Source organism: Leiobunum rupestre, chromosome 1 (genome assembly GCF_980474605.1).
Source record: "Leiobunum rupestre chromosome 1, qqLeiRupe1.1.hap1, whole genome shotgun sequence".
NCBI classification, from domain to species: Eukaryota; Metazoa; Arthropoda; class Arachnida; order Opiliones; family Sclerosomatidae; genus Leiobunum; species Leiobunum rupestre.
The window spans coordinates 87,886,452-87,958,540 of record NC_143384.1 but is presented as its reverse complement, the minus strand read 5'-3'; the positions used below and the strand labels follow the sequence as shown (position 1 = coordinate 87,958,540).

The 72,089-nt window shown below is 36.6% G+C and overlaps 1 protein-coding gene across 1 annotated transcript; it reads left to right on the top strand.

Annotated features, from left to right (window-relative positions):
• Positions 1–37,173: 37,173 nt before the first annotated feature.
• Positions 37,174–47,488, top strand: LOC149968701 (uncharacterized). The gene is made up of 4 exons (XM_090168716.1): positions 37,174–37,208; positions 41,228–41,450; positions 46,864–47,102; positions 47,218–47,488. Exons 1-4 carry the CDS (start codon positions 37,174–37,176, stop codon positions 47,486–47,488), a joined length of 768 nt encoding a protein of 255 aa, XP_090024842.1.
• The last annotated feature ends 24,601 nt before the right edge of the window (positions 47,489–72,089 follow it).

Genomic DNA, 72,089 nt, shown 5'->3' with positions numbered 1-72,089 from the left:
TTGTTCAATATCAAAAATGCTTTCATCCCTCAAAGGGTGACTGAGGTCTCTCTCAAATCAAAATGCATTGCTCGCAGAGAAGCTTTGATAACCAGAGTTACTAGCGTAAAGAATTCCCCCCGGTTTGATATAATAAATACTTTAAAACCCGTTCCCCGTAAGGAAATCATAGTTAACAATATTTTACCCTTTGGGGTAATATTTTTCAAACGTTGTTGAAAGTAATATTTTTCAAACGTTGTTGAAAGTAATATTTTTCAAACGTTGTTGAAAGTAATATTTTTCAAACGTTGTTGAAAGTAATATTTTTCAAACGTTGTTGAAAGTAATATTTTTCAAACGTTGTTGAAAGTAATATTTTTCAAACGGTGTTGAAAGTAATATTTTTCAAACGTTGTTGAAAAGCTGGGGCCTTTATAGTATGTTGACAATGTGGTAAAAGTGTGCAGAACCCCAATATTTTCATACGCCATATATTTTAAACCATTGGCCGTTTAGAGATAAAAATGACACTTTCTAATAATGGTTTAAAAGGCGTGGCACTTATATTAAAAAGGTGGTAAAAAATTACTTTTTCCGTTTCCCGCTAATTATAGAAACTGATTTTGAGAAAAATTAAATTTAGTGCTAAAATCGCAACCACGGAAGACTTTTTGAACAGAGTGTACATGATTTATTAAAAATGAGTTAAATTTTTCGGCTACCAAGACAAAATATCAAAACATTTTGCATCAAAACGTAACTTGTAACTTAACAGTTGCAAAAATATTTACGAAAAACTTTAAAAGAGGAGAGTTTCCCCTCTTTTTAGGAATGAACAATACCGTTTTACTTTGGAATTGTTATTAGAAAAACATTTGAAAATGCTTTCCGCGGCTGTAACGTTTCAAAACTCATGGCGCTCTATAAAGAAATAATCTTATTAAACAAATGCAGACGGTCTGATATAAATAAGACCGATAGTAGATGGTCTAAAGTTACAGTTATTATTGTTAAGATAGTGCTTGGCGCAAATTTAATCAAATCGCTAAAAACGTAATTTTCCAATTAATACTTCTGTTTTCTTAAATTTTGTTAAAATACTTATTAAACCCTAAATTGATACGGAACTGTACTTGATCCAGTTCGAAAAAAAAAGAAAAATGTAATTTCTTTTAATTAGATATCCAAAGTATTTATTCAAACTATAATGGCGTTTGCAATTTGTGGCTACTAATCTTGAAAAGATAAGTACCAATATTAAATAAATTATAAAATAAAATGATGAATGTTCACCAGTCGCCGTCATAAAGTAACTTTAATTTAACAAATCCCATTTAAATGTACAATCTTAAAAAAAATTAAAATTGATTCGTTTTACCAGTATAATTTTTTTATTTTCATTATTTGATCAAGACCTCGTCGGAGCTCTGCATTGTCGCAGCACGTCCTGGAGGCTCCTACTTTCTGGTTGGCTATTGGGTGCCACTCTGGTTCTGCAGAAATGTTACCTTTGTAACATGAAGGGTGAGATGGCGACCAGCAAAATTAAGTACATCGACTCCATCGAAGATGTTTTCAACAGACCCGATATCATTGAGTATTATGCAATGAAAACTTCACTCAATATTAGAAATATGGTAATAAACCTTTAAGAAATCATTTGGAGTCACTTTTGAGGTGACGACGTTTAAATTATTGAATTAGTTATAAACTTAATAAAATAATTTCGTCGATCGACCCTTTTATCGCAGTAGCTTTTTGCTATCTTTATTTAATGTTAATATTCTAGATATAGTTCCTGTGTATTTTCAGTGAAATGAAGGGAAAGCAAGTCTCACTTATAGTCTTCATCCAATTCGTTAAATTTGAATAACCCTGGTGAAAATCGGGCTTCGCCTTAAATGGCGATTGTGTTATAAGCAGGTATTTAGATTAAACCTTAAGGCAGGGTTATTCTATTCCTTGTCATTATTCTAGTCATTAATTTTTGTCATTAATTATCTAGTTATAATGTAAAGGTTTCTTAATGTTAACGATGATTTGTTAATTGCTTTTCTGTCTTTAGGTTTTACGAACCTTGCTTTATCGGCACGTACTGGGAAGTATTAGCTTAAATTAAATGGTGCCATCTCCCCGTTCGACTTCGGTCAGTTAGGGGCTTGAGCCGGCTTGAGCTGACGGAGCTGGTCCGGAAAATTCTGATACCGGGTTGGAACTAGTATCCAGCTTAGCCACCGCGTCCTTTCCCGCCTTTTGGAGGCGCATCGTAATGTCCGGCGCTAGATTTGCAGGGCAATCAGGTTCACGGTGTGCCCGTCGTTCCCCTTCTTAGTCATATATCTCGCTCCCTCTGTAGGTTGGGTGTTTGATTGGGATTCGTTAACAAACAACTAATTATGAAGTGTTAGTCTCATTGCTTTTTAGCTGGTTAAGTGGAGTGATTGTCAGAAAAATGGTTCTTGTTGAAAATAAAGAACGAGATAGACTTTGTAAGTCTGTACTTAGACATCTAGGTGGAAAGAGTAACATCCTCTTCTCTTATTGGTTATGTTAGAAACTTTTAATATTTGTATTAATATACTCTAATTCAGATTATTTAATCAGATGTTACAGATAGTTAAGTGTTGCTGTTTTTTGAGTCATCTTTTCGTGTTCGCGCTCAGCTTCCGATTGATTTTTTTACGTTACCTTGCTGCCCTTGGCTGTTTTGGCATTCGTCCGGGCTGTGGAAGCTAGCGGAGGGCATTCATGTTTAGAATTCCAGTGATAAAGGATGATTTTTTTATCATAATTGCTATGGTATATTTAATAAGGTTTAACTGTCAACCAGGCTTAATCTCAAATAAATTAAACGCTCGGTTTCCTTAACATTGTTTTAAGCGGAACGGTCCCTTCGATTAACACTAATGGTCTGCAAACCTAGCAACGATGGACGTTTTCATTAAGGACCAAGTGTATCAGATGGTTTAATTAAGTTAGAAGAGACCACCTATGGACTGTGAGAAGGATGATAAAATACGCGAAAAAGTAGATTAGTCCATAATTAAAAGGGATAATATATCTAAATCGTAAACAAATTTGAAGAAATTAAAAAACTTACTAATAACTCGTACCGATAGGTCTTCGAGCGAATCTCGGATCAAATAGATCTTCGAGTAATAAACTACATAAAAACTAAATAAAATAGCCAGAAATTCCAACGGTAGACCGGTTTCGTTCTATTTGGAACTCATCAGTACCGTGCGGGAAATTAGTAAGTTTTTTAATTTCTTCAAATTTGTTTAGGATTTAGATATATTATCCCTTTTAATTATGGACTAATCTACTTTTTCGCGTATTTTATCATCATTAACAGACAGTTTAAACAATCCTCTAAGAATAACGCCAACGATATTATGAAGTCCTATTCGACGAAACTGAACGCCTATTTTTATAAACGTTCGTCGAGTTGAGAGATGCATTTTCAGAATACGGATGAACTTTTGAGGTTTAAAAAAAAACTGAAGAAGAAATTTTATGAGGCTTCATAAAAAAGATACCTCAAGTTGTATTATTTTATAACATGCTCTTAGTTACAGCTGCTTATAAACATGATTTATAACCGGAAACTGTCTAGGCTTAGAGGTCAACTTTCTTTTTGCCAAATTGTAAGTTATTATAGAACTGGTGCTAATTATCTTAAAAAGTAATGCGAAGAGAGTGAAACAGTACTGAATTTTGGTAGATTTTGTATCAACTGAGTTAAAGTTTCATTAAGGAAGATGAAAACCTCTCTGTATGTTTAATAATTAATATTTTCGATCCAAATTTGCTGCTTATTAAAAACGTGTAAACATTTTTCACAGGACATGTGGAGCAAAGAAATAAAAACGTTCATGGACCAAGTAAAAATAAACCAGCCCTTCGTTTTAGTTCATCCAAAGTCAGTAGTACTTGCAGACACTCATTGGTATCGATTTATCTTCAATGAGAGAAGAGTTTGCGATAATCTCTACAAAGGAAAGATGGACTATTTAGGAATAACGTCCCACTTGTTTTTATCAGTCGCCCTGCCACCATTTATTCAGGAGATAGTTCAGTACCGGTAAGAATATCTATCTTCGAAATGTATGCACCGATCACAACAGACGCATTTTGTAAGATTAATTGTGAGAAATTCACAGCGTCATTTTCCCTTATATAGGATCCCTGTAGCATATAGGCAACGATGAGTATTAATTAATGTATGACCGAGCAAGCGCCAGTTCAAATTGACAGCTTCATGCTTCAAACAGGTCACAAATTTAAATATTCCTTCCGCTTTTCCGCGAAATACCATAACGGTGGAACTGCAATTGTTTACGGAATGATATCTACGTTAATCTTCGTTTCATTCAGTTCTTTTACAGGTTTTTGTAATTTATGGATACAATCTTTTTCTCGAAAACTTTGACAGTTAGAGTTACAAAGTTTCTGAGTATACTAATGACATAGTGGACATGTTTTTTTTTTATTTCCTAATAATTCGAAAAAGATTTTTAAAAGGGTATTTTTAAATTTCGTCGATCTAAATAAGCCATGAAAATAATTTGGTCTTAGGAGGCAATAGCTTTTTAAGGCTCTGTAAGAAAACATTTTGTAAGCATAGTACATATTAATAAAATATTGATATTTTAATCAATTATTTATAATTTAAAGGTGGGGTTTTGATTCTTTAGACCTACAAGTTTCTGGCACAGTTTGCCGCATTTTGGTCAACATTCACATTTTTTTTTGCATTTTACCCTTTCTTGCATCTATTTCGAAGGAATCTTCAAAGAGCTTTTAACCGAACGTCGTTATGACTCTGGAAACTGTCTGAACATTATGTTTGAAGAGAACCATATTTTTCTTAACTTTCTCTTGGTGTCTGATGATTGTTCGTTTTTCAGAGATGGCCCTTTCAACCTCCAGATAATCAACATGTTGGATGATGTTTATCATCACTTCTTATTCGCTTACGGTCATATATTTCCATTTAAACTTAACCTAATAAGTAGAGCTGGTCGTTGATTGGCTGGTCGGCACCTTTTTTGCCACATGGTATAAATAATCACATGTTATTAATACTCAGTTCGGATTCGTTAAAAATCATCTAGTTCCATTTTAACTTAACCTTATGGGTGATTGATTGGTCGGCCCCTTTTCTGCCACTGTCTGAAGGTGCAGAACTATAAGGAGCTCTTCGATAACAAAGTAGCGAATGCGTTGGACGATATTCATCTGGCCGACTACCAAATGACGGTGCGCCAATGCATTAACCTCAAGCGGTGTCAGCTCATTTAAACGATATATTTCTTCAGCGATGGATTGGAAGTAACGGTCCCGTTCGATGTCCTCCAAGACCACCTATCACCGCTAGGCTTTTACCTCTGTGTCTTCATTAAGGACCACGTTTACTAGACGCCTATAATGACGCTTGAACATCTGCGCCAAACAGTTATTGTGCTTTCCATCTGGTCATTTCCAATATAATACAACGTTTATTTCGAAAAATGCTGCATCGTTCAGAAACATGCATTGCAGAAAACGGATGAATTATTAAACCCCACCTGTAATTTGATGACGTTTATTTTAGTTTTGATTGAATAAACAATATTTGTTACATTGATGTTATTCTTAAGATGTGTTTACTTAGCTACGCCACTGGCTGTCAGCACTTTCCTATTTTTGATCAAACAAAATCTATAGAATTCCAGATCAATTTTTGATACTTGTTTTCCTTATTGCGTATTGAAACATTAGATGTTGAACAGCATTATTACCGTTCAATGTCTTTTTCCAAAAAATCATATTTATATTGGCTAGATTAGAATATGTTGCTCTACTCTCAACGATATAATTTCTTTTCAACTCTTATCAAATTCGAAAACGTGGTTTTTAAATACTTTATGATAAATCTCAATTTCTGGAAGAATTACAAGGTACCATTGAATGATATTAAATCTTATAGTTAATCCACAATTTTTTGTTACATTTGAACTATCAAATACCTTTCACATATTGGATACCTATGCATGGCTTTAAATTTAAATTTTCTTCGTTTTTTCAAAAGTGTGCACTCTTAGAACAAATAGCTACACAGTTTTCTTTGTTTGAGGTCCCAAAAGGTTCTAAGTAAAACAATTTTTGAAAGAGTGTTTTTAACACCAAACGAGTTGGTTATCAATCTCTTAATAATTTCAACTACCACCTACAGTTTTTGTGGTTCTTAAATAATCGTTATGTAGTAAAAAAAAATAAATATAAGTAAATAAAACGGGATACATTTTTAAAACCTATTGTTATCTGCGATTGATATATGTATGTTTTTCAGCGTTAATAGGTTTGTGGAAACCCGACAGTCATACCTGTTCTACCAATCATCTGAATATCAATGTCATCAAAGTTATCGGACGGACAATCTTATTCCACCTAAAGTTATCCTGATGTCTTTCTTTATGCCCATATTCCGCGTCCTGTTCTGCGGAGCAGCGCTGTCAGTCATCATGGTGTTTCTTGAAATTGCCTTCGACTATATATCACAATCATAAAAACAAAAATGCCACAGCAAAGAGTATCCCGTGGTCAGAATTGAAACACTTTAAAAAAATGAAAACTACCTATTAAACTGTTTAACGCCACAAGCAAAATAAAAAACCCAAAAATTCTTATTTATTTATTTATTTACATTTGGGTGTTGCGACAATTTTTTTAATCCACATTTTTGTGTATATAAGTTCTATTTTGTTTCGAAATTATTATTAAATTACCGAAATTATCTTTTAAATTTGCAAGGGTTTCCGAAAACAAACTACAAAACTGCATCATTTGTAGCGTTAGTGGTTTTTGTATAATTTTGTTATTTTCAAATATTTTCTTTAAATAAATTGAAATTGTAAAACATTTTTAACATTCGTTGTTTTGTGATTCTGATCGATCAAGTGAAAGTTAATTTGGCCGTGAAATATTTATGTCAATATTTGAATATTGAAGTTCTGATTATTTTTATTGTATACTCTTATAAAAATTTAAAAATTGAGTCTTTAGCGAAAAGGTTTCATGGATAAAACAAACGTTTTATTTATAAAAAACCACGGCAAGCTTTCGACCGTCCCAGCGGTAATCGTCAGGCACACTCAAAGCTCAGGCTCCCCGCCAGCAATAGGCGCAAGTAGGCACGTGCCTACGTTGAAAAAGTGTAGACCTACTTTGGGGGCCTCTAAATTTTTGAAACGGTGCCTATTATAACTCTCAATATTTTTAGTTACTAGTTTGTAAAATAAGATTTGATATTTCCATTTTTAGCCTACTGAGAGTAATATAACAGATTGGAAACGAAGAAAATCGAAAGTTAATTTTATCGAAATGTACTATAATTAGAGTACGGTTGGTAACGCTGTCCGTGATTATAGATTTTCCCATTGAAAAAACTTTTTCTTTTGAATTGACTGATAAGAGATGGTGACGCCGGGAGGGGGAAATACGTCATGCTAGGCTGCAAAGTGCAGGGACACCTGTCTTTTTGCCTTGGTCTCAGTGAGAAGCTACAATACACACAACAAAGACATTTAGTTTCTTGGAATTTGACGACGTCAGTGAAGGGGACCGGAGGGGGGGAATGCCAAAACTAGATTTCTCTCTTTCTCGTCCCAGCAGAGGTAAAGCCCAAGCCTATTGCTTTGATAGGAAGGGGTTATTCTTTCAAATATTGAGGAATTTGGGTTTCCCCTTTTTCCCTCTTTTGCGAAGTCACGTGATGTCAGTGACCATCGAACGGGGTCCGTCAGTGATCAGGGCCTCGCGTTTCGTCAATCGTCATTTCGTTTTCGTCTCCTGAGCAAGATAGTTCTCAATTTCGAGTCTCTTTTGGCCAGAATTTAACTAGATTTAATAGTTGATTTTTCAACAGCCTTTTTCAAGGCTAATAAGCTATTGTAGCTTAATTTTCCAAACAGCCTTTTTCACGGCTAATAAGCTATTGTAGCTTAATTTTCCAAACAGCCTTTTCAAGGCTAATAAGCTATTGTAGCTTAATTTTCCAAACAGCCTTTTTCAAGGCTAATAAGCTATTTGTAGCTTAATTTTCCAAGCAGCCTTTTTCAAGGCTAATAAGCTATTTGTAGCTTAATTTTCCAAACAGTCTTTTTCAAGGCTAATAAGCTATTGTAGCTTAATTTTCCAAACAGCCTTTTTCAAGGCTAATAAGCTATTGTAGCTTAATTTTATAAAAACAGCCTTTTTCAAGGCTAATAAGCTATTGTAGCTTAATTTTCCAAACAGCCTTTTTCAAGGCTAATAAGCTATTTGTAGCTTAATTTTCCAAACAGCCTTTTTCAAGGCTAATAATCTATTGTAGCTTAATTTTCCAAACAGCCTTTTTCAAGGCTAATAAGCTATTGTAGCTTAATTTTCCAAACAGCCCTTTTCAAGGCTAATAAGCTATTCGTATGATAATTTTCCAAACAGCTTTTTTCAAGGCTAATAAGCTATTGTAGCTTAATTTTCCAAACAGCCATTTTCAAGGCCAAGAAGCTATTGTAGCTTAATTTTCCAAACAGCCCTTTTCAAGGCTAATACGCTATTTGTAGCTTAATTTTCCAAACAGCCTTTTTCAAGGCTAATAAGCTATTGTAGCTTAATTTTCCAAACATCCTTTTTCAAGGCTAATAAGCTATTGTAGCTTAATTTTCCAAACAGCCTTTTTCAAGGCTAATAAGCTATTGTAGCTTAATTTTCCAAACAGCCTTTTTCAAGGCTAATAAGCTATTTATAGCTTAATTTTCCAAACCGCCTTTTTCAAGGCTAATTTCCTATTTATAGCTGATTTTCCCACTGCCTTTTTGAAACCTAATTAGCTACTATATTTACATATACTATAGCTCTGCTTTATCCAAACAGTCTTTTCGAGACTACTAAGCTATTACAAGCTTCGTTTAGAATAGGTTTTAAATTAAGTTTTAAAATATGAGCACCCGAAAGTTTTTATCTAGGGCCAAAAACGCCAGAAGCGCATGAGAGAAGATGGTTTTGTTAGTAGTCAGAAAGGCGCAATGGTACGTTTTTTGCAATCGTCGGGCAAGAGTAATAATGATAGTCCCGGGAAAGCTTGGGAAATAAAGAGGGTTAGAATTCGAAGGTGGTAATATTTCTGAGGTTCTTCCAGACGTTAGTTCTGCTTTAGACATTGCACTAAGTAATGGAGCCGAAATTATTAGAAACCCTACTATATCTGCCGATGTGCAAGATTTAACTAATTTAACAGAAGTGCGCTTACACGAATTGGATATTAGTTTAGATAAAGATTGCCTTCCAGTTCAGCCTAAACTCAATCCTTTTCCTAAAACTTTAATGGGTGGTAAAAATCGTGGGTTCATTTCTTCTTGGTACGACAAATATCGAATGCTTGAGTATTCAGTTGCAAAAAATGCAGTTTACTGCTTTTGTTGCCGTCATTTTCTAGGCAGTAGAAATACTGGATTTGTGAACGGATTTTCGGATTGGAAAAATATGGCGAAAAAATTCGAAGAACATTTCACTTCGAATAAATCTTCCCACCAACTAGCCTATAGAATGTATTTAGACTACACTGAATTAAAATCCCGTGGATCAATAGCGTGTCAGGTTAAAGGCCACCATAGATTTGACGTAATTAGAAATAGAGAGGTATTATCTGCACATGTGGAAGTCATAATTTTATGTTCTCAACAAGATTTAGCACTTCAGGGGAATACATCTGCCGATAAAATTGGAAACAGAGGAAATTTTATTGAAATTTTAGAACTTCTGAAAAGAAAATGTCCTGATTTGAAAGCCAAATGCGAGAGTATGCCCAATAATGCAAAATATATTCACAGCACTGTACAAAATGAAATAATTGACATTTGTGCAAATTTAGTAAGGAAAATGATTGTCGAAGAGGTCATCGAATCCGGTGGGTTTTACTCTGTAATTGCCGATGAAACCCGAGACAATGAGGGGTGGAGCAGCTTAGCGTTTGTATTCGATATACTATAATAGAAATAGGTGTAGTAGAAAGATTTCTAGGTTTCACTGATTTACCTAAGTTCCATTCTGAGAATATCAGCTTAGCAATTATAAATCTTTTGACAGAGGGTGGTTTAAAACTGGAGAATTGCGTTGGACAGACATATGACGGGGCAAGTGTAATGAGCGGACACGTAAAAGGAGTGAGGGTGAAAGAAGAAGAGGCAGTAGGCGGACATTGTCCGTACGTGCATTGCTACGCGCACCGCTTAAATTTAGTTTTAGTTGACTGTTGCTCCAAAATATTGGCAGTTAGGGAACTACTTGGTTTGGTTCAGGCCATATACAATTTTCAAAGCAATTCGGTTATTAGAAGCGAATATTTTGAAAACTCCCAAAAAGATCTGGGTTATGAGATACTTAAAATGCCACAAAGCTGCGACACTCGGTGGTGGAGTAAAAAAAGGTGTTAGTTATTTTAGAAATTGACTCGATTCCGTAGTTTTAACGTTAGAGAATCTAATTGAAAACGGAAAACCAGAGGAAGCTGCTGAGTGTCGTGGGTTTATATCCCAATTACATAACTTTAACAACTTAATAATAATTGTCGCACTAGACGAAGTATTAGGCGTAACGAATTCCCTGACGGAATACTTGCAAAGTTCGAAAGTTATTTTAACGGAAGCCGTTGCCATTGGCCAAGCTACCGTTAAGACCTTAGAAGAACGTTTTGATTTAATTTGGGTAGAAGCTACTAAAATCGCACAATCTACTTTTATTGCATTACCTGATCGTAACAGCGAACCGATAGCTTTGCGGAAACGTAAAATAATCCCTAACAAGATATTAAAACATAGTGTAGTAACGAGTACAACGGGTAGCAGGGAAACGGAAGCAAAAACCCTGATTGCCCAGTTGAGGTCCACCTATTTCTAATTAGTTGATAAATTTATTTCAGAAATGAAAATTCGACTATTGGAAAACTCTGGCTAATTCAAAGGTATAATGGCGTCTGACCCTAACTCGGAAAACTTTCTTAACGAAAACGATATCGTAACCCATTGTAACACATTTAATCGGTTTCAATTCGAAATAAACCTACAACTACCGATCTCTCCCTTCCTATCCAACGGAGTTGCAACTGTCGTCAAAAACCCAACAACAAAGGCAATTACTCGCAAACCGACTAACCCAGCAGCCACGCCGCGAGGACTAGAGGCGTACCCCAGATGGTCGTCCAATCTGTTTAATCTGCAATAACAACGGCAACGTCAAAACCGCCCCTCCTACGCAGTAAATACCCCGGACAATAAAAAGCAACCTCAGCAAGACGAATCCTAACTTCCAGGAAACGATCACCAGCGGTCGTAATAGAGGTTACGGCCGCCGAGGAGAATCCAAACACCTCTTTTAACGACGTATTACTTAGACGACACTGCAAAATGAATGGCCACGCCGCTATTATTCTTTGCGACCCCGGCTCTCACAGCTATCAGCAGCTTGTTTCGGAAATCTCACCGGATTGGTCTTCAACCATGAAATGTCCCTATCAAATCAGCCATTTAGCGTTTGCGATAGGATGAACTGAAAAAGTGATCAATCAGAAAGGGAATAAGAAAATGATTTCGGCCATTGTTTTACCAAACCTACCGGTAGGTATAGTTTTGGGAATTGAGTGATGTCGCCATTCGAAACAAGTTATTAATTTCGGATCCAAACCAACCATACGTTTTCAAAGCACATCGACGGATCCCGACGCTACCACACCTGAAAATCTACCCAGCTTCACCTTCATCACAACCCGTCGTTCTGAAGCCTTGGACCAAAACGCTAGAACCTATTGTACTATCTCGTAAAACACCGTTTCGGTATGGTTTGCTCACTCCAAATTCTGAACTACGTTCTTAAACTGGGCTCCGATTGCCAATATGTCTTTGGAGGAAAAGGCCATTCATCCGGGAATGAAGTTGGGATTCCTTGAGCCTCGGTCACCGTATACCACGATTATAAGTCACATTAACCACCTAGCAGCAGCATCCGAGCCTTCCTGGAAGAACTCCAAAACTTCAACCAACATTACACCTGGCCAAACGACAGATCTTGAAAATCTTCCGTACATCCTTCCCTGAAAGTGAAATAATTCAGGAAGAAGTTCGTACGAGGCAACGAGACGACGTAATTCGTCCATTTTTGAGTTATTGGTTTCCTCGTGTCAAAATCGTCGCAAAAAAGATGAGTCACCATGATTTGGCATAGACGCAATAACCCCTTAAATATATTTATTGCGAATGATCTTGTATCTAAATTAAAGATATATAACAAAATAAAAATATTGAGAGTAAAATTGATATATATTGCACATCTTAAAGTTATTCCAATTATTTTCACTCTAAACAAATGGGACGCTTATAGATTATTAATCTTCTTAATAATTACCTCTCTGAGGGGACTTTCTACCCTAGGAGTGGTTATACAACCACCGTGTCAGTCTGTCTGCGGGTCTGTCTGTCAGGCTTGCGAACGCGTTCGCATTTTCGGGGCAAAGGGTAATCATTGCGTACGCAGTTTCTCGAAATTTCGGTGTTCGCAGTTTCTCGAAGGGTTGACAAAACCACCGCCTGACGGTGAGCGTTAAGGGATTAATTTGCGGCTGGGTTCGGTTTGGAATGTGTTTTTTCGTTAACGCTCACCGTCGCAACGGTTTTAACTCAGTTTGATTGTTGTAATGTTTATGTATAGGGTGTGAATGTTGAGTTTGTGTTACGACGGTTGTGGGTGTTGAGTTTGTTGAGTTTGTGTTACGACGGTTGTGGGTGTTGAGTATGTTGTGTTGGTGTTATGATGGTTGAGGGTGTTCAGTCTGTTGTGTTTGCGTTAGTTGAGTCTGTGTTTGTTGAGTCTGTTGTGTTTGTTCGGGCGCTATCTCTTCAACTTCTTCTTAATGACTTTTGGAGTTATGCAACCTCTCAACGTCCAATGGCAGATTTTCCACCAATTGTTCACGGTATTCGTCTTAGCATCAAGTTGCAATTTCTTGGCACCAGCCGGGTATCGAACCCGGGTATGCTGCGTGCAAGAGATTTACTCTAACCACTGAACCACCGACGCTTGTTAAGCTACTGTGTTTTTCTAAGAAACAGCTTTGGCGAATGTCCTTTACGAAATTATAACGTTAGGTACTATAATTTTTATTCTACATCATTTTAAATATTTATAAATTATATTAATCTTATATTTAATCTTATATTTAATTAAATATTTATAAATTATATTAATCTTTTATTTAATTAAATATTAATAAATTATATTAATCTTATATTTAACTAAATATTTAAGTATTTTAATGTAAAATTTTATCGTGATTAGGAATTGAACCCGGGTCGCATTGTTACCATGCGGATAGTTCACCGCCGAGCCATTGACTTCCTTGGGGAAAATTTTAGAGTAAAGGAACCATTATGATAAGGCGGGTTTTGTTACTAAACGGATGAATGGACCCATAATGAAAGTTGGGGGCCGAAAATTAACATTTTTACCTGCAACTCAGCATTTGGACGGAACATCCGTTTCCTTACTTCCGCCTGTATATTTCAAAACGTAACAATCAGGATGTTCCGTCCAGAGGTCCCACTTAAGCCTCGTCCGCGGCCGCTCTTTTGTTATGGGTCTATACAATATCTGTGGATATTTGTTAATTTTTAATTTTTGTGGACTTGTTTTTTATTCGTCGGGAATTGAACCGGGAGCGCGATTTTAGGACTTTGATTCGTTGCCGCTGTGTTATTGATTCCTTTTACGTTGTGTTATAAATCTGTAATATATTATTCAATGACGTTGTTAAACTCTTTAATTGTCAGTAGGTTTAGTTTTTTTTGTATGTATCTGGGTTTTAGGCAAAGGAAGGGTCGTATGTTATTTTTACTGATCGAGATAATGTTGTTTTTTTGTCTATCTTATATTTTTATCTTTTGCTTTTTGAGATTATTTTTTTGTCCACGAAAACGTCCAGTTTTGGAGGAGACTTTATAGTGTGTACGTCGTAATGTTTAGCTTATCCGGTCTCATTATAATAACGTCGGAAATTCCTGTTTGTTAATGGTAAGGTGTCGCACTAACTATTCCGTCTACGGTCATTTATTCATATACGAGCTGTGGTTTAGTCAAGTGGCTTTCTGTGCTTTGTGATTGTAAGTTTTTCGCTTCTTGTTAATACATTTTTTATTGGTGTTAATATTTGGACATCTACGATTCCTAATCCAGTCATTGATTTCCTGGGTGTGTGAGTCATTATATGATATTGGAAATTGGACGGTATTGGTCTTTTTCATGCGGTATGTGTCACAACGTCAACAGGAAGTCTACGAGTCGTCCACTACCAGATATCGAATATAGCTATTCTACGGTATCTTCATCAAGGGCGAGTGTTGAAATAAAATGAACCTTAAAGATGCGGCAAGTATTTCGTAAGCGAGAAAAATACAAATACCCTCTGTAGATATTTCTTTCAGTAAAATTGGCTTGGTATTATATTTCACTGATAAACTTGTTCTGTAAATAGGGTTAAATTCAATTGTGCATTAATTTAGTACGTCTAACTCGCTGTTGTAACTACTTAATTTATATTATTCTGAATAAATTAAACTCGGTTGTTTCGTCTCAATTATTTCAATTAAAATTAAAATTTTATACCGGGCGTGATAGAACCGGGATTACGTTTTTAGTAAATAACTCTGAATTGCGGAGATATCTTTAAGGGTCGTCTCGAGAAATTAAGACCACAAGGGACCATTCTTCCGAGGAGAGGTATATTTTGGCTTGCCAACTTGTTTTACATTAATTTTAATTTTCACTTTAATTCATCGTGATTCTATGTGCAACCAGGTGGCGATGGTAATTCGTTTCCAATTGTAAAAGAAGTAGGGCGAAAATGTAAATTTCTGCGCTTTTGTTTCAAGCCTCTTTCTATTTACGTACAAATGCCAAATTCTTATTGAAACTCCGAATCTAGCGCGTTCTGCAACTCCCTATAATGTCTACAGTGACTCTACAACTTCTATTTCTCAAGTTCTAATTCTTTTATCGAAAGAATTTGCTTTCAATTTTTTATTAAGAGCTCTGTTTTAATTTTTTTTGTGGCCATCGACGTCGTGTATAACTTAATAACGAACCCAGCTTTACTCGTAGTGCACGTAATGGCCAATACAAATTTACTATTATTATATTTACATAAAATATTCCCTTAAGTTAATAAAAATGAAAAACGCACGATATACAATCGTAAATCCTTAGTGCTATTTAACATTGGGAGTTATTAACTGAACTATCGTATTGCATTTAAACGCCCGTAGATCTCTAATTAAAACTACTTATCCTCCCCAAAACGTGTCTTGACAACGTAACCCTCGACTGCTAGCGCCATCTTTTAAAAAATCAGAGACATCTTAGGAAAAATCAAACCAACGAATACTAACCGCATGTAAGAAAGTAAAATAAAAACCAGTTGTCCTGAATATGTGGCGTTAAATATTTTAGGATTGTTTTATGATTTCGAACAATATCCTGCACGTTGTTTGGACCCCTTATCCCAAGATTAGATTGAATACTGCCTCCTGCGGTATGCCCTTAAGGAGTCGGAGTGGCTTAACCGGGGAATTGAGGTCCGGATCTTGTAACACAAAAGGGCGGTTACGCACTGCGAGATGTTTGCTCTGATCAAATGGTCCTATCTCCACCTCCAACTTCAGTAAGGTATGGGCTGGTATTTGAGCTTCGGTTCAGGCTAACGGAGAGGGTCCAGGAAAACTTGCAGCCTCGAAGGATTGGGTAGCCTGCTGTGGGGTAGGGGGTCTCCATATTCGCCGCAATGCGTCTGTTCCCCGGCCTTTTAAGGCCCACCAGGATCTCCGGTGCCAGCTGTGCTGGCTTATGTGGACCGCTGTGTGCCCATCATTCCCCTTTAGGAGCTTTTCCTGAAGGGTATGGCTCTCCACCTACGTAGGTAGGGTGTCGGCTGGAGTAACTAAAGCATCCGCTTTCTTTCCCATTGCTCTGTGCGAATGATGGGTTGGTCGTCCTATTGTTGCTCCTTCTTCTATTGTTGAGCGGCTTGCGTCGAAGGTAAGACCATCAGCGGAATGGTTCTCTCGCTGCCTTGGCTGTTCTGTCATCTGTCCAGGCTTTGAACAATGGCGTACGGCTATATGATGAGGTCCTCCGGTGGTGTTTGCGATACACTGGGCTACAAATCTGATACATTTGCTTAATGTGTTGGCTTTCCCTCACCCACTTATCCGTTACCTCTTGTAAAAAAAATGAAAGATCCTACACCATAAAAATGATTATTTATATCTCTTTTTCAGTTGGTATTAGAGCTAACAAATAAGCCCTTTCAATCCCCAGTAGAAAACTAAAATTTATTTCTTCACTGTGAAAGAATTAATATACTTTACCCTATTCTGTTTCGTCCCATATTCCACCGCTAAGTGCAGTATTGTGTTGGGGCAATTACAAATATTTACTCCTGGTATTCAGTGCCGGATTAAGGACTATACCCACTGGACACGGGGTCTATTGGCCCCCACCAACGGCAAAAAAATTGTGAACTGAAAAATAAGTGGACTTTTATTTTTTCACTGGCTTTTTATGTGAAAATTCCACTAACTGATGAAATAAAAGGAATTTTCACTGTTTCGGTTTCGGAGAAAAAAATAAGGCTTGTTGCTTTATTATTTGAAAAATCATTTTTCTCTTGACTAAACTCAGCTTCGAGACATGCGAGTTTGGGGTTTTTATGTTTTCCTTTCATTGGCCCCACCAAATTAGTGCCTAGGGCCCCACCTTCACTATATCCGGCACTGATGGTACTTTACCTTCGGGCGATAACATAAATATTAAAATGAGTACAGCCTTTGGTAGTGCTAAAGCTGTACTCCCTTACATAATAATTTTAGTGCAGTCAAAGCTACAGGATTGTACACCGATTATGGGGAGTGATCAGCCCTCGCCTTCGGGGAATGTCATCCTCGGGAAAATTCAACACCGGCAGTTTATTCTTGGGGGATGTCTACACCGGTACGTTACCCTCAGGGAAAGTTTCCATGTTAACATTGTCCTCGGACTTAGTCATCACCGATTCTTTGTCGTCGGAGGAAGTCATCACCAGTACGCTATCTCCGGGGATTTCAGCACGTCTATGTTATCCTCGAAAAAAGTAGGCATAGATACGTAAATATTCGGTTCTTGTTACTTCAATTGTCCCTGTATGGGTAACACTCCCTTTATGCAACGTCTGTTAAGCATTTTCAGTTCTTATAAGCTCAACTTTTCTTGTCTGGGTAATACTTCTTTGAAGAAACGTTTGTAAAGCATTTTAAGTTCTTGGTAGCTTAACCTTCCCTATCGGGGTTACACTCCCTTTAAGAAACGTCTAAGTGCATTTTGAATGCTTAAATTAGCGTTACCCAAGATCGAACGGCTTCCTTGTACTGAATAGTGTGAGTAAACCTCCACTTAACCAAAGCCGAGGTGTGTTCAGAAAAGAAAATTAACTTGTAATTATTTTACCTCATTTCGTTCTCCGCAAAAATACTAAATATAAGCATTCAAATGTTTTTAAAGGTTTTTGTTTCGACACGTTTAATTTGTTTTCCGTATATAACACATTTTCCTTTCACTTCGAGTCTGTGATAAAGTGTATTTGTCCTCTTGTCATAACGTGTCACTATTAATCTACTTTTTGGAAAAATAGTAATCTCATTTTCTTTATACCTGGGTATCGATTCTCTGCCAAATAATTGAGAATAACATTCAAATATTTTGAATGGATATTTTTTTTTCATTTTATAAAAAAACATTTGAAAAATCTCATGATATTCAAATAATGACTGTATAATGTTTCCGTTGATAAGATATCGCGGTACAAATAATTACATGACATCAGCAGATGATTGTCAATCGCAGTAAGCTCTTGGTTAACTCCTAATATGTTGCTAACAAATAGATAACTTTTTCTGGTTTATATGTACAGGGTGCTTAATTTGATCGACCAGATATTATTTTGATACCGTAATTGATTTATACTTTTGAGGTTTTCAGGATACATTTATTAGCATGTGAACTATTTAAAAATTGGGAATAGTTTAATGGTTTTGAATAATATATTTTTTTAATGTAAGGCAGTTTGAAAACTGTTGACAAACAAACGTTTATGCTGGTAGGTATATCAAGGAGGAGATCCAATTTCCGAAATTGCATTTAGTAAATTTTCATTCCAAATTCCAAGATTTCGGATCTTGGCTCCTTTACAATTTCGCACAAGCGTAATTGTGAATATTTTTAAATTACACTTAATATCTAACATATTCTGTAAAACATTATAGAAAGCATTACTCTTACTAAACTTATTCTAAAACAATTCAATTTAAAATACGTAAATTTTACTTAACCAACTAAACGCCTATTATTCCTATTAAATGTCAGCTTTTCTCAAATCAGGGATCGTTCTCACTTCTTCGCTTTAATTTATTTATAACCACCATTGACTCATTAGCTGCTATATTCTCACAATTAAAATCCGAAAATAAGTATATTCATCGTAAACGTTTTTAATTCAAATTCAAAAATTCCTTTTTATTGCTTGTTATTTATGGGGACCAACTAGTTTCACATTTCGGCCTTCAGGTTTAACAAAAACTAGGAAAATTTGTCACGTTAGAAAGCAGACAACTTTTCGATTTATTATATACTCCCTTTTTACAATACTTTAGCTCAATAATAAGTTGGACAATACTTGGTTCGTTGTGGCTAGGTACTGTCCTCTAGGTCGCGTTGTAGAAGACCCATCGTAATAGCAAGAATGGGGTTGGGGTGGCGCCGTCCGTCGCCAATACATAGCGTATGATACTTTAGATTATTTCACATTTCCAGCGTAGTACAGGCTATATTACCGGTTAAGCTAAGGTTATGTAAGGTAGCCACCGCAAGCTTAGGCTAGGTAAAGGTAAGTTGACTGCCGCAGGGCTAGGCTAGGCTTGTACGGTTTTTCGTATATATTCCCAAGATAGTAATTTGACGAACGATATCTCATATAAGGAAAGCATCAAATCATTGGTATATACAGCGCGACAGGACCTTAATTGAACGCTAGCAGCTCAGGTGGATGCTAAACAAGGTTAAAAATAAGAAAAACCTCTCTTCAAAGGAAAAATGGCTTAAGACGCAATATTTACGTCATGGCTTAATATACAATATTTACGTCATAAGAAACCGCACAATTATAAACCTGCGTTAAAGGGGAAAAACTGCGCCAATGATAATCTTTGGAAATGGAGAACTGCAAAAGCGGAAAACTGCGGAAATGGGAAAATATGCGCAAATGGAAATCTGCGCTTTTGAGGAACTGCGATATTGAAGAGCTGAACAAATACAATACCGCGCAGATGGCCACTGTGCAAATAAGAAAATGCGCAAATTGAAACCACGTAAAGCTGCATAAATGGGTATTGCGCAAACGGACACAAATCTCTATTTTTCAGTTACGCAGCAGCATTCTACCCTATGGGATATCTTAAGGTTTATTTTTTCACCTTCCGACCGAGTTTTAAATTGAATATATGAAAGCTGTATGCCCGTTCAAAATTAGCTCTGCACAACAGCCAAAAGATTCCACCGATTAAACATTAATTGAAAAGTCGTCTGCTATTTCTTCACATAATTAGTTGACTAATGTAAAGGCAGATGGCGCTATTTGTTTGAAACGATACGAAGAGGTTTTCCTTGGTTTAAATGAATTTTCTTATTGTTTTAATTCCAGCGTAATATAACAAATAAATTATAATTTGTTATGACTACAGGCTATCAAATACCTGTTTTAAAATTAGTTGTATTGTAAATAAAAGAGCGTTTTTCAAAGTAAGACGACATCCTATTTCTGAAATAATCCCTCTCAAATAATAAAAACTAGCAACCTAACAACATGCAACCTTGCTTCGGGTGAATGGCTTTTGTGCATAATTGTGATTAACACAGTGACTAAATGGTTAAACATTAAAACCATAGAAAGTGTTATACTTAAAGATATTAAGAATCGGTTGTGGGGGTTAAATGGCGGCAACCTTTTTCTACTTTCATTCTTTCCGTTCTCGTCGAGTCTCTATTACTTAAATCATTGGAGAGAACGCCTTAAGTGATATTTTCCGATAATCAGCCAAAGTGACACGTGACCCAATCGGGTAGATCATTTACCTACTAATAGGGCTAGTCTTAATCTTCGACGGTGGCCCAACGGATTTTGGTACTGCGGTCGTTTCTTTGGTAGAAGTTGCATTATCTGACCGGATAGATTTTATTTCAGAATATCTGCATTTCCTATAAAATCAGTTGCTTTGGATCAAAATTCAAACCAAATAACTTAACGCTGAAACTAATAACATTTGCATATCCCCTTATACAATTATTTTCAAAAAAATTCAAAGCGCCTCTTAATTATTTTAATCTAGATAGTTACTATTATTCTAAGAAAAAAATTATTTTCCTTTATAAAACAGATTAAATTTACAAAATAATAATTTAAAAAATTCCGTTTAGTTCGGTAAATAAAATTGTGGTTATGATAGCGATACCTTTATTATTGTGTTTTTAGAGTATGCACGTCCTATATAAAGCACAGTAAAAAGAAAAACTTTACAACACGGTCCAATTTACATCAGTCCGGAAAGAATTGCATTCGGTTGCTCAACGGAGAATTTTTTAAGATTTTGAATAGGTTGGCAAATTATTAAGAGCACATTAAGCAATAAGGAAGTGTAAATCTCTTCCGAGATCAATTTAAATACTTTCCCAAAGCGGCAAATCTCGGGGTTTTTTTGGAAACACGACAAAATGGACCACATGATATTTTTGAAGAACTTTTTAATTGCTAGTAAATCACACTGATCTGAATAATCCTCTGATTACTTCATTCTTCAGTATAATTTTCAGCGTCTGCTTCTAAAGAATGGCGCTCTAGAAATCGGCTCCGTTAACTTGGCCCGACCTAGGTCTCGAATCAAAATTAACATATAATATCATTTTGCTCCCATTTTGCTCTGTTGGGCACCGTGTCGTAACCATTTTGCTCCGCCTCCGTTAATTACTTATTATCATTTTAATTGGGGGGGGGCAAGTTTACGTTTATCCCCGCCCCACTTATGATAAAACTCCATTTAAGTAGACATTTGAATTGGCATTGTTTTGCTCCGTTATGCTCCAAAAAATCATATTTTGCTCCGCATTCCTAGCCGAGATAATTAAATTTTAATTGTGGGGGCCAAGTTAACTCTAGCCCCCCCAGTTGACTGATCTCTTTTAAACTTTAAATATAATTTATCGCTATAATGCTCTAACGATTGCAGTTCGATAGAGCTTTTGCTCCATATGCCATAGGGGTTTAAATGCATTTTAATTCGGGGGTCAAGTTAACATTTATCCCCCCAATATTTCGGCATTATTTTGCTCCGCAATACTTTATTACAATTTTAATATGCTCCATACTCAATCCGGATATATTAACAATTTAATTGATGGCGCTAGAGTCTCGTTGATCCCCCTCCAAACTACTTGGCGATATAACACTCGTATACCCATTATTTCGACCTCATTTGGCTCCGCAATATTTCGCCAAAATTTATATTTGATCCATACTTAATCCTGATCTATTGACCATTTAATTGGAAAAATTCACTTTTGACACCAAAACTTTTAATATTTCGCCTAAATTTTCGTACTTAAAAGCTTTTTCCTTAATAATTTAGCTAGAATTGTCTTAGATGGTATAACTTCATTCTAAAATAACTTATTCCTATCAAAACTCAGATACCCATTATTTGGCTCTCATTTTGCTCCGCAATATTTCGAGGAGATATCAATTTGCGCCATACTTAATTCCGAGATATTAGGTCAATAAGTTTTGGGGCTGTAAAAACTAGAACCACGTTTAGCCCCCATATATTTATTTAAGAGATGAAGAAATAAAGATAAACCACAGAAAATACTCTTTTATTATTGATTCTAAATGTAATTTATTAAAAAGCTACTCCTGAAAAAGTAATTTGGATTACAATGATAGTTTTAAAAAAGCCTTTGAAATTATAATAAACAGAAAAGAAGTATTTATTAGAGTTAAAAATTGAATTTCAGCAGGTTTTATTACGAAGCTGATTGGTTTTCTGCTCCACATTTAATACTTTATTAACTTTTTTTCGTTGCGGGAGATAGAAACACGATAAATTTCCAAAAAAATCATATTAATGCGAAAATAAAAGTTTGCTATACCGGAAACGTTTTAGTTTTCACTATTTTTTTAATCTGCTAAACACTTAGTTAGAAGTATTTTAACATTTAATTGAGGAACCGTCGTTTTGAAATGACTCTTCTCTTATTTTAGGATTCATTTGACATTTACATTTAGTTTTTGTAAAAAATAATTGAAAACTGCTTAATTATTTTCATTACAAAAACTAAAGTATGCTCTAAGCAAATTAATTAGTAAATACCTATTTTCGTATTCTTTGAGTTCATTTCTTTGAGCTGTTATCAAAATTAGGAAGCCGTAATGCATTTATTTGTCAGTGTAGCTATAAATCTTCATATTAAAAATAATTATTTTTTATTAAATCAAAAAATTCATTAAAGTGCTGCTTAGAAAATTAACCTCCAAAATTAAGAATTTCAATAGTGCGTATTTATAATTATAATGAAAATCCCAGCGTAGTAACGCTTACTCTTACGTTAAGGGTCCCACGAGCCGGTCACCTCAAAGTGTTGACCAGAGCGTTCCCAATAACTCAACTTGTAAAATAACGTCAACCCCGGCGACACCAAGACGCCACATATAAATCCAACCGAAAATAAGACACTTAGAAAATAAAATACAATGCAGAGTTTCTCAGAACTCCGAAAATTGGCAATCCTCAATTCGGAATAATAATAATAAAAATTGGGGCAATGAGAGAAGGGGTTAATGGGCTCGCGAGGGAATAAACGAAAAGGGACGGACCTCGCTCTATCCCAAAAGAAGCCGCGGCGAAATGAAAGGCGAGAGAAGACTACGTAGGGGGAACTTGGGCTACCTGTGGCCACAAGGTCGCCTCCCCTCCCCCCCCCCCCGAAGAGATACGGGTTGTCATTATTTCTCCCGGGTACCCTTCGCAGCAACGACCAGCGCCGCGGCTAGGGGTCGCCCGTAAATAGCCACCATCCTTTTCTAACGAACTCAAGGTCGAATCCTTAATGACGTGGGAAAGTAAAAGTTGCGAAACGTTTTGAAAGATTGGAACTTACCTGGGAAATCACTAAACAAAGTTATATTTAAAGTACGGCATGAAATTGGTCGCTACAGTATGAAGAGACACGTCGCTCCGCTAAAAATCGCATCGCGTATGGGGCACTTAACTTAAATTGTCGACACTGGTGAAGACCCCAGAATTCAACGAAATGTACAAGAGCGGAGGGGACCCAAAAGAGGAATATTTTTTATCTTTGTCGATAAGGACAACACTTATCGAGTACTAGTGAACCTCCCTCAACTTTTACAACTTTTATTAAATGTATTGCAATTCATAGCCAGATATACATATATTTTCGAAAATTTGTCGAAAAACCTGCAAACCAGCGTTTAGCTTTATACTTATCTTCTTAAAGCTAACCTTTGTGGTTCAAATTAACGTTTGTTTTGTGCTGTGTCACCTGTGAGATCAATGAAATTCCAGTTTTGAATGCAAGAAATTGGAAATTCGAGTGAGTAAATCTTCTTATTTTATTCATTTACTTTTATCGCCCTTAGCTTGAAAATATTTCAGTTGAACGTTTGTAAAATAGTTTTACATGCTTAAAAATTAATTTAAATGTTTAAAAATTAATTGGTTTAATTGTTTAAGATCAAAACGAAAGAAAGTGCCGTTTATGCAAAACCGGAATAGGAAATTGATGGTACTTTATTCGTTAGAAACGACAGATAGGCGTCATCTCTATAAACTACAAAATAGTAGCTTCAATTATTAAGCTTATTAAATTTTTTTATTAAAATTAATATATATATATAAATATCAAATATCTGGAAAAAGAATTTTTTTTATTTGGTTGCCAGGATTTATGTTTAACCCCGCCCATAGTTAAATAATTTTAAATAATTATTATCTACATTATTCTTAATGACTTTGAAAATTATATTTTTTTACAGTAATTTATGTATGAATATTAAAATTATTGCTTTTGTTTTTTTAAATTACAACTATCTGTCACCACCCACGAACTTGTACTCAAAATATTTGATAGTTTCTACCAATTTTTAGGAAAAAATAATGACATATGATTAGACAGCGTAAATGTTTTGAAGGTTTCGCTATTTTATCAGCTATTTAAGTTTTCCCTTAAAAATGTTGGTTTAGTTTGCGTTTTATTGTTTATTATAGCTGGTACCATTATGCTACTAATGCAGGTACTATAACTTATTATTAAAATCCATAAAAGAATGTCTGGCTTAAGCACAATTAGGGACTATTTCCCATAAGGACCATTTTCCATATAAACTGATTTTTCTTTAATTATCGGACTTTTCATGAATTATATAATTTATTAATTTTAGGCTATCCATTGAAATGGTAGGGAAAAAACGAACAAGCGAGAAAGATCAACTTCGCATTTTTGAAACACTTGAAAAGTACAAAGATGAAATATTTCATACGCAAAGTGGGACAGTTACTGGTAAAAGTTTCCCTATCTGGTTGGAAATGTCCAATGAGTTGGGTGGTCTTAAAACGGGTTTGGCGCTATACTCTATAGTATCCAAAAATTATTATGATTGTTGGAACATTCTTGGTTTCAAACAACTATCAGAAGATGAGACAGTCAATGAGGCAGAGGATGATGTTATTTCCGATCAGGAACTTTCTTCGTCAGAAAGTTCCGACGAATTCCTAGAAAATGACGAGTCTCACGAATCGGTAGCAAATCACCTGGTATTTACTGTGACGCTAACTCCCAAAGAATACGAACAAATGGCTCCGCACAAAGCCACTTATAACTGCGGAGAAGTAGAGAGAGTAAAATCTCAGCGAGAGTATTGGGTTTTCCCAAAAGGTAATTTTTAAATTCATGAAAAGTCTTAGGAACTAAGTATCGGGGTTAAAGGCCGACGAGACGTAGCTTTTCAGTTGATTGTCTTTCACTGGAATTTGTCTGGCTGCATAATACATGCGCCATGCAGCAAGCCTACTTTCAGTTGAGAGACAGACTAAAATGATCAATCATGTAGGCGTGACATTAAGTTAGATTAGTTATAAGTTAAGAAAATGGAAGGGTCGACTCAAGCCATAGTACGTATAAAGGGGAGGAAGTATCTAACTTTATATTCCGCCTAAGTAGAGCTCGGGGTTTAATTATTCGAATGAAAAGTTATTTTTGCATATTAAATAGTTTTATAATCGCGAATAATATCCATAAATAAACAGTTAACCGAAATTTTTATGAACAATCGAAATTTTGGCGGTTAATTAATCTGTTTCGCCGAGCTCTATACGCCTAAGTTAAAATCGTTGGACACCCTTTGCGGCAATGACTAGAGAGATAACTTAAAGTGATTAGACTGACCGAGTCTGAAGTATAGTTTTTGCTGTGTCTAAAATGTAGACCTTCTGTCGTCTGCTTCTCGGCGCATTATAATTAGGGGTTTTTTTCTCGGTTTTTTTAATAGGTGATTTTATAAAATGTCTTTACGCTTGCCCAACTAGTTGAAATGTTGCCCTGGAATAGTTCAGCCAATGCCTAAGAATGAGTTCATAAACTCTTCAGTGGGAGAGAAAACGGATCCACAGCTGAAGCGGGGAGGCAACATTCAACAAGATGGCCAAGCTTATTTTATAAAAAGAACTATTGTACACTTCCACGGTAACAGCTCGTCTAAAGAATATTACAATAAAAACGTGTAATACTAATCTCGAAGAGGGTATATTATATACTTCTGATACTATTTCTTTAAATAAATAATTATAGATTAGAATCATTAGAATCATACAATGGGGATAGCTGACTCCCGTGCGATCGCCACGACATCTATCTGTGGAACCAAATCTAAGAAGTTAGGGGCATAAGCTCGTAGAGCCTAACGGCCTTTGCTATTTGGTTACGAAGTTAAAATTTGGATTCCGTCACTACATTCGTGCCGATCGCGCAGGAATCATTTATACAGTTTTCAATCTATATAAGTAGCTATATTATCTGTGATTCAACTTTTTAAGATATAATTTTTAAGCCAATTCAACACAAAAATTAAATTAATTAATTTTAGGTGTATGGTCTCACATTCTTTTTGAGCACATTTTCGAACACATGAAATATCGTGACCTACGTTGCGTAATCGTCTTCAAACGTGCTAAAGTCAGCCATCGTGGCTATCCATACGCCACATTTTTTGGACAATGTAAAACCTGCCTGGCTAAATTCTCGGGAATGATCAAAGAAGAACCCGTTAAAAATTCGAGGGTACTTATAGACTGCGCTTTAGTGGGAGATTTTAAGTCTGATCATTCGGCTTCCTTAAAGAGACCTTTGTCCGGAATTGCGAAGAGTAGAGTCGTCGAGAAAATGATCGAGCGCAATATGTCTGCGAAATTAATTTTTTAACAGGAAAATTTTACAGGAACCGTCTGTATATGACAGAATAATCCTGTGATAATAACTGTTATCCTTTAATTTAACAGAAGATATTTACATAAAACGTGTGTGTACAACTTCTACAGAATGATCCTGTACAAATTACACGTATCCTTTATTTTATACAGGGACATAAGTACATAAATGGCCCGTAATCTATAAAAATGGTTTGGTCTTATAAAATGTACAGAAGAACATTGTAAAAATGTTCAGGCATATTTGCAGCTGTATTTATTACACACATCGATAGTGTAAAATTAACCGTTCATTATGTAAAGTTTACTTGAATAACAGATATGTACATAAACGGCTAGCCTCAGTAAGATTAACATTGAAGTTCTTTAAAAACATTTAGCATATCTGACACTGTAGATATACTGGAATCCATTAATTCCAATTTACAAACTTCAAACGTAATTCATCGGAGAGCCAATATTTTTTTTGAAAAACTGGTTATTTCAGCACACAAATGTTTCATTGCTTTGGGGGCACCCCCGTATGACCACCCTTAATCTACTTAGTTAATAGCATCTTAACCCCGTAAATTTAATTATGCATAATGCATGGTAATTTCTTTGATAATCCTTCACCCTACAGCGGGGCCGTAACCAGGGAGGGGGGCGTTCGGGCCGTCCCCCCTGAAACGTATGGTTGTATGTACATTTTTTTTGTTTTGTTTCCATTGAGTTTCTGATTTTATTGTTATTTTTAAAACAAAATCATTTTTACTAGTGAAATAGCTGTGTATCAGTAATTTCGTAAACATGTAATTTATGAACGTGCTATATTTTGGAATATAGTCTCTTTACGTAGGCTACCTTAGCTATGTACTAGAAATCAACCTAACGCGTGAAACTTTAAAAACTACTTACTTTAATGGACTAAACATAGCCTAATTCTTAAAAACCGAAGAACTAATGGTTCATTATTGGGTCTCTCTGAGGGATTTTACCCGTATAGCCCCGGATTTTATCGAATTGTTTGTTCGAATAACCTTTTAATTATATTTTATTGAAAAATGCGAAATCGGCCCCGCACATTAGCTGTTTTTTCCCTAGCTACCACGTCAAAAATTCAGTTTCATATTCGTAAATTTGACTAAACGTGTTAGTGTTTTTTCTACAATATTGTTTGTTGAATTAATTATTTGCTACTTATTGAATTTACTGAGATGTAAAAAGTATTTTCTACCGACGGATGTGTAAAACCAACTTTAATATGCCAATAAAATGACGTATAAGGTTCACGTACTCCAGACTGTTATTCATGTTGATTTGACAGACTTTATTACTGTGTTATTTACAGCTTTTTCATCATGTTAAATTAACATAAAAATACTTGTAATATTATAATACGGAATAAGCTGTTATATTTACAGAAACGTCTTGGCATCCCCTGCTTCCAACACTTTAATGTAATTTGAACAGGGATTTTTTCTCTCAGTGTAGAGGCAAGTGATACTATGAAGTTTGGTGATCAGGAACCGCCGAATCTACCGAAAGCTAGTTGCATGCGCGCAGCAGCTAGCAGAGAACGGAAAGCCCGTCGCTTATACGACGACCCAGTTTGGACCGTATACGCCTTGAAGGGAGTAAGACCCTACGATGATGTTATACGAAATATATCCTTAGATAAATTTCATGTACTTTATTGGACTCAGTCCCAGATACATGTATATAGGGACTATTTCAGAAGGCATAAGTAAACCGATAAGCTTTCTATAGACGTGACTGGAGGCGTGGTCAAACGATTAGAACGGCCCTGGGGCGAGAAAAGTGGCAACATTTTTTTATATGAAGCTACCGTCCATGACGAATTGAGGAAGGAAATTTATCCCGCTACTCAAATGTTATAAGAGTCGCACAACTCCACTAGCATAGAATTCTGGTTAGCAGCATGGCTTCGTGATGTCGGAAATTGTCCACCAAAAGAGGTGGTTTCCGATATGTCCTTAGCCATATTGATCGCAGTAGTCAAGGCATTCGCCAACTGCTCGTTTCTCGTTGACTACCTCAACAAAACGGCGAGAATCGTTTTCGAGGAGACTCGAGGGGAGACTATTAGTTCTTTTGTTCGATGTGACATTGCTCACGTTATCAAATTAATTGTAAGCTTTCCAAGCTTCCATAAACACAATCACCCTTTTAGGCAATTGTACACAAGAGCTTTGGCTCAAGCGGCACTCTGCAAAAATGTTAAAGATTTGGAAAAAATCTATCAAGCAATATTCTCCATCTGTTTGAGCACAACCGAAGGAAAGTCAGTTAGCACCCAAAATTTAACACTGTGCACGCAACGAAAAAATTGGCTACGAGCAGTTGTATCGGACGGTATTGATCAAACCAGTGAACACTTAATTCGTCAAGCAGTAAGCAACCCTAACAACTTGTTGAGGTTAACGGTAATAGTTAGTGTAGGGAGCTGTTGGCTCGTACGCGTGGCATGCAGGGCTTGCCACCACCCTCCTACGCATTGTAACCCGGCCACCTGAATTAATGGCTTCAAAAGTCGCTTGACGACTTAGGCCTAAGGTGGTGCCTTGGGTATTAGCCTAGCTTATTATTATTATTATTATTATTATTAACATCGACTGCGAAGAGACGGAACTTGAAGAATCTCCACCAACAACACCTGAAACCGAAGATCTTAGTAAAGGTCCAAATCCGTTCAAGAAATGGATGATCAATATTATCGATGCCTGTAATGCAGAACTATTGAACTAAGAACAAGTTGGTGAAAACCCCAACGTGGCATATGAACCTACCCTCGTGGAAGATGTACAGAAATTATCCAGGTTGATTCCGTGTTGGACCGGAATAATGATTGACCATTATGGATTTGGAAGAGACGCTCCCACTAGCGCTCCAGTTGAAAATAGCTTCAACAATTTAAAGAATAGGCTCTTTGGAGGACGTTTACCATTACGATAGGACGATTACTTAAAAGAACACACGAAATGCATCGATGGGGGGATGAAACTCACAACAGGAAACACGAGCTCAGAGCCTTGCACAAGTGGTAGGAACTATTTATATTTATATAGATATATAGTAAATCCGTATTTTTATTTAAATTTAAATAATCTTTGAAGACAATTCATCGGAGGAAGAAATAGAAGTTAATGAACCAGAAGAAGTGATTGACCCTGAAAACATTGAGCGAGAAAAAATACTGACGCGAACGACGAAAATAGTGAGCATCACAAAGAGCCAAGCGTTTATCCACTAAACAATACCGAAAAGTGCATAGTATGCGTTAATCAAGGGCCGCCTAGTCCAAACGGGGCCCACGAATGCAGTATTTGTAAGGTAAAGGCATAAACCTTTTTGGTATTTCATAAATAGTAATTTAAATTTTAACAGATAATATATAACACGATAAAATATGTTATAGGTCAAAGTTCATCCATTCCCACCATGCTCAAGTCTCGTAAATAAGGAAGGGCCAGATGACGGTCCATTGATTTGCCAAAATTGCCATTTAAAATCGGGAAAAGATAAACAAAATACCGAAGACAACACTTCCATTGAAAATTGGCGAAATCAAGGTCTGGCGGGGCCTCCCAGTAAAAGACCAAAGAAATCGTACCTAACTCCATGTCCTGACTTTAAAGTTACGGATTTAGGTAGTCTAAGGTCTCTGGCTATTAACATATTGCAAAACAGTAACAGGTTGCGAGCCGTCAAACACGGAAAAGCAAGGGTATGCGTGCGTAATACTTGCTCTTTTGATAGCGTTTATACTTAAAGAAGTATATAGAAACCTCAACTCTACCTGCCTTGAAGTTTCTGAAATACTTTAAGGAACAGAAGAAGATAAGCCAAAAGATTTACGAAAATAGAATGCTTGTTTTAAGAGAAATTTCGACCCGTCAACAGATACCAGGTGAAGAAATGGAAGAGGTTTTATGCCAAGTTTCGGTTGCCGAATCTAATTAGTTATTAGATAATAACCCGGAAATAAGTATGGAGCAAATTGATATCTCCTCGGAATATTGCGGAGCAAAATGAGAGCCAAATAATGGCTATCTGAGTTTTGCCAAGCCAAAGAATTTTTGGGGGGGGGGCTGAGCGTGGTTCTAGCCCCGCCAATTAATAAGTTATTAGATAATAACCCGGAAATAAGTATGGAGCAAATTGATATCTCCTCGGAATATTGCGGAGCAAAATGAGAGCCAAATAATGGCTATCTGAGTTTTGATAGGAATAAGTTATTTTAGAATGAAGTTATACCATCTAAGACAATTCTAGCTAAATTATTAAGGAAAAAGCTTTTAAGTACGAAAATTTAGGCGAAATATTAAAAATTTTGGGTCAAAAGTGAATTTTTCCAATTAAATGGTCAATAGATCAGGATTAAGTATGGATCAAATATAAATTTTGGCGAAATATTCCGGAGCCAAATGAGGTCGAAATAATGGGTATACGGGTGTTATATCGCCAAGTAGTTTGGAGGGGGATCAACGAGACTCTAGCGCCATCAATTAAATGGTTAATATATCCGGATTGAGTATGGAGCATATTAAAATTGTAATAAAGTATTGCGGAGCAAAATAATGCCAAAGTATTGCGGAGCAAAATAATGCCGAAGTGATTTTGGCCCTGCCAATTAAAAATTAAATAACTTCGGTTTTAAAATGGAGCAATTTTTTGAAGGTGGCTGGCCACGGAGCAATATGAGAGCTTAAAGAATTTAGATTTTGACATAAATCGGAACATGTGGGGGGGGGCTAAATGTTAACTTGACCCCCGAATTAAAATGCAATTAAACCCCTATGACATATGGAGCAAAAGCTCTATCGAACTGCAATCGTTAGAGCATTATAGCGATAAATTATATTTAAAGTTTAAAAGAGATCAGTCAACTGGGGGGGGGGCTAGAGTTAACTTGGCCCCCACAATTAAAATTTAATTATCTCGGCTAGGAATGCGGAGCAAAATCTGATTTTTTTGGAGACCTAGGTTGGGGCTAAGTTAACGGAGCCCTAGAAATTACCCAAGGGAAAAAATGACCGTGAAGTTGTGTACTAAATTTAGAAAATTCACGTTATAAGTTTTATTATATACATTTACTTATTTTCAAACAAGTTGTTGGACTTAATTTTAAGAATTAATGATGATATATGGTGCTTGTCATTAATGGCTACGCCTTAGACAACGCAATCTATGGCCTCTGCTTGGCGAGTGTACAACTCAGAATTGTACACGTCAGAAAACGGATATCTAAATATTAAGTTTAATTATTCTAAATCCTTTGCCTAAGGTTTTTGGAATTGAAAAATACGGTTGTTCATACGATACTCTTACAGCAGGGGTGCCCAAAATGATGATTATTTTTGTCTTGGTTAAATGAAATTGATTTTACTTTACTAGTATATTCATTTACTACATCCTCATCGAATGAACTTTTTTATAACTATGATCTAGGAAATTCTTCGCTTTAATTTATTGTGTTCGATGAAAGCAGCTGTTACGGAGATCACGTGGATCTTTTGGCGTTCGTCAGGCTTTCTAATCTCAATTACTCTAAAAATATTATCGTAAAATTATTTTTATTCAAGTGATTTTTTTACGAAAACTACTTAAAGTAGCAATTATAAATTTTTATGATGTAGTAAAGACATCGTGGACCATTGATTTTTACGTTATCTGAAATTATTTTAGGACTAGGTGCTTAATCAATTTTGTCAATTGGAAATATGTTGGACATCATCTCAAACCTACGAATTCCTTATGTTCGATAGAAAAACTATTTTGCACTAAAAATTTATGAGAGCCAAAATAAAATTGTTTGATCCTGGAAAGCGATAATCGTGCAAATTATTAGGGAAGCATAGTTTACTCAGCTAAAATTTCAATCATTATTTTTCTTGCAAACGTTTTTTAGCTTTTAAACACTTGGAAAAGGATTTTGAAACATCAATGTTTTCTTTATTTTTCGGTTAAAATCTAAGGTTAATAAAAAAAATTAAAGTTTGTTTGACAAACCAAAGGACAGAGACACTTTGACATTTGAGAAGTCTGTGTCAACGTTGAACGAAAAGATTTATATTACAACTTATTATGTAAACTACTTGATTAAAAAAGCCAACTTATATTTTTGAATGTTTATAATATAAATAAAATTTAATCAAAATAAAGGTTTACCTTTTCATATAAACACGCCTTGACACGTTACTCTAGGTTGAACAGTCATCTTCTTGACCGGCAACTCAATTTACGCATGCAGAGTAATAGAGTCAGACTCTTCAAAGGTAGGCCTATAGTTAATTTATTATCTTAAAATGCATTTCAGATGTTAATATTTCAGAAATAATACTAAGTTCTCGTTTAAGATTTCAGGGCGTCGCTTAACATATGCTTTACCTAAACCTTGTTTACTAAGCTAAGTTTTATTTTTAAGTGACGGCTCAACGTGTAATAGCTCATTCTTCTAAATCAGAACATGAGGCTTAAGCTACATTTTGACCAAAAAGCTGGATATAAAGGTTTCCTACACGTTGATTAACTCATTTGTTAATTTAACAATAACTTAAATAAACGTAATTTAGAAAATTTTGTATTAAATAAGGTACATTACTTAGGTTTAAGTCCATAACGTAGAGTACAATTACTAATAAATAGTTATCTGACGACATTATCGTATCGCTTATTTGAAATATAGGTTTCTTTTTCCTTAAGATATGTTAAGTAAAGTATTTTTTTCTAAGTATCGGATAGATGCATTGTCATCTCTAATAACAAGGGCCTTATCATTATGCAGGTTGCCACGATAGAGCCAACATTTGCTTAAATACAATTATGCACAGGGTGTTGTTCATTTTCTAAAATACATTACCTTTTGAGTAAGCCTTACGGAACTCCAAATTTAACTAATATCGAGACACGACATTATTTTAAGCTAATTGAGGTTTGATCTAACTTTTTTGTTAATTTTTATAACGGTTTTACTCTTTGTAAAGACTACTAAGCTATCGAAAACATTGCCGTTTATTATGTAAAATTCGACAAATGGACCGTAACAATTCGATAAACAGCTAATCTGACCACCTTAAGCGGACACACTGTTAAAAAATTGCTGTTAAAATTTACAGGAATTTACCTGGCAGAAAATTCCTGTAAAATTACAGGTATTTTTTCCTGTAAACGTAGCAAGTAAAAACCTGTTCTAGACACGAGAAATATAAAGTACCATTAACAGTAAATTTTAAATTGCTGTTGTTCCAACATGAAATTTCCCTTTACGTTTACGGTAATTTAACAATAGAACTTTATTATCCTGTTGTCACAAAAATTATGCTGGGGCTATAGGCCTACCCAAAATTAATTCCAAATATTATTTACTACATGATAATTGTACATGAATGGCAATTTTAAATTTAAATAGATAAAACTAAATTATTGATGAACTTTTTTATTTGAAAAACATGATACAGCAATTGAATCAAATCAGGTTATGTGAACAAAATTTTTAAAACATCAAAAAGTGCATAAACCTCATCAAGATTCTTTTTACTAAAAATACTTATACAATTTATAAAATTTAAAGTTCAAATTTTCAAATCAATTAATAAAATAAAATCTGTCAACGTTCGTTAACACTTGTATTTCGGTGAAATTAAATGATAAACGTGAATTTTCTGCTATTTAATACTTAAAGGGTTAGGTTTTCTTCTTCCTGTCACCCTTTAAATTTACTTTCCTGCCACACAAATATCCTGGTGGTAGGCCAACTGCAGAAAACGTTGGCCTACCACCAGGGTATTTATGCGGCAGGGAAGTAAATTTAAAGAGTAACAGGCAGAAAAAAAAAGATAGACCTTTAATTTAATTTAACAATTGATGTTTTTTGAAATTATCAGCTTCAGCTTTCTTGTCTGATTTCCATTGATGGAGATACTCGAGATGAAACTTTAGTCAAATCCTGGAATCCAGCTGTTTCCATTTCTCAATCTTGATTTTAATAGATTCAGCCAAAATATTTTTCAATTTGAATTAAACTCTTCATCAGTGTTCAATGTCTTTTATGAGTGTACTGCAGCTAAACAATATAATAATTTTAATAACTGGAAATTCTTCATACAAAATCACAATTATTGAACCAAAAACATATGCACATTAAAATTTAACAGGAATTTAACAGGAAGCTACAGTAATTTTTAACAGTGCATCGATAGAAATATTTTACATTAAATAAGCGACCGTTATTGGATAAAATGAAAAGCTACAGAATTATTTGCGGAAGTATACTTAAGAAGTTAGAGGGATTAAAAATTGTCGATTCCTCTAAAATCACCAAAATATGTTAGTTAATAGTTGCGTTTTTGGCCAGGTAAAAAAATAAAACACAAAATTATGCTGTAACTTCAGCTGTAATGGTTTTATACCACTAAGGTTGTTTAAAAGCTCAGGCGTCTGTTTAGTTAAAAATTTATATTTTTGAAATAGAGATGGATGATACTTTAGGTAAAATTAGTAATCTTGGTCAGTTATCATTGGGAATACTTAGAGGTCGGCGAAACAAATAAATTAACCGCAAAAATTTCAATTAATCATTAAAATTAGTATTATTTGTTTTATACGAATAAATTATACGACTAAACAACGATTTAACATGCAAAATTAATCATTTTTTTCGAATATTTCTGAATAATCCTCGGTTATGGATAAATATAAACAATCGTTTAATTTCTTATTCAAACGCCGACCTCTAGGAATACTATTGAAAGAAGACGGTCATGTTCTGCAATTTAGAAAAAAATGGTGTTATAGAATTTCCATCATTTTCGGATTCGGACCAACAGCTGCTTATTATGAGAGCCGTCTTGATTGAACAATTAGATGAACCTTAAGGGTCGTTAGTGCATAATTAATGGGGACCGAGAAAAGTGCAAAGGCAGTTGAAACGAAGTGTATTTAAAAAAATTATCTAAAAAAAAATCTAAATACATTCTAAGGATTCCTTTAGAAGTCAAAAGAGTCTGTTTCGGGCTTTTAAGCCCTAATAGGACTTAGTAGACATTTCTTTATAAATCACTCTAGAATTATTCTTGTGAAGGGCTTCTAAAGATACCCCATACAAAAATATATTTCGAAATTATAGTCCTAAAGAGTTCTATTAAGATTATTAAACACTGAGTATTTTATCGGTATTTCTAAAATAAATACCTATGTATGATAGGGGCTCTATATCATATTTTGGGGAGGGGGTGGGGAGGCATCGTCATGTTTTTTTAATTTTATTAAAAGGGGAAAATAACTGCTAGGTAAATATTAACTGCTTTGGAGCCGTGTCTGTGGGACTAGAAGTACTTACATCGGCTTTAAAGTCTTTAAGGTATTAATCGGAAATGAAGGTAAAAAAAATGAAATATTGCCACAACAGAAAACCATTTCAAATTGTTGAACCAAAACATATTTTTTATTAGCATAAGTTTATAAAACGTAACTGGCTCCATCCAACTTGAGAAAGTAACTATTTAAGATTAAAAACATTTCACTCTAGATCAAGGTGCATAAACAGTCACGAAACCAAAATGTGGAAATAAAATTGACAAAGTGAATTAAAATTATCAAGGGACAAGAATACTATCGTGACATTTCTAAGGATGATTAACAAAAAAATGGTTTATTTTAATTGTTACCAGCCTTTGTCATTTTTATTGTCAATATCCTGTTATCTGAATTTTAAACAAATCAATGGTTTGCTTAGAGTTTAACAATATTTAACAAAATATATTCTTGGAACTATTGAATTGAACCCAGTGAGGCATGTGAAACCATTTTATTCAAATTGTTTTTATCCTTTCCGCGCTCTCAGTGCCTTTCACCAAATCAACGTCATTTCTCAGTTTTCAGATATGAACGGATCAGTGCTATTGGAAATTAAACACGATAACAATTTTCTTGATCTCATTTCTAAGGTAGGACAACCAACCTCAATTGCCATCGTTTTTTAAACAATAAAATTTATTTGATTTTGTAAACTATAAAATACTGTGATCGTTTCTGAGTTAAGAAAATTTTAGTACAGTAATTTGATTAAGTAGAAATTTTTATGCTGTTTTTATGAAGCGTTTGTGTAAATTGTAGCTACTTTAAGCGTACAAGCCGCGAACATATCAAACCACCATATTTTAGCTTAAAAAGTAAAATAAAACACGGTTATCAAACTCTAGCAGTTAGTTATTAATAAGGCCAGCAAAGCTATACCGAAAGGATAACCACTTACTTCCTCGAATTCTGTTCACCGATTCCAGTGAGTACAGCCTTCGGTTATGCTAACCCTGTTACCGATTACATAATCACATTAGTACCATCAAACCTTTCGGCCTTTTTCTCCGATTACGGATAGTGGTCAGTCTATCAAACTTTTAATCAAAATTTCATTTTACATTTCTATTTTGTGACAATGTATATTTGTAAATTTTAAAATTGAAAATTGTAGCGTTTTACATTTTTTTATTTATCATAGTTTAGGAAATATGATGTCAATAAAAATAGAAATCCTTCACGCGCGATAATGGCTTTTGTGTTCCTGAACTTATGCAATGTGAAGTAAGAGCGTTAATAAATATGTTTAATTTTTAAAATAAAACAATACGACGTGTTTAAAAATCTGCTGCATCACAACTGCAACTAAGAAAAAAAATACATTTCAGATTTGTTTTTATTAAACCAACAACATTTATCAACTATTATCCAAAGAGAGTCATCGTTGGGGTGAGCACTGGTCCAAGAATTGATAGAAGTCGTGTTACTTAGCACAGAGTGCACCAAATTTTGCGATTCGGACATTTTTCTCAAAATCCATTTAGTACAGCAAACGGAAATTATCATGATTTACGCTTTGCATTGAAATTGCACTATTATGTACAATTCAGACGAATCGAAAACAAATAATCGGGTTTAGAAAACTATTTTTTTTAACGTAAGGTGCTACTTGAAAATTCCAAAGATAATTTTGTAGAGATAATTTGAACCATACAAGTAACTTTGTTTTGGTCGAAAAAGCCCAATGCTTCATTAATATATTAGGGCTTGAAGAAAAAAACAATTTGGCGGTACGAGGCAATAGCTATTCTATCCGAAATCTGTCAGCACAATGGGTTTTCTTAAGAATGATGGAATGAAAATAACTTATTTCTAAGCTTTGAGATAAATAAATATAAAAAACAATAAAATTTGGTTAAACCTGTTTTGAATTAGCGATAAAAATAAAACACCCTTTATAATGTTTGATACCTCTTACATTTCTGTTTATTACGGAGAAAATTAAAAAAATTACAAAATATTGAGAGCGATACCTACCATATTTTCACTTATTCTTTAGTTCAATAGTTTAGAAGCCGGAATGCAAACAGCAGATCTAGTCACACGAATGTGCTTCGAGCAGTTCGGGATTTCGCCAGCAGAGGAAATGTTAACCCAAGCTTCAGGGGACAAGGTCGTCACAATATCGAAAAAAAAAGTACTTTCCTCGCGTACTTCGTCGCTAACCACGTGCGAGCATCAGACCTGCAAGTATCGACCTGAGTCTAGCAACGACTTCTAACTGGAGAGTTCTTCACCGTTATAGGTTTCATCCGTACCTTAAAACTCTACACCAAGCGCTTCATTTCGCAGACATGGAACAACGATTGGAGTTTGGAAACTGGATTATGGATAAGATGGTTAAATACCCTAATTTACAAAGTCTACTCTTGATTGGGGACATCCACTTCACCATCAGCGTCCATTTCAGTTAACAGCTTTGGCAGGTCTTGTAGTCGATTGACTTTCAGGTCTATTCAAACCCAAATCGCGTAGATGTCCAAAACGAACCAGTTGGGAATAAGACATTATTCCGGTTAAGATTTCGGACGCCTATGGTTCCAGCATGATGATGCACCAGCTCATGAACATTAAAATTTTGTGACATATGTAAACGCTAAATTTTCCGATTGATGAATCGGAAAAATCTTTTTCTTCCCAGCTAGGCTTATATCCAAGGCACCACCTAAAGCTTACGTAATCTTGCGATTTTAATGCCTTAAGATGGCCTCTCCAATCTCCATTCACCTAACACTACTTTGAAGCGCAAGTATACCAGGCACTTGTGACCAGTTAGGAATAATAACAACGATGAATTGAGACATGAGCCAACCATATTTCATAACATGATTCATCGTGCAGCGATCTGTTTGGAAGCTGATGGCGGTATATTTGAAACATTTATGTTATTGGTTTTGACTAATAAACATTATTTATTAATTATAAAAAAAATTTAAAACTTAGATATAAACCTTAATGTTTCTTAAAGGCAGAGACCAGAGCGAATTCCCACTCCTCTTATCATGTATTTAATTTTCTGACGAGTGACAACTGATTGACAATTCCATGTATTGTAGCTTACCTCTTTTTTGATGCTCATTGTATATATTCTATTCAAAAACTGTCAGAGCCGTCGGTCAAGCTGTCAACGCTGTCACTCAATTTTGTGGGGGTCTAAATTTACACACGAGAAAATGGAATCTCTGTTCTCGGTCTTTAAATTAAAAGGCCTTAGACAATCTTTTTAATTATCAAACCATTATGCTTACAGTTTTCGGACAAAATAGTTATTGCCTCCTACTACAAACTTGTATTTTTTAACGCTTCATATCTAAGTAAATAATTGGGCGTTTTCGATCGAACCAATGACACAAATTTATCATCGAAACGTTTCGAATAGCACTTTTCGTTATTAAATAATTTTTATTTATGCCTTTAAATTGATAGGTTACAGACTTTCAAGAGTCAAAAATAATTAGTTCTATGCTGGCGAAAGCATTAAGGGAACACGGGACTACGATCAGTCAAGCTTTTTTTTCGGAAGCTCTTCACATTGTCAGCTGTTTGGATGGACAAATAGCCGGAAACGAGCACGTTCATCTGCCACATCAAGCCCTAGATCAGGCTAATTGGAATTTACTGTTGCTCTGTTTCTTTTCAATTTCGATGATCACTGCCTTTCTATTCAGAGAACGAACGTCAAAAGCTTGTTGTACAATTAACTGCTACAGATATCTCGTGAAAAGCCTGTTTTATTTTTACTCACAGATACTCTTCAACCCTGGAACAAGTAAGAAATGTGGAGCTGCCACGGAGTTTCTACTAGAATGGTTATCGTGCGTCAATCGATAGATAGAAACTATCTACTTATTATTTTTAAGGTCATCTTGTGGTGTTTGCGATACGTAGAATATGTAATTCAATTCATATTTCTCATACAATTAATATGTCGTTTAAAAATAGTAAAATTTAATTATTTTTAAATTTCGATAATCTTTGAACAACACCACCAAATTTAAAATACAAGCTCTTAAAAATTAAGGGTCTCATCTCAAAATCAAGAAATGTGGAGTCATTACTAAGACGTCACCCGTTCACCTCTGACAAACTTGTGATGTTTGGTGTAGTGAATTCATTTTAGCCATCTAGAAGACTCTTAAGTCGTGCGATGCAAAGACTTAAATTAATTTTTCTACAGTTTGGGGCCGTCTTTAGGAACTACTAGAGCCGGTTGTAGACATAAACAAGTTTTCAAGCCAAAATTCGACTGTTAAAATATCGTACTTGTCAGTCCACATGTCAATGGCAAAGGCAAATATTATGTAAGACTGTGAATCTTGCATGATTCCATGAGTTGACTTTTAATACTCTTTGAACGTTTTTCGTTGTGATTAAATATTCTTGATGGCCAGCTCAAAAGTCGTACAAATACTTTTGATTCAACACTGTACATTGGTATTAGATCTTGAGCCAACCTGATATCGCTGGTTATGTTTAAAATTATTATTATTATTATTATTATTTGTCTCAGTCACACTTCCTGTAATGGGATTCTGAGGTGAGTCTTTCACAGTAGCACTGGAAGACCTGGACCCCATTTAAATTACCAAATATGAAAACATTTTGCATAAAAATGTCTTAACTTAACATTTGTAGAAAATATTTATGGAGATCTTTTACTTTAAAACAGGAGAGTTTCGCCTTTTTTAGGAATGAACGATACGCGTGTAAATGCTTTCCGCAGCTGCAACGTATCAAAACTCATGGCGCTCTTAAAAGGAATATTCTATTTAAATGAACGCAGACGTTCTCATATATAGGACTCTGATAGATTATGGTCTTAATGTACCGTTATTATTGTTCAGTTAGTGCTTGGTACAAATTTAATCAAATCATCATAAAAATTCCATTTGATACTTCTCTTTTATAAGGTAGTTTAAGTTCTGATTAAACTTTGATCAGAATTAGATGCCACTTCTTTTTAAATAATTTAAGATGTTTTATGATTGCGGAATTTTACTTGACCAAGTTTGGAAAAAAATCAAAAAGTTATCGAAGGTATTTATTCAAACTATAAAGGCGTTTGCAACTTGAAGCTACTAAACTCGAAAAAACAAGTACCAATATTTTTATAAAATAAAATGACGAATGTTCACCAGTCGCCGTTATAAACAAATGCTTTTTAAATGTACAATCTTCAATTTAATTTTAAAATTGATTCATTTAAACCAGTATATTTCTTAATTTTAATTTTTTTGTTATAGACGTCGTCGGAGTTCTGCGTTGTCGCAGCACGTCATGGAGGCTCCTACTTTCTGGTTGGCTCTTGGGTGCACTCTGATTCTGCAGAAATGTTACCTCTGTAACATGAAGGGCGAGATGGCGACAAACAAAATTAAATACATCGACTCCATCAAAGATGTTTTCAACAGACCCGATATCGTAGAGTATTATTCAATTGAAACTTCCTTAGCCCTTAAAATTCAGGTAATTTACCTATAAACAATCTTTCGGAGTCACTTTTATGGTGACAACGTTTATATTATTGAATTAACTATAAAATTTATAAAATTATCTCGTCGATCAGCACTTTTATCGCAGTAGATATTTGCTATGTTTACTCAATATTAATGTGTTATACCGGCGAAATGAAGGGACACTAAGTCTAACTTATGGTCACCATCCAACCTGTTATATTTTTAAATAACTCTAGGGAACATCAGGCTTCGCTCAAAATTGACTATTGTGTTATAAGCAGATATTTTCCTAAAAAAAGTTATATTTTTGGTCATTATTGTAGTCATTACCTTATTTCATTAATTATCAAGTTATAATGTAAATGTTTCTTAATGGAAATTATGACTTGTAAATAGCATTTTTGTGTTTAGGTTTTACGAACCTTGCATAAGGGCTCAGGACGTACTGGGAAATGCTAGCCGTAATTAAATGTTACCATATCCACGTTCGACTTCGGTCAGTTAGGGGCTTGAGCTAACGGAGTTTGTCCGGGCGTTTCTAAAACCGGGAAGGAATTAGTTTCCAGCTATGGCGCCGTGCCATTTACCGCCTTTTGGAGTCACATTGGGATGTCCGGCGCTTGATGACCCGAACACTTATTTCCCGCCTATTCCGTCTTTTCTCTATGCCCATATACAGAAACTGTCTAAAAAGACTATGTCAGATCACTAGCGCCATCTACATCAACACACTATATTATATCACAGCTTATCTTCTCCCACCTCCCGCAAATAATGTTTTTTGAAACCTCTTAATACGAACCTTTTTTAATATTCTACCAAGATTAAAAAACCCCAAGAAAAGCCAATTCGGGCGCTTAAAGGGAGCATTCATTTAGTGTTTTTTTTTTGAGTTGTGTTAATTTTAATTTTACTTTGGCCGGGGTGTGCGAGTATAGTCGCGTCGGATTGCAGTCAAAAACTTGTTATTGTGTTTGTGTTATGGCGGATTGGGTAGCCTGCTGTGGGCACGACGGTCCTGTTTCCCGGCCTTTTGGGGTCCCACCGGGATCTCCGGTCCCAGCTGTGCCGGGTTACTTGGGCTGCTGTGTGCCCGTCGTTCCCCTTTAGGAGCTCTCTCCAAAGGGCTTGACTCCTTACCTACGTAGGTAGGGTGTCGGCTGGAGTTTCTACAGCATCTACTCTTAATCCCACTGCTGTGTGTGAAATGGGAATTGGTGCGGCCATTTGTGCACCTTCTGCTGAGTTGAGTGGCTTGCGTCAAAGGTGCGACCATCAGTAGTAGGGTTCTGCTACCCATGCTGGATTTGTCACCTGTCCGGGCTAGGTGGACGCTGGCATAGGACACTATGATGATCGACCTCCGGTGGTATGGTCTTTCTTACTAGGTACACCGAGCTATAAATTCTGACACACTGTGTTATAGACTGTTCGCTGTCGTAGGAAAGAGCACGAGAATCGAGAAGATTAACTATAAGTTCATTTTTATTTATTATTCGAGTGTTTTATTTTTCTATTTAAGACTGAAACTCTTATATTCAACATTATTGTTTAATATCCAATTGTATTTAAGGTATAAGGCTGAAAACCTGTTTAAAATAATTTCGCCCTTTCAACCGTCTTAACTCTGGTAAACTCAAATGAATCGTTATAATCAGAGGTGGGCAAACATTGTGAGCGTTCATTTTTGAATATCCTCTCGAAACGAGTCAGCACTTCAAATACGAAGGTCGGTTGGTCTTGTTAAGCGAGAAAGATAAATTGAGCCAGCTCAGGGTGATCGCCGATTAGTTCGCTCAGTCAGTGATTTTTCACGGTGCGGTGAGTGAGATCGGCTGATCGAGGCGCTAGCCTGCTCAATTTTAAGCGCCGCTTCCCCTAGCGGCGGGATAATTCGTTCACTAGAAAGCGCTGATGGCGGGCTGAGTGAGATCGCGCCGAGAGAAGCGCTAGTTTTTAAACATTGGAATTTCTCATCCCACTGAACGACGGGGTTGACTGTTTCCCGGAATTCGCTCAAAGCGCTGTGAGAAAAAAGTTTAATTTTTTATAAATTATTTCATAAAAAAGTGCCTTGATTAAAAAAATCTACAATAAAATATTATTTGTATATTGTTTTCTCACCGCGCTGTGAGCGAATTCCGGAAAAATGACTATCCCGTCGTTCAGTGCGTTGAGAAATTCCAATGTTAAAAAACTAGCGCTTCTCTCGGCGCGATCTCACTCAGCCCGCCGTCAGCGCTTCCTAGTAAACGAATTATCCCGCCGCTGGAGGACGTGGCGCTTCAAATTGAGAAGGCTAGCGTGTTGATCAGCTGATTTCGCTCACCGCACCGTGAACGATCATTGACTTAGATAATTTCACGGCGCTCGGCCTGAGCTGGTTCAGTTTAAGAGAGAGAAAATAGCATCGCCAGTATTGAGCACTAGCTTACTTGATCACTCAAATTAATAAGGTCTGAGCGTTCATTTCAGAATTCGCTCACAATTTTTGCCCACCTCTGGTTATAACCGTAATTGCAAAGACGTGGCATCCATACCCGTCAATACCACCTAAGACGCGACAACCAAATCCGTTTCTTTCCCAGAAATAAAACTTGATTGCTATTTTATCATTTAAGGTAATAGTTAGTTTGGACGTTTTTTGACGTTAAAACCTTTAGTATTACCCTTTAAGTTATTTATTTTTCAAGTGTATTATTATTTTGGATATTAGGCTGAAACGATTTATATTTTTAAATATTGTGTCTACTGTCAAATAACAATTAAGCGAGTAGACCTGTTTACAAAAAGAAAATCCAGCAGACGAATTAACCCTTCCGAAAACATGGGTAACCCCGTAGTCTCTAATTCCATTTTCTGTCATTTTATTTGTCAAAAAAATCTCGACCGTTCTTATCAATAACTTCATCTAACTCTAAAGAAATATACATTTTCTAGACCCCATTAAACATAAATATTTTTTGTAAATGAAAGTTCACGCGGTAAGAAGTACGATGTTTATTTTAATTATCGCAAATGATTATTAGTTAAGATCTCAACTTGTGCAATCGAAAACAAGTTATAGGCGTCGTTCGTCTCCCGACGAAGAATCACCGTCGTCTTCCGACATAGCTGATAACATCTCAACTTGTGCAACCGGAAACAAAATATTGGACTCTAACGGCGCCGCGCACTTACTTCGCTTAAGCGCTGGGGGCGCGTGGCGCTACCCAACCCCATTCTTGCTATCACGATGGGTCGTCTACAACGCGACCTAGAGGACAGTAGCTAGCCATAATGAACCAAGTATTGTCCAAACGGCCGAACCACGTGACACCCAACCATGGGTGCACAGCTCTAGAACTACACAATATCTAATTCTCGTTAACTTTTATTGATATCTTTGTGAATAAGAACATATAATTTAAATATGTTTAATGCTGTTTAATATTTAATTAAAACTTTGTTTTTGATTAGAAATAGACCAAAATGAAACTTTGTTTTCATGTGTCCTACTCTATCTCCGAAAATAAATTTATAGAACTTCCATTTCGCTAGGTACGAAAATGCATTGAATTTGGATATTTTCAAAACGCGTAATAATCATTTGCGGTAACTAAAAAAATACCATCGTTCTTCTTCTTACAAATTGGGCTTTCATATTAAAAAAATAAAGAAAGAGGGGTGCTGTTTTTTACATTAGCCATTTAATACCAACCCCAATTATATTACTCGATTTTTCTGCACTTTTGTTCTCATTTATCTACAACAACGACTCTAAAGCCGCGTTCACAAAGACGTTAAAAATGGTAAACAGTTGAAAGCGTAATTTAGAAGACGAAGTTAGAAATCGGCGGTTCACAAACCCGCCGAAAGTCGAAAGGGGAGAGAAAAGTTCTCAAGACGAGAGGGAAATCGTCGGTCAACCCGTTTCTACTCCAGTTTGATATTTCGACCTTCGGCTGAAAATCACTTGCCAGTTTTGGCCAATAGAGAAGCGGTTATGACGTCGTGGCGGTCATGTGATACCCAAATACCGATTTCCTCGAGAGAGTGGAGTCCGAGGCCCGAGGGAACGAAATACTTTGTTTACCTCGTGGTTTCGGTGCGTTATGGCTGCCACAAATAAAATTGTATTAGCGCGAATAAAGGAAGTCTTTGTGAACTGCTGACCTCCTGCAGAAGGAGGAAGAGAAATGCTGATTTCGGATCATGAAAGCGGAATGCTCTTCCCCCTTTTACTTTAGAATTATCCTCAACAAAACGTCTTTGCGAACGCGGCTTAATTAAAAAATTAACTCGATAATTACGGCATAAGGAATAAAATTAAGATATTTCCCACAAATATAATGCGTGGACCCTTTCACGATATCCTCGGTTATTCTTTTTTTGGTAAATTTCGTCGGCCACGAACTACCCAGAAAGTGTAAGTGTCGTTCCGCTTCTAAATCATATTTCTCTATACATCTGTAGGTGAGGTGTGTGCGTCGGATTTTTTAACAAATACTCTAATTATGAAGTGGCCGTCTCATTGCTTTTTGTATGATTGTCAGCAAAAGCATTCTTGTTGAAAAAAAGAAAAAAATCGATATAGTATTTTAAGGTTTGTACTCAACTGACCCTCTAGGTGGAAGTAGCTACGTCATCTTATCTTGTTGCTTATTAAATAAATTTTAATTATTTGTTATAGATAAATAACACGCTGAGTTTTCTCACAATTGTTTTAAATGATACGGACCCTTCTACTACCACCAATAGTCTGCAAACCTAACACCCATGGACGGTATAACTAAGGACCGAATGTAACAAATGCCTTAATCAAGCCTCTTAGAAAAAAAAGCCAGAGATATAAACTCGTCATATCCGACAAAACTGAACGCCCATTTTGAGACACTAAAGTCGAGCTGAGACACGCATTTTCAGAATACGGATTTATTTTAATGAGGTTTCTTTAAGAAAAGATCCATCAAGTAGAAAATGGTATGAGGCTTCTTAAAGAAGATACCTCAAGTAGTATCATCTTCATAATTACAGCTGCTTATAAACCTAGTTTTATAACCGCAAACTGTTTATGCTAAGAAGTCAACTTTGTTTTTGCAAAATTGGAAGCCTTGCTTGCAAAACCAAAACCTCGGTGTAATAACGTGAGCTTTAAAAAAACTTCTGAATTTAATTAAAATTTCATATAAATTAAAAGGTTTAATAGTTACAATTTGCAGCGATGTTTTCCATAATGCATTGGGATATTATCTCTGCAATTTGTAAGTTATTATCGAACTGGTGCTAAATATCTCAAATGTAATGCGAAGAGAGTGTAACTGAAATTGGGTTGTGTTTTTTTTATATCAACTGAGTTAATGTTTCATTTCATCAAGATTAAAAACTCTAATATTACATATTTAGGATCCACATTTGCTGCTGATTAAAAACATTTTTCACAGGAAATGTGGAGCAACGAAATAAAACCGTTCATGGACCGAACAAAAAGAATAAATCTCTCCATTTCAGTAAATCGAAAGTCAGTATTACTTGCAGACGCTCATTGGTTTCGATATATCTTCAGACAGAAAAGAAATTGCGAGAATCTCTACCAAGGAAAAACGGAATATTTAGCAACAACGTCCCACTTGTTCTTATCAGTCTCCCTACCGCCATTTGTTCAGGAGATAATTCAATATCGGTAAGAATTTCTAAATTCATTTTACAGTAAAGAATTATTATTAAAAGAAACGCTAAAGGCATCAATTTTTAAAAGCTGTATAAGTTATCTGCGATTGATATATGAATGTTTTCAGCGTTAATAGATTTGTGGAAACCCGACAGTCATACCTTTTCGACCAATTATCTAAATATCAATATCTCCAAAGTTATCAGACGGACACTTTTATTCCGCCTAAAGCGATTATGATGTCCTTCTTCATGCCCATATTCCGCGTCTTGTTCTTCGGAGTGCCGGTTTCAATCATCATGGTGTTCCTTGAAATTGCCTTCGACTTTATATCACAAACAGAAAACAAAAAAGCCACAGCAAAGAGTATCCCAAGCTCAGGATTGAAACACTTTTAAAAAGGAAAACAACCTAAAAAACTGTTTCATGGCATTAGCCAAATAAAAAAACCTTTAAATATTTATAAATTTACAATCGGTGTAGCAACAATTAGTTTCGAAATTATTACGAAATTACCGAAATAACCTTTTAAATTTAAAAATTTTCTTAACAAAACACCCAAAAGCATCATAAGTAGCGTTAGTAGTTTTTGTGTATGTTTTTTTTTTAAATATCGAAAAATAAAATAAATGTTAATGTTTTGTGATTCTGATCGGTCTCATGAAAATTAATCTTGGCTGTGAAATATTTATGTCAATAATTGATTATTGCAGTTCTGAATCTTTTCATTGAATACTAGTTTGAAAAATCGAGTTATAATAATTATTTGTGAAAAGTATAGCATATTTTGTAAGCTTATTAGTTAAACCAATATATTGTGTATATTTTGTTTTATTACTATACATTTTCCACTGAAGTATTTTAGGATATTAAATCGTAAACTACTGCACCAATATATTAAGAAATATATTACATTAAATTAAAACAATACTAGGGAACTATTTTACAGAATTTAAATTTAAAGAAATCAATCATTCATTAGCCTTACCAATTTTTTTATTCAATTAAAAGAATTTATATTTAGGCACACGAATTTATTTCCATTGGGGCCACTGAAGGCTCTAGAGAGACGTACAGGAAAGGGATCTGCAATATTGTTTGTATTGTATAACATAGTTTTTATTGAGTTCATTATCTTATGGAAGTGCCTCTTAAAAGAAATCGTTTCCTAAACTCTCAGAACATTTGTAAATTGGATTTGATATTTCAGTGAAATGAAGTCTTATTTCCAATGTTTCGATACATGCACTTCCCTGGTTTTTCAAAAATCCAGCTTATTTCACGCCATGAAACATGGAACTGCCTAAGAAGAGTTTCTAGATATTTAACATGAACTAGTGTAAGTGTATCAAAATGTTTACATTAGAAGGACCAATTTAATATCTTTATCGTCAAGAATTTAAGAATTTCTAATATTTATTTTAAAAAATTGCTGTTGAAAGCCTAAAGACTTTTTTTAAATACCGTATAACATTGGTAAACTTGATCAAGAAATTATGTTTCACGTCTAATCTGACAACACCAATTGATGCGAATAAGAGGGCCAATCATTTTAAGTAGAATGCAACCTAAGCCGAAGTAAGCCACGTAATTTTTGCTATTGAATAATTGAATTAAATTATTTTAGCGTAACAGACTTAGAAAGTGATAAATTAATAACCACATTATATAAAACAATAGAGATATAAAGTATTATTGTAAATTGTTCCATGTGTTAAATACATAAATAAAAACCACGAAGGTTAATTTGTGCAAGTTTAATTTAATTTTATCAATGAGAACATGACTTTTTTCAGACGCATTATCTTTCCGTCATCAAGGGGTAAATCTAGCGTTTGAAAGTTGTCGGGTTCTTTTCCAATTATTAATCATTCACCCTTGCACCATTGTAGTAAATTAGGAGAAAGTAAGAGTTCTGGAGCAGGGGTTTCAAATATATAGCCCATACGTTTCTGGGGGGGTCAATACTTCATAGATAATGAACGGGGTGCATGAATCACTCGGGAAACAGCGGTGCCTCGATCTAGGTATATTTGCGGGAATCGGCAATTTTTGAGAGACTGGTGAAAACGTGAAGGGTAAATCGAAGCCAACAAGTGCCTTATTGACTTAGTGCTAATACCTTAAAAAATTGAGCCGTGAAAACATTTTATTAGGTACGGGGAGGTAGCTTCAGCCTAAATTTCGTTTCGGGTTGCGGAATTTACCCCAGGCAAGGTCGAAATCTCGAACTTCAACCGCGCCAGAAGTAAAAAATCACGGAGTGTATCGTATGATAATTGTCTCAGTCGGATTTCAAGAAACCGCGAAACCCTAAAAAAAGAAAATATCAGTAATAGACAATTCTACGATATACAAATCACTATTTATTGAACAGGTTATCTGCTTTATTGAACTGATGGAAAACTTTGGATGCAATTTCGGTTTCTGTTAAAAAGTCCAATTTCCAGGGTTTCAGAATTAGAAAGAAAAGGGCCTGTATTCAATGGCCAAAACCAACTTCATTTAAACATCTTATTAAGTCCCAAAAATGCACTTCCTTTTTTTGGGAGACGTCCATTAAAATAAGCTCAACCAATTTTTATATAAAGGGAAAACCAAAGTACTGGGGGATTTTTTTTAATCAATGAGGAAACACCTTGCAAACTCACCCCAGAAGGAGTGGTTCCGAATTGTCAACCCAGTTCCACAATTAAGGATACCACCCTATAATTTTATCAGCGATGTTAAACATCATCCAAGACGCGTTAGTTAAAGATCTTTACGTATGCCCACCGCAGACGACGGGCGGCGAACCCGCGTATGGTGTAGGATTAACACCATCCGCGTGTGGGCCGCGTTTAAGAAGATCCCGTGAGTGCCGCGGAATGATGTTTAGGGCTTCACAATCTTTGTGTCATCGGGGTACGCTTTTATTTTACAAGGCTTTTAAATTTTCCAAAAGATGTCGAAAATAAAAGCGTACGCCGATAAATAAATCTAACTGACGTCTCGCAACGCGGCGTCTCCCAGGGCTCGTGCCTTGGTCCACTACTATTTTTTATTTACACTTAAGATGTTGTTAGTGAAAATAAAGAATGACAGCGGGCCTAGGCACGAGCCCTGGGGGACGCCGCGTTGCCAGATGTCAGTAAGTGGTATTTATTTTCCATTCGTTTTTCAAATATTTCGTCAATCACTCAAGTAACGTTGCAACCAGTTCAGTACGCATCCACCCAATCCGTATCCCTTAAGCTTTGATCCACTTGACCCTTATTCTCTACTATAATTAGATTGGTCGCGGTGGACCTACCGCTAAAAAACCATGTTGCTTTATAGATAGGAACTGTTTAAGCCACGGTTCAGGTAATGGTAAAATATGGACTCGAAGATTCTGGAGAATATACTGAGAAGAGAAATAGGAAGATTATTTTCAACCGGACCTTTCTTCTCCTTTTTGAAGCTGGGCACTACTACCGAAGTCTTCCAGCGGGTTGGAAACTTTCCTAATTCCAATGAGAGGTTAAATATGTTTAATAGCAACGAGATTAATATAAAACTGCAGCCTTTAATGATTACAGCCGGTAACTGGTCTGCATCTGTAGTCTTTTTCATGTTGAGTTTTTTTATGGCCGTTCTAACGTATTCTTCTTTGATCCTTAGTTCACAAAAGGAGTCCATTTTTCTTGGATCAACGTCGTCGTTACAATTAAAGGTGTCGTCATCAGCGCAAAGACTGGATAAATAATTGCAAAATTTTGTAGTGATTTCGGTTAGATCTGTATTAAAGTTACTTTTTTTCCAAGATTATATCCTTGTCCTTAGTTTTAACACGATTATTTACGTATGTTCAGAGCTTATTAGGATTAGATTTCATCAACTATATAATCTTCGTCGATCGCTTTGTCCTGCGGGAGTAGTAGTTTTCTCTCTGTCCGATGAGATCTGAGGAGAGCAAGGTCGTTCAGGTTACTTTTGCGTCGAAACTTCTTATGATAGTATAGCTTCCGGGAGATAAATAGTTTGAGTTTCTTGGTGAACCACTTTGGGTATCTTGGTTTTTTACTCGTTTTAACCAGCTCTAAGGAACATGTTGGTGGATTGTGAGATTTTATTCAGTTTCGAAAAAGGCCACGGCAAGATAAACATCGTTTATGAACTCGAGTGGACACCAGTTGGCATTTCTTAAGTTTATGTGTCATCATATCTTTTGGATATAACAGTCGCCAGCCGGATTTCCCGCACGGTACTGATGAGTTCCAAATAGAACGAAACCGGTCTACCGTTGGAATTTCAGGCTATTTTATGTAGTTTATTACTTCCCATTTTTATACCCATTTTTACAATTAACCAAAACATTATCACAATTACACAATGTATGATTGTGTTTACAACTTGTTATAAAAATATGTTGAAAGATCATTTCAGATTAATTTATCAGATATACATTGAAAAAATCTTAAGGTTTTTTTAACAGTATGACTAGTGAGTATCAAACAAATATATTAAACAGTTTTTTTAAAGTCTCTCCGCTCTTCATCCGTCTCGGTCCATTTTGTCTATCACTGTCGTGGAATTGGCTAGGGCCAGCTTAGCACTCATTGGCATTCGTTCCAACCGCAATATAATCCTGCAAAGCATTATTGATAAACTCATTTGTTTTTCTTCTTTTTTGTCTAGAGAAAATGTCATCTATAGCCTTGTAAGCCTTTCGTTTTCCTGCCATAACTAAGCCTTAGCTAACGTAGAACTACTTAAATTTTATAATTTTAATAAAAATTACCCTTCTTTTTCTTCCTTTCAAGTTTCCTTCCGGCTAGGTAGCGGTTTATGACAACTAAAATCACGGAAACTTTAAGAATTCTACTTTATATACGACAAACCACAATAAATTATCAAACACTAACCAAAATGAACCCATCCGCCGATCCGAACATGCACTTCTGTTTTTGGTTACGATAAAAATCATGACTTAGCATCACTGTAGATGGCATGGTTGTCGCATTTTTTTTAATTTAAACGGTTTAAATAAAAAGAAATTATTATTATTATCATAAATACTTAACACATTTTTTAAGTTTCATATGAAGTTAAAAAATGGATAGTCGAATCACTAGTATATTGGAAGTTGTACTATATAAAAAAACGGACGTAATAAACTACGTAACCGACTCAAGGCCGACTGCATTTCTTGAACAATTTGAAACAGTCGACTTAATTTCGGAATCTTTCTAAAAATTAAATAATCGTTAATTTTCCGACTCTAATCAGTATTCTGTTTCGTAGTACTTTTAATAGTCGGAATATCGACTACATTTTAAAAAAAAAAATCATATCGCCGGCTAAGATTCGAAAGTGCTAACCACTCCGCCACCCCATCATTGATACATCTATTAAGTTACTAATTTTGTTATTACAAATAGGAGAGATGAAGATAAGCCAGAAGAAGAGTGAATAGAATAGAAGAATATACTGATTTTAGTATTTATTTTTTATTGAATTTTGCGACTACATGTGGAAAAAACCATGAAAAAAAACCTAGTTTTTTTCAGCCGGTTTTTTCCTTGGCAAAATCGTGCCAACCCTGCTTATATTAGTTTATTCTATATTTTAGATTTCGTTTTGTTTGTCCAATGTAGACACAATTGCAGGGAATTTTATAAACACCATAATTACATCTTCCTTAGGTCCTATGGGATTAAATAATTTATTACAAGATTTAAAAACTGGTTTAACATCACATTTACTAAGTTGATTACCTATTTTATCCGATATATTTTTTATATATACTAAAGGGATTACTGCAAATTGTTTTTTTTTGTTGAAAGGGAAATTTGAATTGATTTTAATTTAATATCTGCTTTTTACTTTAGATTAAATTTTACTGATGAAGTTGCTATTGTTATGTCGACGACATCTTAGCTCTTTGGAGGCATGTTATATAAAACAGTGACCTTTTTAAAATTTTCAAAATTCTCTGGATGCTTTAATTCAATTTACAAACAAAGTCGAAAGGAACAATAAAATTTAATTTTTAGTTGTTCAAATAAATAAGAATACAAATACGATATCAATAACTGTATTTCGAAAACATTTCTCTGTATTGTTACCTCCGCACGCAAATTAAAACCATCCCCAATTTCGTTTTTATTTATTTAGGGCATTTTATGTATGTTCTGACGAAATTTGTTTTTAAAAATGAAATTAGTTTTATCACCGCCAAAGCAAATGACAGAGGTTACATAACAGCTTCATCAATGAAATTTTATCCCAATCATTTAATCATATTTTATGATACGAAATTAATACGTAAATTAGATTAATATTTTAAATTAAACGTTAGATAATCCCTTGAAATAAGTATTTAATAGAGACTAGCAAATGGTTAACGAAACTAGTCGTGTCTCATATTTTTAAATAAAATACATTATTTTCACTACACAAAAGTGATCTTTTAAAATTTTTACTAATAGTTTTAATGCATAGGGCTAGTCATTTTTAATGTATTCATAATCGGTAATTTAATTCAAGATGTTCTAGAAATTTCTTGATATAAACTGGTACATTATATAGAAAAGAGAGTCACCAAAGAAGGTTCCACCCAGGGCGCAACTTTTTTCTCAATTCAGAAATGTATTAAGAGGGGTGACAGAAATTTATTGATATAGGCAACAAAACAAAATTTACAATGAGTAAAACTAATTGTACTATGTTTTGATCAGTAAACAGTCTAAAACCAAAATGCAGATTTAATACCTCCCATTTCTTGCTGCTATTTCATTCAATGCCTCAGAGCTGTAAACAAGGGCAACTGAAATGAAATATAAACAGAAATTACCTTGCAGATCTTTATATGATCAGTTGCTCAGGTACACAATGAAAACAGCAGGCACCCAGAGATAAAGGCATGAAATGTACTTCAAATGCGTTTGATATGCAAAAATAAGGTGATGAAAGAATCAACAATATTCAAATAAATTAGAGCGCGTATATACAAGTAGTTTAATTGTTTATTTAACGTTCTCAGAGACAGGTGGGACTGGGAATTAGGGAGGAAGAAAATTTTGAAGATTTCGAGCAGTTACGCCCCAGGTGGCCTCGAAAGCCGGTACTCGATTGTGGGCAACGGCCCAGAGATATTCGGTGCGAATTGCTGATATAAAACGGCCTCGGGCCTAGCAGAACAGCCGGCGGATGGAAGGGATGAAATCGGGAGCCCCGTTGCGGAAGCAGTCACTTTATAAACCGCGACGATAGACTGTGTCCTTAAAAATGATAAAGCCAAAGTTACAGAGACCATGGTTCGCTGATGGCAGTAGGAACCAATAGTCGATCATACTGTGTTCATGACTGGTAAGGTGTCGTAAACAATTGAGGAAAAGTTGGAGCGCTTCAGAAATGAGAGGGCACGAGAAGTACATGTGAGGAACGTCGCCTATTGCGGGACATTATGGGCAAGATGGTGATGGGTATTCGGAATCGAAATGTTTGAGGCGGCACGGTGTTGGCAGTGCCCCGTGTAACAATCGCCACTGAGTGGCGTTGGCGAGACGGGTTGAAAGGCGACTAACTCGGGTTACGTCCCAGAATCGAAAGGTTGTGGGAGCAACGGCGCCGAGTGGGCGACAAGGAGCAGGTGGGACGACCCCACGTATGATCGCGTCGTGATAGATCGAGCGGGCAACGCCTTTGCCAACTAAGGGAGTTGCGTTTTTGGCGGGGAGTTGGCAAACCGGGAAAACGTTGTCTCCAAATACAAAGCCGGTACAAACGCCGTTGGTGTCGAAAACTGTGGGATAGTGGCGACAGAGTGATGTTCGTAAGTTAGCGTGCGCTTTTACTAGGAATCGCGAGGGACGGCCATCGGCTTCAATAAAATCGCCGAACGGGCGCCACCAGAGTGTGATTGGGTCAAGCAGATTGGCGACGGTAACAAGACCGGCGTTGATCAGGCGGGAGTGCAAGGCGCTATCGAAGGGAAGACCGTTGCTGGCTGGGATGGCTCGGTTGTTGAATATGGGAATGAGGTTTAGGGCGTCGTGATCACAAGCGTCGAAACTAATGCGCAAATTTACAGTTGACCAGGAGGTAATTAGTGACGCGAAATAATGACTCGGGACGGGGGAACATGATCGAGATAGTAGACAAAGAGGCAAGGTATTAGTTTTAAAAATGGATGCGGCGGTTATAGCGCATGGCGCGGAAATGGAAAATGAGTCGAAAAGGCGTAGGAACTGCGAAACTCGAAAACTGAGAACCTTCCGGCAAGGAGACGAGCGCGAGACCCCCGGTCGCGCGGGGCAGGACGCAAATGTCTCGCGCGACCCAATGCACCCGGTCCCACAAGAAATCGGTTAGGAGACGTTGGCAGCGACGGGTAAAAGAAATTGGTGGTTCGAGAACTTGGAGCCGGTGCCAAAGCACGGATGCGGCAAGGCTATTGGCGATTAGAACTCTGCCGAATAGGGAGCAGTGAACTTTTAAAGGGCGCCAGCGAGCTAACACTCGAGAAAGCTTTTCCTCGAGGTCGGTCCAGTTGCGATTCAAGAATGCCGCGTTATTTCCCAGAAAAACGCCGAGAAAGCGACAACCGTCTGAGTTAAAAGTTAGGCCGAGTGGAGAATCGCTCCTGGCGATCCAAGAACCGCACCACAGTCCGGTGGACTTGGTGTTATTGACGCGCGCACCTGAAACTCGGGAATAAGCATCAAGGCATTCGCGTAAGATGGCAAATTCGGGGTCCGACCTGATTAAGGCGGTTAGGTCGTCGGCGAAGGTGGAATTGGTTAAATCGTGATGTGGTTTGGGATAGAGAGGTCGTGAAAGGCGAATATCTAAAAGACGGAGAAGAGGTTCCAATGCGAGAACGTAGAGTAGGCTCGACAGGGGCAACCTTGTCGAATGCCTCGTCCAAAAGGGACGGCAGTTGTGAGGCTGTCATTAACGCGAACGTAAAGCGTGGTAATCACGTGTATGAAGAAAGAAGGGAACCCCATTGTAGAGAGCACGCGGCGGAGATAGGCGTGATCGACGCGATCGAACGCTTCTTCCTGATCGATATTGACCAAAGCCAATGGTTCGTCATTGGAGGCGGCCAAATCGATGACATCGCGTAGGACGTGGATGTTATCGGAAATACGACGACCTGGTATGGAGCACGATTGTGTCGGGGATATAACTTCTTGGAGGATCGGTCCTAAACGGATGGAAAAACACTTTGAGAAGATTTTATAGTCAGAGTTAGGCAGCGATATGGGGCGTTTGTTGCGCAAAGATCGCTGATCACCTGTTTTCGGAAGCAGGCACACTACCGAGATTGTAAAAAGGGGCGCGTAACGACGGTCTTCGGAATTACAGAGCAGTTCGCGATAAACTTGGAACAAAACTGGGCCGATGAGGTCCCAGAACTTTGAGTAAAACTCCGTGGGGATTCCGTCCATGCCGGGGGCGCGACCATGCGGCAGCGTGCCTAGAGCGTGGGTAATTTCATCGAGTGGTAAGGCTTGGCCGAGAGAATCGACCGAAGCTTCCGAAAGTCGGGGTAAATCGTCGAGAATTTCGCTGATTAGGGCGGGTGGTGAGTCGACGAATGGCTGATAGGTAGGGCTGTAAAGGTCCTCGTAATAAGAGGTGATAATGCCGCGCATGGCCGCTGGGGACGTTGCGACATCGCCGTTGTCGTCGTAAAGCGAGTTGATCGTCGTAGATTGCGCCGAACGGGAGCACCAGCGAAAAAATTCTTTTGATGGCGTATCGACGTGACGCGTGAAAGGTACCCTGGAGTTGAGAAGGGCTGAGCGCGCTCTGCGATCGACGATATCGGCGAGCTCGCGGCGTAAGACAGCTGAGCGAGCGGGGTTTGAATCGGAAATGATGACTAATTCGCGTTCGAGTGAGCGAAAACGACTCCGCTCAGTTGCGACGCGGACGGACCAATATTCTTTAGCAAAAACGCGTATTCTGGGCTTGAAAGTCGAAAACTACCAAGCGCAAAAAGCGTGAAGATTGGGACCGACCTTGAGAGAGTTGATAAGTTCGCTGATGAAATTGCGTGTGTCGTTGATGAAAGCCTCGTCTTCGAGGGATGAAACGTTGAGTTTCCAGTAAGCAGGGCGGGGCTTACCTACTCGGACTGCGGTTTGAAATTTCGCGAAGATAGCATCGTGATCAGAGAAACCGCACGGGACGTGAATAGCGGAACGAAGAGTGGTAAGGGCGTCGAAGTATATCCGATCAAGACGGGCGTGGTATCGAAACGAGGCATCGCCCGAGTGCCACGTAAATGAGCGCGTGAATGGTGCTAGAACGCGGAAACCATCGTGAAGGTTAGATGAATTGACAAGATTGCGTAAGGAGCGGACCAACGCGACGCGACGCTCTCCGCAACCGGAACGGTCGATTGAGGGATCGAGAGTGCAATTGAAATCGCCAGCTAGGACTACCTGATCAGTGCCTGGAATGTTGGCAAGATGGGTTGAGATCCACAAAACCAAATCGAGGGCGGCTTGGTCGTGACGAGCGGGGACGTAAATGTTAAATATGTGAATGAAAGAGTGGGAAGGGAGAGCCAATTTGACGTAAATGCCGTTTGAGGCGAACGTGTCTCTGAGAACGATACTTGAGAATAAAGACGGGGAAAAACCAATTGATACGCCCGACCCGGAAGGGGTCAGACATGGTAGGTGAATAAATTGTAGAGACCAATCGAACCAAAGAGGAGATTTTAAAAACGCGTCGTGAATATTGGTTTCCTGCAAACAGAGGATGTCGGGTGCCAAATCTCGAACAAAAAGGCGGGCAGCAGTGTTCGGGGTTGGGGTGCCGACACCCTGAGCGTTAAGCGATAAAACCGATAACATTAAAAATAAAAATTTTGAAGAAAAAAACATGTGAGTTCTAAGGAAAACAAATAGCAAATAGGAAACAAAAAAGGAAAATTTAGAAAATTAACTAGATGGCGCCTGGGGTGAAATTGGAGAGGCCGCTGTTCGCGTGTGTGGGGCCGTGGTGTCGAATGGCGTCCAGTTGATTTATTAAGGCCGGAATATTATTCGTGTAGGTGCGAACGTGTTCGAGAATCGGAGTTTTGGAACGATACGATATGTCGAAATGAAAGGCGAGGTCGGATTGCGAAAGGTGGTCGGCGGTCGGGTCGAGATCGCTGGCATCCACGAAATCATCCATGTTGATATCGGAGTATTGACTTACCACGGAATGGGTGTCGGTTTGGGCCTTGGCTTTGGGTGTGAGAACGGTGAATTCGGATGGAGCGGATTTCTTGGGCGACGATTGGGGTAGTTGGTTTAATGATGGTCGTTTTACTTGTCGGACTGGCAGTTTTGAAGAATTTTTTTAGTGGAATTAGTCGGAGAGTTGACGATTATTGGTTCGGTGAATGTGTTGGTCTTTGGAATTGTAGATGAATCAGTTGAGGAGTTGTGAAAACCTGGTTCCAATACTGGCAAAATCGGTGTCATGTCGAAATCGTTGGAGGGTACGGCTTCGGCATCGGGCCGAACGACATCATCGGCGGGACGGGAGGATAATTCGCGGTTAGGAGATTCGAGTTGAGGGCAATTCCCGCGGACATGGCCGGAGACGCCACAGTGGTGACATTTGATTGCGGTTGAGATATAGAATGTTAGTTGTGAATCGTCCAAATCCACGAACACGCGGTCTGGGAGCGCGTCGCGGGCGGTGGAAGTCGCGAACTTCATATTCACTTGCCGGCGAAAACTCAGCATTGGCGGAAGATCGGGGTCAGAGTATGACGCTCGCAGAGTTTTGATCGGGCCAATAACTTGGCCATATTCGGACATGATTTCTCGTAGATGGCTGTTTTCGAAGTATGAAGGAACGTCCGAAACGGTGACTCGGGTAGGCGGTTGCCGACAGGATGGCATGGCACGAGGACATTATCCGGCATCGAAAGGCCGGCGGATATGAGTTGCGCGGCCCAGGAGGAGTCGTTGAAAAAGATTTGGAACTGACCTTGAACTCTTGAAAATGAGTGAAATTGTCTAGGAGGCACTTCTTTCTTGATGGCATTTATGTAATCTTGTGTGGAGTAGGGAAAAGTTGAAGCTTCGATGACGAGTCCGTGGTTGAGTGGAACTTGAGCGCGGAGACCGGTGCGAGATTGCGAATAAGACGCGGCGGATGATCGGAATGTAAAACGGCGACGGATATTGGTAGTTGTTGTGGAACGGGATTGGTTGAGGGTGGACGAATAGAGACGAGGTTCGGTATCGTTAGATCGGTTGAGGTTGGCTGAAGTTCTGATGGAAGAATCGTTTTCGGAAAAGCATTTCATTGTAGACGCTACATGTAATTTATTTATTTTTATTATTTATCTCTAAAAAAAAATTATTTCTTAATTTAATAGATAAGATCCAAAACGAGTTAAATGAAGAATCGTCGTTTCAAGAAGAAATTCTTTCGGAAGAAGATTGTGAATCGGAAGAATTTTCTGAAATTAATGAAGTTGAGAAAGAGTTATCTAGCTCTAAGCCAAGTACCAGCACCTCGACCAGCACTGAAGCTTCAAATGCAACGACAAGTACGTATCTTATTTATTAATTCAATGCGTACGTATAAAAAATTAAATATTTGTTGGGGTCACTAAACTTCTACCTTTTAAAAGTTGGTAAAAGACACCATGATTAAGCCTGCGTTTAGAAGAATTTAAATTAAAAAATATTTAGAAGAAGATAACTGTAATTAATAGAAAGTATTTATTTTCCCAGTGGCGCACCCAGAGGGGTGGGTGCAAATCATAATAACTTGTGAAATGTTTTCGCGGGTCGAGGTTGGTGCACATCGAAGGTTTTGGGAGTCATGCCCCCCCCCCCCCCCCAAAGAAATTGATGCGTGCGCCACTGTATTTCCACATTGAGTTATATCTTTAAAGGTCCAGGTTTTCTTCTGCCTGTCACCCTTTAAGGGAAAATATACCCTGGTGGTTGGCAAACCGCAGAACAGGTTCAGGGGCGTTATTATTTAATAAAATCATTTACAAACATAATTTCATTTATCGTCCAATTAGGCAGACGTCCTAGTCGTAAACGCCATTACCAAGAAACACTAAGCAACATGTCCACAAAACATTTAGAAAGACAAAAAAAGAATATGCTTGAACTTTTGAAATATAACCAGGACTGAGAAGAAAAGAAAATGGAGGAGCAACGAAAGTGGGAAGAGTCGTTAATTGAAAAACAAAATGAAGATATCAACAAATTTTGCCATTCAATGACTCAAACCTTCTCCGATAGTTTAAAACCGTTTTTTGAACAACTTTCTAAATCTACAGTTACCTCTCCAGAAAACAATAACTTCCTTGTACCTCAATCTCCTTTACCGCGGCCCAACCATTCACTTTTAAATCAATCACCAAATAATTCGCAATCTCATTTACCCCAGACACCAAATGTTTTTCAAAGTAATATGCCCACATCAAGTCAAACCGCTGTACCCCAATCACCAAATAATTCGCAATCTTATCTGTCCCGCCTTCGTCACACACCTCTTTCCCCAAATAATTTTAAAACTCATTTGCCTATGCCTAACCAGACTGCTAACCAACCCACCCCTCCCCCACTAAATCGAAATAATTATCTGTCTTCCCCTGAAAATTGCACCTTTCCATACTATCCGTTATACATGCCATATTCAAAAAAATGAAAATGAATTGAATTGGATTATGTTTTAATTCCAGAAAATAAAATTGAGTATAATATTTTTCGAATTACTTTGCCTCTAGAGGACGCATAGTTTTTAAAATCTTAAATTGGGACATGTATTTACAGAGAGCGTCCCTGACGTTCGTTAACGTTTTCTTCTCTCTCGAATTATCTTCCCGGCGTTTTGGCTGAGGATATTCCCTTTCGGCTTCTTTCGCGGAGTCTTTCCACGATTGTTGAACTTGCTCTTTTGAATCTTCACAAATGTTGTGGAGGACACAACACGTGGCGATAACTTTCGGCATGAACGGGTAACTTATGTCGCTTCTTTTACACAGTCTTCTCCATCTGGACTTAAGTCTACCGAACGCGATTTCCACGCAGATTCTTGATGAGCTCAGGTAAACATTGAAAGATTCTTACTCTGGATCCATATTTGGCGTCATTGTTACCCTTTTAATAGCCATGGTAGTAAAGGGTAGGCGGGATCTCCCAAAATCATGTAAGGGACATCTACACCTTCGATCTTAGTAGTTCCCTTAGAAAATATATGATATCAAATCAAATAAATAATTACTTGTTATTCCCACTCGAGTGTGTTACGTAAGAAAATAATAAATATTACCAGAAGAAGATAAAGGGGAAGGTTGATACAAGTGTTTCCTAGTGTAACAGCAGTCCGACCAATGTCAAAAAGGCACGAAAAAATGGCGGGAGTACACACTTTTTTGAACCAATTTACGTCCAAAAAAAAGGTCCTGAGAGTTCTCCTCAACCGCGCTACAATTCTGCTAGTCTTATTCGGCAAGGCTCACAATTGTTAGTGCTTAATACTCGAAAATGTAGGCGTTCGTTTAGAATACGGAAACGTGAAGGTATGTATTTTAACTCAGATTTGACTTAAAACTATTAAAATAACTTTAACATATTTACTAAGATTCGCCGCTTTTGCGACATGAAAGTCGGGCATTATATTAAAAACAAATACTCCTCAAGTCACGAAATCGTACGTCACCTTTACGATATACTTGTCAGCCAATCACAGTAGCGGCGCCAGCGATAGGCCGGGGTAGGCCCAGGCTTAGCTGACATTTTGATAGGGGCCTCCCAATTCAAGACTAGGGGCCTCCAAATTTTAATATAAAAGCCTCCTATGTTTGGTAATTGGTTTTAAAATTTCAAATTAATCGATTAAAATTTTATTTGGTTTATTTATACGAAAAAATTAAAGGGGTCTATAAGCTCGGTGCCTACCCCTATAAAAATCCTGCCGCCGCTACTGGCCAATCAAAAAAAATTAGGATTTTCGAATTTGATCGAACTATTGTTACATCAGCAAAGCATTATAAAGATAGGCAGTGTCCCACTTTCCCTTTATCTCCTTCTGATATTACTATTTTTGCTTTTAATACCTTTGGAATAATAGTTTCGAAATTTTTGTAGATATTCGAGTTTTGAAGCGCGGCAGAGTCGTGGGCACTTCCAGGCACTTTACAGCTTATATCAATAAACCTTAAAAAAAATTAAATATTATAATAGGCCTATAGAGAAAGATATTAGTTAAATTAAAACTAACCTGAACTTGTTGTCAACAACCGCTTGTAAGATATAAGAAGGCCATCCTTTTATATTTATGAAATCACGGTATCCTTCTGTGGGAGGTAGTATAGGGATGTGCGATCCATCAATTGAACCCAGTATTTGCGGCTTTAAACCTTTGATTTCGAATTGTATTGCAAAATATATACAAGCATTTGTGTACAGAACACTTGTGTATTCCAAATTGATTCGCTATAACTCTATACTCTGCGCAACTAGCTAGGGTATATAAAGCTATAGCTACCTGCTTGTCTACTTGAAAAGGCTTTCTTACACAGTTTGGTTTTGGCGACAACTCTGGAGACAACATTTTTACGATTTTCCTTTTTTTCATCCAGTAACGTTTTGGTCGCCACGATGGCTTTGGGACGCGATTAACAACTTCTAAAAACCCATCATCACTTGAATTAGCAATTGCTCTTGCAATAGTAGCTTGGCGACTCCTAATGGTTTTCGACAAATTTCGTCTTCTTCTCGTGATTGCATTTTGAGTTCTCAAACATATTAATTTTCCAAAACCAAAAATTTGCCATAAAAATATAGCTAAAGCGGTTCTTAACACTAAACTGGGGTCCATTTCTAGCAAGACGAATACAAAAATCTAACCGTCTGGATAATCTGCCTTCAAAGAAACTAGTATTAAATTCCTAACAGTAGGTTTTTCCAGGGGATAAACCCTCTTCAAGGTCTTAAAATGACTTGCATGAAAACGCGGAAATACGAGTTTCCTCTGAGACCCCCCGTCAGGAGCAGAATCGAGATTTTCTTTATTCCGTTTTTCTTACCTCATGAAAACGTAGTCAGAGAGAGAGAATTGATTAAATTATTAAGTTATGATAACTTATATCCAGGGTATAATTTACTAAACTTCAATAAATTTGACTTGATAAAGTAGGTAATAAACGATTCCAACTAAGTATACAAATGCTTCAATCATCCATAACCCTTTATTTAAATTACATTGATTGTGAAAAGGCATCATTTAAGTATGCGATATCATTTAAACAATGCGAAATTAATTCGTTTATGTCGAAGGGGGAATACCCTGTAAATTCAACCAAAAAATCTTTTTTTACACGATTCAAATAAACCTGGGAGATACGAAAGGTAGTATATAAATTTAAAAAATCACAAGGTTCACCTTGATTTTTCAATGGTTTATAAATACAATGAAATTTTTTTAGATTTTCGATCAATACGTAAAACAATGTGTTTATAACTAATATATTATTGTTTAGTAGATTTAATTGTTCATCTATTCAAACTTTAAAAATATTCAAGGCTAACACCTGAGAACGACTAATAGATAGGCTGTAGGATAAGTTAGTATCATCCTCAAAATATTTTTGGATAAATGGTAGAATTGTCCACGAGAATTGACCTCCCAAAGAAGAAACTTCAAAATTGTGAACAAAAGTACAGTGTGAATATGGTTCTACTACAGGAACTTGAAGAACATAGACTAGCAATGACCGACGGCCACTTCATCGAGAGGACCTTCCACGTTTTTAAGGAGAGGATAGTACTTTGAAGGCCAATAGAGAAGTACAACTGAGGTTCTTTGTTGAAAATTGATATAGTCACTTTCAGTCTTGAAGGAGAACAAAAAGTCCTAGATACTTCAAAGAAATATATATATATATATATATATATATAAATTTATTGTTTTTTTTTAAACAAAAAATTCACTAATTACATACCGTTTTTAAATGTACGATTTACAGTAAAGGTTTCAGCCATTGTAGTAAACAATTCGGACTACTTGTCGAATAGTAGGAAACAGATAACGATAGAAAAAAGGCAAAATTTTACATAAATTAAAACAAATTTAAATTCATGGTATTAATTTTTAATTCTACGATAAATTATACTACTAAGAATAAAAGAGAGAGAGACAATATATTTACCAAGTTTGTTTCTTGAAAACTATTGAAGTTTTGTTTCTACGTTTCTAGAAAGACTAGAAGAATGAATAAATTTGAAGGGCAGTGTCGGTTTTTATACTAATTCATAAACACATTTCATACAGTCCCCAGTACCTGTCGTCCAGGCCTCAGCACTACCAGCCCAGGCTCCAGCACCAGCGGCCACCCCCAGCACCACCCACCCAGGCTCCGGTCATTGAGACTCTAGACGCTGAAGCCATACCTGTCCAGGGTCTAGTCGTCGAGATTCCAGTCGTCGTAACCCCACCTATTCAGGCTCCAGTCGCCGAAATCTCAGCTGCCCTACTTTTGAATGCACCATCTACGTTAAGGGGAAGCAGAAGACTTCCCATAGAAAAAACAAACACAAAAAAAAAATTTATGTAAATAACGATTTACAGATTGCAGTTTTAATAAAATAAAATTATTTTCATTGGAATTAAAATTGACTTTTTATCTTCTTCATAAAATCTTTATTAATTTTCAAAAAGAGTTAAGACCTTTTAATTCTAGCTTGTATATTATTATGAAATGAAATACTAGTTTTAGCAATTTATTGGTAATGAGCTTTATCATTAGTACGCTTTTAAAATAATAAAATTAGGCCTAGCGTGTAGGCTTAGATCAAGGTTAGTAAATTTTAGGCTATAAAAGGTTGCCTCGATACGTTCCCCTGTAGCAATTTAGAGTCGGGCCGACGTCGGCAAAAGGTGCAAAACACTAAAGTCGGCCGACGGTCGGCCGACCTTTGGATTTCGGGTCGAAATGTCCTAGGGGTAAAAGGGTCGGCCGTCGTCGGCCACCTACGAAACGTCGAGTCATTACCGCCTTTTAATAGACCTAAGAACCGACCCCGAAACGACGTCGGCCTGAATAAGAATATACTGTATAATAACGTCGAAACGACTTAATTATACGACGATATTTTATGTGACTGCAAATGACAAAATAAAACCGTCAATAAAGCGGTATAAATAGCTATTTACATGTATGTAGTTGGTGAAGTCCCATGAACGGAAGTGAAGCAATGAAGTTATTTCCGTCAATCGGAAAGCTACAGAGTTCTATATTTTCTTGGGGCTTAGTAAAAGTAACGAATAAATCTTCATTAATAATATCTTAGCCTAACATATTTAGCTACACGAATGTAACCTCCTTGAGCCGAGAGATTTTTAATAAGGAAACATTCTCAGATTGTATATATAATCTTTTTCGAAAAAATATAATACAGAAAAGAAGTTATTTTAAAAATATTTCAATTTGTTTTATTAAATCGCCAAAGTTTCACAGTTTTGAGCGATTAGTTGGCAAATAAATGTTGGATAGAAGTCGACCGTTGTTCGGGCTATAAATGTGTCATGTCTTTTGCAAGTCATGACAGCTATTACAATTCAAAGTCGGCGTTTGGACTCTAAATAGTTCCAATGATAAGACTCTTAGAGTCGGCTAGTGGTTCAAAATGCTAGGTCGCTATACCAACTTTAAAAGCTACCGAAAACGTACTCACGAGGAATTATCAAAAACGTTAAGGACTTTTACGGTCCGTATTGGAACCAGGACCGAAAGGCAACTTTTCGACCAAAGCCCGACCTTAAATCGACTCTTTGTGCTACAGGGGTAATAATTAGATGTAAGGTCTATTTTAAGTCGGATAATGGTCGGCATACCGACCATAAATAGTCCCAAAAAGGATTTACAGTTTTAGTGTCGAAAAACATTCGGACGTTTTTAGGTCGGCATTTGGTCGTCGACTATAAAGCGACTTTTCGACCGTACCCCGACCCTAAAACGACTTCATGTACTACAGGGGTATAGAATTAATGAATTCATTCATTTAATCCTAAAATAAAACGAGTTTGTGTCGGTCGATATGATTATGGCCAGTTCATATAATATAGGGTCGGCAAACCGACTCGAAATAATACCAAGACGATATTTACAGAGTTTTCTCTCAAAGTTAGTTTGGTCGCTTTAAAGTTGGCGTTTAGTCGACGATCAAAAACCGACTCCCCGACCCATATGCGACCCTCTTGTGCTACAGGGGATATAGGGTCGGCAAACCGACTCGAAATAGTACCAAGACGATTTTTACAGTTTTCTCTCAAAGTTAGTTTGGTCGCTTTAGAGTCGGCGTTTAGTCGACGACCAAAAACCGACTCTCCAACCACTTCCCGACCCATATGTGACCCTCTTGAGCTACAGGGGCTGTGGTTGCTAAGTGCTAAGGTTGGTAACTTCGTTGCTTACGAACATCGTGACGTCACTGAGATGAGCTCCTATCGTATTTATTAAAATGGGGAAAAATCATTAATTTCATACCGCGAAGTAGACATTTTTGTATTACGCTACGTAAATGGAAATTTTTCCCTAATCCTCTTTTCTGAATGACGTACACAATTTTGGTACTTGGCCAGAAAGGATATGTTTAATCATCAACTTAAAGTACTACCTGACCAAATTAATTAATATTTTCATGTGTGTTGTTGAAACACGTCTACAGACGTACATAAGTCTCAAATAGGCGTAAATAGGACTAAAACAGATTAACGTACTTAAAATGAATCGAATTTATTTAAGTCTACGAAACGTGATTTTAATCGGAGAGGAAATTTTATCTTCTACGAAAAACCACATACGATACGTGATTATATTAGGCTCAGATATCAATGAGAAATAAATGATAATAGAAATTTTGTGTTTATTCAAACAATCATTCCTAAACTTTGGATGACTTCTAGATATTTTTTTATTCAAAACTGTTTTTTAACTATCGAGGTTGTATGGCTTTTATGTATAAATACCCCTGAAATGAAAATGAATAATTCATAATATGATCACTACAACTACGCGTATATCGCAAAAAAACAAGGGCTAGATTCTGCTGGTCCCCGGTTAACCACGGTTAAGCTTAACCGGCGGTTAAGAGTTATCATAGGCTGAAGTGGCGATGACGTAGGCCTGTTGTAATTGGCTCCTTAAATTTGAAAGGGGAAAGAGTCCCCCCGGCAATTTGGTGTTATCTCTGACTCTTTTCCGGGGGGAAAGAACTTTTAGCTTTGAGGCGCCTTCTGTCTTTCAGCGCGAAAACTAAAATCATAAAAATTCGAACGGAAGTGAGATTGCCAAAAGGTCATGGTCAACCGGAAAGAGTGCTAAAGGTCACTTCAAATTTCAAAATGGCGTGTGAAGCTGTGGAAAATGTCCCTCGAACAAGTATGCTAGTGTGGTGTATTAATTTGCAAAAATGTCGAGAAAAATTATATAAGTTATTATTATTATTATATATTATATATATTATATATATTATATATATTTTTATATAAATATTTGACTTATGAATGCCCTCGTAAAACTCAGTAACTCCTATAGGATCAATCGCTGTTCCAGGTGTTTTTATCACAGCGTCATACAAAAGATCGATTATATTAGATCCTCCAATCACTTGTCCTCGAATAGAAAGCTCTCCTGAGTTAGTCCATCTAATATATCTCGGATCTTCCGTAGTCGCTCGGTATAATGAAATTGCATCACTAACATAAGTTGCAGGTAGAGAATAAGATATTTGCGCGAACCAAGTTTTAGGTCGTTCAGAGTTTTCAATAACGGGAGATATTTGCTCTTTACGTACGTAAGTTAACCGTCGTTGGAGAGTTTGATTGTATAATGCTAATTTCTCTGATTCGTTTAAATCTGGATTATCTAGAATAGATTTCATTTCATCATCGAGTGTCTTCTCTTTTGGTAGGTGTAGTGTTTTTTAATCTCTCCATTACATCTTCAGGTACTAGAAGCATTTTTCGAGCCATCATCGGTTTATAGCTTGGCTTATTGCACTTCCGGCGACTGAGCTAACGATAGATAGCAGTGGCGCTAATAAAAATGGAAGAAAACCACCCGTTTGTACCAGAATCTTTCGTCGTTTTGATAAAGGGTTCTTCTTCGACACGTTTCGTATAACCGCGCTATGTTTCTTTAACCGCTTACGATGACGTTCTGTCAGTTCAATTGTTCCGTGCAATACATTTATACAACATTCAACGAGAGCCAATATAGCTTCCTGGCTAGCGTATTTAATAGCTGTCTTTCTTGGATTTAGATTACAGGATGTTAGGATGTTTTTCTTAACTCGTTTTGAGATATCCATTTAGAGATTTCCTTAGCCTTTCTTAAAGCGCAATGAACAGTTTCGGAATGAAAAGAACAGTCTAATTCAATGTCTTCTAGTTCTGATAATTTAGGACAACCGGTATCTTCGATGTTAGTTACTGTAACACCGAGGAGTGTCGATAATACTGCAGCTTTTTCTAAACCTTTGGTGAAAACCAAAGTCGCTTTTTCCGCTATCTGATTGCAAATGTCACGTGTCGTTCTCTAAGGACGTTCGCCGTCATTCCATCGAAGATGACAAATGTTATGAGATATCCATCTGCATTGTCTTTTATCTTCGTTTGAAAGCTCTTTGAAAGGGCATGGAGATTTGAAAGTAAACACTTCCGATTCTTCAGTTTCTAATACTACGTAAGCTAATTCTTTAATAATCCACTCTCGATTAACCCTAAAAAAATTCCCTTCTATAATACACTTCATTTTGGAATAAAGACAGCCGATTCTTCACCCGGTATTAAACCTGTTCGTAGTAAATACTGATCTGGGGTGTGAGGTTTCAAGTCAACTAATAAATACCCAAATTTCCGTGACGTAGCTTGTTGAAACGCATCAATAACGTATTTGCTATTGGTTGGAGATATCTGCCTCGCGAGATGATAAATTGTTGATTTATCTCGTGGTGATTTAAAAATAAATAGATAATGAGCATTTAAATTTAAAGTTCTTATTTCTTTTCCGGGGTAATAAAGGTTTTGCATTAAAATTAGTACGGAGGTGTTTCTGTGATGAGATCCACGAATAAATAAATTAGTTACATCTTTATTATTAGATATCTCGCATAACAAATCGTCTAAAATAACTAAATTCCTAATTTGCGGGTTTATTATATTAACATCAAGTAACCCTTCGTGAAACTCGACTGAAGGTGTGTGTTCTAAAATTGATTGAAATAGTTTCGGTTGATACTCGGTATAACACCATATTATCCTCTCCGGAGGAGGGGATATGCAGGTCTTCTTATATTGAATCAACCGTCCCACCAGGAATGACTTTCCGCATTGGGTGGACCCGGCTACAAGCCCATTCATTGGATGTTGTAAGCTTAAATCCATAATGGTAAATGAGAATCGGAACATTAGTGCAATCAATTTTATTAGTTTTTTAACAAGTTTTTAGCATTGCATATTATTAGTGACATTATATTATTTGAAATTTCTTTCGACAATTCACAGCGAATAGTAAACATTTCAATAATATTTTCACAATCTACCGACATAATTATTTCATAAAAATGCAAATCTACACGCTTAGAATAATCCGTCAAGATACAATCATGCTGGAGTTGAGATGGATGATCAATTTGACAGCCATTGCACGCTTTCTTAAGAGCTTCGTGTAATTGTTTAATTACAACGTTAGTCATCGCCTCCTTTATTTCCTTGATTTTCTTTAAACACTTCTGAATAGACTCTTACTGGTCAAGAAATTCAACAAAGAAGATTGAGCGAAAGGTACCCCCTCTTTAGTCGGTAACAGTTTTCCATAGTTTACTACATAACCATGGTACATTTGTCTAACATCTAAAACCTTTTGTTCGGCAAATATATGAACCGAAAACCGTTTGGTTTCAGAACCTGCGAAAACCCACGAAGTTTCAGCTTCGTTATTGAAATAAGCTTCAATGGCATCTTTCTTTGTCCAAAGCTCTTGCAGTTCCGCTTCTGTTAGTTTGATACCCTTTGTTAAATCTAATAGACCGCAGTAGATGGTTTCATCTGCATAAACGATTAACCCTTTGTCGGCAGACACAGGAAATGAACAACTCCTTTAAAATAAATACATTAAGACAAAGTTAAGAATTATCACTGAGTATTCCTACTTACATTTTAAGGTTCCTCGGAGTCACTTCCAATACAATTCAGATGGTGAACTTTCTAAATATGGTCTTACTATTATACGATTTTCCCTTTTTATACTCTGAAATTATTTATCTTCGATATCTTATTTATTAAAATGGAGTTTAAAATTAATTCCATTCTACGTATACGCATTTTGAAGTGTATCGCGTTACGTATATAGGAATTTACCCGGTCCTCATACGGGATCACGTGTACAATTACACGCGCGCTATCTCCCACTCAGGTTATCACTTTTTACATCATTTCAACTTATTCCGTACGATAAAACGCGATAAGATATACGTTCAAGTCTTACTCGAGATAAGCGGAGATAAATAAACAAGTTGGCCTGAACATAATATGTTGATATACGAAAAAACAAATCGTCGCGAGAAATATCATAAATGCATTGACTTTTCGACAATTTTACCCCCATTTCACCCCTTAAATCCCGGATTGCGATCCCGAACCCAAACCCGAACCCGGGTTTGACGCCACACCCTCACTTTCCTTCTACTGGTTTACATTCTAATGAAAAAATTAAAATTAAAATTTACATTAGGTTTTCATGTTTTGAAATTACATCCAATTCTCTTCATCGCCATTTTCGCTAATTGCCAATAGCTTGTTAAATTCATCCAAGTCAATTAACGAGTCAGTAGCTTCGTCTTCTTTGCACTTCAATATCGGATTTTGGAAATTGGTTAAAAGTATTACCACGGTCCATATTTGATTGATCATAGGAGCTAATGTTATAGGAATGGCCTGTCAAAAATATGAAATCGCTTAATTTTATTTATGCGACGTTCCACATGAACTTTGGCAATATTTTGCCATTCAATTATTTCTTCTTTTGAAAATTGACTTTTCTCCTTTAAAAAGGCGAGTATGTTTAAAAAAAACCTTCACAGGTAGTTCTTTTAGCAAATCCTCAATGAGAAACCCTTTATCTGCCATAATTGAATCATTTTCGCTAAATTCTAATCCTAAAAAACCACTTTTCCTAGTCAGTTCTTTGTCAGAAATGTTACCAGTGTGTAGCGCAAAAGTGACGTAGCCATTTGGATTTATTCCAATTAAACCTTTGTACGTGTTCGTCGATTTATAGTTGGAATAAGTAGCCGTTTGCAAAACCATAGATTTTGAAACTTCGCATTTTATTTCCGTTGGTATTTAACTTTAAACACTTCCGGCATGTGTTTTTCAATGTCTTTTCGATCTGACCAAATATTCATTTGGCCCAGTTGTTAATACAAGAAGTTAATCCACGATATGCACGTAGAACTTATCACACTTTCGGAAACACCAAACCGATGTGCCAAATCTTTAACCATAAGACCCCATCATAACTATCAAAAATTGGTCCATAACTGATAATTTCCTACGGCGTCCAGCTGCAGAGGTGCCATCTTTTTTGGTATTCCTGCCCCTCCATATAATCACATTTTCTCCGTTTGGGCCTGGGTTTAAATAGTTAAATAAATCCATGAGTTTCTTGTACGATGGTAACCCTGTATTGAAACATATATTAGTAGGGTCTTCAGGGGGATACCAAAAGGCACAGCGGAAGGCCTCCACCCGTCCCACCCGTCCCGCCCGTCCCGCCAGCACCGCCGTCCCGCCCGCGAGTACAGTGGTGGTGAACAGCCAAAGGTAGGGTGAACTAGCAAAGTTATGTTTAACGAAAGAGTGACGCAATACTTAGGTGGTGAACGTACAAAGACAGGGTGACGCTGGTGGTGAATTGTAGAAGGCAGCCGCCTTTCTGTGTATTAATGGTTGATGATCATCTCTTTACCCCCTGGTCGAAAA

Coding starts and splice junctions, on each gene's coding strand:
- LOC149968701 (XM_090168716.1), top strand. CDS start 37,174: ATGGCTTTTGTGTTCCTGAACTTATGCAATGTGAA. Junction 37,209..41,227: donor CTGAACTTATGCAATGTGAA/GTAAGAGCGTTA, acceptor TTTTTGTTATAG/ACGTCGTCGGAGTTCTGCGT. Junction 47,103..47,217: donor CAGGAGATAATTCAATATCG/GTAAGAATTTCT, acceptor GAATGTTTTCAG/CGTTAATAGATTTGTGGAAA.